The sequence below is a fragment of the Micropterus salmoides genome, unplaced genomic scaffold (genome assembly GCF_014851395.1).
Source record: "Micropterus salmoides isolate LMB-PRFRI ecotype aquatic unplaced genomic scaffold, ASM1485139v1 Ms_hic_scaffold_19, whole genome shotgun sequence".
NCBI classification, from domain to species: domain Eukaryota; kingdom Metazoa; phylum Chordata; class Actinopteri; order Centrarchiformes; family Centrarchidae; genus Micropterus; species Micropterus salmoides.
In genome coordinates this window covers 16,133,106-16,205,194 of record NW_024041039.1, presented here as the reverse complement: position 1 = coordinate 16,205,194, position 72,089 = coordinate 16,133,106, and the positions used below count along the sequence as shown (strand labels likewise).

General features: G+C 42.4%; 2 protein-coding genes across 3 annotated transcripts in view; one reads left to right on the top strand and one right to left on the bottom strand.

Annotated features, from left to right (window-relative positions):
• The window catches only part of LOC119910655 (tonsoku-like protein), a 15,356-nt gene extending 2,737 nt beyond the window's left edge, over nucleotides 1-12,619 (top strand). The window contains 23 exon segments of the mRNA XM_038729378.1: nucleotide 1; nucleotides 119-270; nucleotides 411-563; nucleotides 823-948; nucleotides 1,286-1,472; nucleotides 1,578-1,633; nucleotides 1,732-1,821; nucleotides 2,047-2,119; nucleotides 2,210-2,373; nucleotides 4,237-4,360; nucleotides 4,451-4,692; nucleotides 4,847-5,315; nucleotides 5,406-5,608; nucleotides 6,615-6,718; nucleotides 6,951-7,107; nucleotides 7,209-7,287; nucleotides 7,395-7,702; nucleotides 10,087-10,258; nucleotides 10,592-10,753; nucleotides 10,756-10,766; nucleotides 10,842-10,915; nucleotides 11,197-11,330; nucleotides 12,053-12,619. The exon segment at nucleotide 1 is cut by the window's left edge and continues 114 nt beyond it. Coding sequence (XP_038585306.1) covers nucleotide 1; nucleotides 119-270; nucleotides 411-563; nucleotides 823-948; nucleotides 1,286-1,472; nucleotides 1,578-1,633; nucleotides 1,732-1,821; nucleotides 2,047-2,119; nucleotides 2,210-2,373; nucleotides 4,237-4,360; nucleotides 4,451-4,692; nucleotides 4,847-5,315; nucleotides 5,406-5,608; nucleotides 6,615-6,718; nucleotides 6,951-7,107; nucleotides 7,209-7,287; nucleotides 7,395-7,702; nucleotides 10,087-10,258; nucleotides 10,592-10,753; nucleotides 10,756-10,766; nucleotides 10,842-10,915; nucleotides 11,197-11,330; nucleotides 12,053-12,252 — 3,441 coding nt within the window. The 3' untranslated portion in view covers nucleotides 12,253-12,619.
• A 21,463-nt stretch (nucleotides 12,620-34,082) lies between these two features.
• Nucleotides 34,083-71,788, bottom strand: stac (SH3 and cysteine rich domain). 2 transcript variants are annotated; one of them, XM_038729376.1, is made up of 12 exons: nucleotides 71,301-71,788; nucleotides 69,937-69,969; nucleotides 67,956-68,289; nucleotides 59,151-59,284; nucleotides 54,086-54,167; nucleotides 53,773-53,879; nucleotides 52,873-52,954; nucleotides 52,173-52,240; nucleotides 49,300-49,397; nucleotides 46,151-46,202; nucleotides 45,363-45,500; nucleotides 34,083-35,929 (listed from the first exon to the last, which is right to left on the bottom strand). In XM_038729376.1, exons 1-12 carry the CDS (start codon nucleotides 71,412-71,414, stop codon nucleotides 35,831-35,833), a joined length of 1,341 nt encoding a protein of 446 aa, XP_038585304.1. In that variant the 5' UTR covers nucleotides 71,415-71,788; the 3' UTR covers nucleotides 34,083-35,830. The 2 variants fall into 2 exon arrangements, with proteins under 2 accessions (XP_038585304.1, XP_038585305.1); XM_038729377.1 differs by lacking the exon at nucleotides 69,937-69,969.
• Nucleotides 71,789-72,089: the final 301 nt, after the last annotated feature.

The following is a 72,089-nucleotide window of genomic DNA, read 5'->3' as shown; positions in this document are numbered from 1 at the left end:
GGTAAAAGATCTTGCTTTTTTTTAGCCTCTCAGTCTTGTTGATTACTTGTGTTTATTTAAAATGATTTTTTTCACTAAGATATCTGAGTTGATGGTGTGATGTGTTTGAATGTAATAGCGGACCAGGGCTGTAAATTAGAGGAAGAGTTGGGGGAGGATCAGGGAAAAAGACTTAGCTCCCATCAGGCCGTGGGGCTGGCAGAGCAGCTGGGGGACCTTTACTGTAAGGTTGGCTGCTACAGCAAAGCTCTGGATGCATATCAAGCTCAGGTATAAAAAAACAACAACTTTTTTTTACTTTAGCACCCAATATTCAATGCATTTGATCGCCTCTCCAATTTGAGGTTTATGCACAGAATAGAACATCCCCACAATGAATTATGTTAAACTTTGTTGTCTATGTTGTGTAGCTTAAGGGTGCTGAGGCATTGGGAAAGCCTCCCAGGGAGCTGGCTGTCATCCACGTGTCTCTGGCTGCGACCTACACTGACCTGAGACAGCACAGCAAGTCAGTGGAGCACTACAGACAGGAGCTGGCGTTACGGCAGGGAAGCTTTACTGAGGTATACATGCACTACCTGTAGATTCACGCAACATTACTCTTTATAAATAGCCATTCTAAGTAATATTGTTTTATTGCTATAGGTAAATCATGTATACTATTTACAGTATATAAGTGTGAAAGACAGTCTGAACTTCCACTAAAAATCAATTATTAAGTTCAAACATAATTAAAAATATAAAAAATTACAATCATATCATTAGCATAGATAATGAATATTGATCGTCTCTAATTTCCTCATTTATATGTGTCTGGATCAGGAGTGTAGCACTTGGCTGAACATTGCAACAGCTCAGGAGGAGAGCAGCTGTGCCTCTGAGGATATAGACAGCAGCTACAGTAGAGCGTCAGACTGCGCTCAGAAGTCTGGGCAGGCTAGACTACAGGTGAGCTGGAATGAAGAGCTGAAAGTTTAAACCCCATCTACTATGTTAAAATGATGCTTTGGTGCGGTTAGTTCAGTTGGTAGAGTGCGTGCGCCCCATGTACAAGGCCGAGTCCTTACTGCAGCGGCTCGGGTTTGAATCCAACAACAGGCCTTTGCTGCATGTCGCTCCCTATCTCTCTTCCCCTTTCCTCTCTCTATCCACTATTCCTAACGAATTAATGCCCAAAAATATCTCTAAAAAAATAGTGATACTTTGAACACTGAGCAAGGCTTTAAAATGTCTGGGAAGGGTCTAAAATGATGCTGTGTATGAAACCTCACTTTCCCTCCTGCAGAAACGTGTGTTGAGGCTCTGGCTGGCATCCCAGAAACGATGTGGTTCATCGAAGGCCGATGACACTGAGGCGAGGCTGCAGGAGCTGTGTGCAACTGAGGGCTGGAGTCCAGATGGGAGCGAGGAGGAGGAGGAGATGGACAACAGTGAACCTCTAGATGACAGTGACATCATTCTCTCAGACTCGGGTACACTTTCCAATAGGGAACTGGCGTTCTGACCATCTCTAGACAAAGGGATTCCAATATTATTTATTGGGTTATTTTATGTTTGTCTTTTAATGTGGTTTCTAGAAGACGATTTGGAGGGTTACGACAAGATGGTATCGGGAAGGAGGAAGACCGGAAGGGTGCGTCATGTATCAGTTGTCACTTCGCACAAGCAATCATCTCATCTTTGTTATCTTACATCTTTTACCCTCTGCCCCTTTCTGTTTTCCTGCTTTAGTGGAACAAGAGGAATGAGAAGGGTGAGACGACTCTGCACAGAGCGTGTATAGATGGAAACCTGAAGCAGGTCCAGTATCTGGTAGGACAGGTGAGGAAAAACAAGACTATAAAAAATACTGTATTTAACAATAAGACGAACACAAGGAAAGGCAGACAGATGAGAGTAAAATCCACAGTAAACTGTAAAATATCTGTACTGTAAGTACTGACGTTCATGAAGATTAGAGGGTTAAAAAAAACAAGGCTACAGACAGAAACCATAACAACCTGGATTGAATGATAATTAATGATTTTCTGCTTGTCTGTATGTCAGGGTCACCCGGTGAACCCCAGAGACTATTGTGGCTGGACGCCCCTTCATGAGGCCTGCAACCATGGTCACTATGGTAATTGGTTTTATATTAACTGTATTTAACCTTGTTTAACAGATGTTTTACAGAAATAAAAAAACAACTGTCTCTTTTCCTCTTGTGCAGACATTGTAGCCGTGCTACTGGAGCACGGCGCTAACATCAACGACCCTGGTGGTCCCTTATGTGAGGGAGTGACGCCTCTCCATGATGCCCTCGCTTGTGGCAATTTAAGAGTTGCAAGACTCTTGGTGGAACGAGGGGCTTCTGTCACCCAATGCAACTCCAAGGTGTGTGTGGGGAAGATACAGGAACTGTCACTGTAATAGAAAATGATCCACGTATTTATCAGGCTGCTTTTACAGTAACCGAGGGCCTGGTATCTGCGACAGGGTTAAACAGAATTTTACTTTGCAGAACGTGGAAGTTGCTGGTCTACTGCTGCCTCAGTCTATTTTGCTTGTGTTATTGTGTGACTTTGGTGTTTTAAAGTGTTAAAAACACAAGGGATGCACCGAATGTTCGGCAACTGAAATTAATCGACCGAATAAATTTTAACCAAACAATTACGTAGAGATGTCGGCAGTGTGGAAGCATTTTTTTTTTTGTCTTTACACTTTATAACTTGTTTTTGAAAAGTGCTCAACAAATAAGGATGATTATTATTATTATTATTATTATTATTATTACATTATTATTATTTTAAAGTGTCCGAGAAAGACGCAAAAATCGCTGTTAGCAGACATTGTTCTGCTGAATTGTCTCCTAGCACATCCACTCCACCTGTGGCTGACTTCTTAGAAAAGGCAACAAACGATCTGACTCGCTTTGAGTGTTTCTATCACTGGTTTCTGAGAAGGTGATTAAGCGCCGCACCTAAATTTGGAGTGCACACGTATTCAAGCCTTTATGGTAACTGAAACAGACCAGAGCGAGCTGACAGGCAGGTTAGCGACTTTATCCTGTTAGTTTCTCTGTTTAAAAAGACGAGCAGTATGAGAGTTCTGCCTGAAGTGAGGCTGTGAAGTCTTCATGTTAGGTGATACGAGATCTACATACATTATTTATCAAACTGGGTCAGACTTGATGACGAGGATACATGTGACAACGTCGAGTTTTAAAAAATAAGGTGGCTATACAGTATGGAAATAAGATTAATTGGATTATATTCACAGAAAGTATAAAACATATTACATGTGTGCATTAAAAGTAAATGGAAACTTTTATTTATTACTTTAATTTACTTTACCGGACCCTGTCGGGCCTCGGATCACCCATCATAGTCTCTCCAAATCCTGTGGGAACCACTGAGTAAAAAGCACATTTTGACTATTTAATTTATGCAATGGTAAAAAAAGGCAAAATAAATGGAAAAAAATTTAATGTACTAGTTGGGTATTCAGCAAATTTTTTCATTTATATTTGGCTTCGGCCAAGAATTTTCATTGTGGTGCATCCCCAAAAAAACACCCAATTTACACAATTACGCGTTAGGGAATCTGGTGGCTTCAACAAGAGGGATATAGCAAAGGTTTCTGCTTAAACACAAATTATCTCTCTCTATTTAAAAAGGCCTGTCTCTGTAGAGATCCTTTCCAGACACTTACAATTAACAATCTGAACCTGTCGGTGCCAAAAAAAAGCATTTTAGTGGACATACTTTGCCCGTAAGGATTATGTTGCAGTCCGTTTTCGCTGCCAGTTTCAAATAATGTTTTCCAAACATACCAAACTTACTTACAGGCATATATGTTAGTTTTTCATCATAAACTAATGATTTCCTTCTTTGCTTAAATGTAAATTTGCTCCATGGTTTAAATTTTTTCTTTCCAGTCATGGATGCATGCACATTCTGTAACCATAAGTCAGTTCATTTAATTAGAGCAGAAAAACTAACCATTTTAAGTAAACATATATCATCCTTACACAAAGTAATACAAATTTGACATAAAGAATAGGAGGCTTTCCGATAATTTCTGTAATAATTCTTTCCTAACTGGGACCAGCTAGTTTTCTGAAAAACACTAGGTAATTGGGGCTGTTGTCATTACTGAAGGGTTAAAATCACTGACTGGTAATATTGAAAAAGAAGATTCATCCTACTGGGGCTTCTGTGTGTACATCTATGTCATGCTTTCACCATTGTCTCTCAGGGGGACAACGCCATGGACACCCTGCGTCATTGGCACAAGATGTACAGCAGAGAGTTGGACCAGGACACCAAGCAGGAGTGCATCGCTACAGAGAGACTGCTGAGAAAGGCGCTCGCAGGGGGAGGTTAGGCCTTTTTACATCGTCATACCACTTTAGCCTTTTAAGGATCCTTTTCAAACACTGTTTTTCCCCACTTATCTCTTTCTAACACAGTGCCCGCTGCTCCAGCCCCAGCCAAGCCTTTTGATGCCCTGCAGGACAGCCAGCTGTTTGATGCTGAGAACTCTGAGCCGCTGTCGTCCTCTGGAGGGGGCTGTAACCTTAGCCAAGACTGGCCCCGGACCAACAGGAAATCAGAGGTGAACGCTGTACCTGCCGGGCCTAAACGGTGGCAGAGCAACGGCTCAATACAGCGTCACAGAGCCAGAGGAACAGAGGCTGTTGTCCTGTATGGGGTAAAGTCTGGCAAATGCTTACATATATGTAGATAGAAATACACCACACTATATCATTTCTTCTTACAAATGCTTTGGATTCATTGATATTCTACAAACTATTCTTTAGATTTACAGTTACCATACGTGATGTGTATTTATATGTATTCCTTAGAATAACAGCAGCTCCTCAGACGATAGCAACTCTGACTGCCCGGTCAGTCCTCTCCGTCCAGTCCGCCCTAGACACAATTTACAAGCAGCACCGAGTCAGAAGGAAGTTCCCCCAAACAAGGATGACAACTTGAACCCCAACTCGGGTCGCGAAAGTGTCAGGGAGGCTCCTGCGTCATCTGTCTTTGCCCGGGAGGAGTACCACAGCGCCATTCGAGGCTTAGGCAGCGCCAAAAACCGTCTCCATGGTCTGTCACAGCCTCAATTCTCCAGCACGCCAGCTGTTTCATCCAGCAACAAATCAGCCCTGGTTCCAGAGGAGGAGTATCTGGCTGATGACTGGCTGGAGGATGATTTGGAGGAAATGCAGCCAAAGAAGAAGAGGAGGCTTCGGGTGGAACAGAGTTGGATGTGGGGAGAGGACACCGCCTCGTCGTCAGCAGCAAGAGGTCAAAACACGGCCTGCAGAGGTAATGATTGTTTTGTTTTTCTTTCATTCTATTTCACTCCACATGACTCTTTGCGTATTTTATCTTTATTATGCTCGTCTTCTCTTCCAGGTTCTGCAGTCTCTTCCTCCTCTAGCAGGAATCTCTCTCTGAAAAAGAACAGCTCTCTGAAGCCTCACCAGGTCAAAATGACCCAGATGCCAGGGATGGTCAGGTTGGGCAAACGAGAGGTCAACAGGTCACATAGCCCCACCGTTACAGATGACGATGACTTGAGAGCAGAGACGCCTCCGCCACCACAAATACACGTGCAGGTGAGATCCCACCCTTTATTCTGATGAGTTACAGATGGAGGCAAATACACACAGCGCAGTATTATTTGCCTTGGACGAAGGTAGTGTAACTTTAGAACGACTCATTTCAAGTTCGAAAGAGTCAAAGTCAAAATTCAGAATGGCATGTCACATTACTTATTCAGGACAAAGTCGACTGCTTCTAGACAATTATTAATGTTTCAGCATCACCAAGAGCCATAACTGGAACCTCATTTCTCAGAAATCTGTCTTCTTTCTTGATTAACTGTAGACAGTGATGAATATGGTGGTAAAAGAGAGAGAGAGAGGATCAAGAAGGTAGCGGTGCCATTTTAAGACTGAAGCTTGAACACCATCTGTTTCATCTTGGATCTAAACTGACTCTGCGTATTTGCATCAGTCCCACTGCACGGCTTCCATTTCATTTGTAGAGCTTACTCTTGATTTAATGTCAGGACTTTTCTTTCACCAATATGTGGATGACGGATAATATGTCTCTGAAATGAATAGTCTCTCCTTAAATGTAAAAAAATGTGTGCCACTGTTTCGTAACTAAGCAATAGCCACAAAACTATACTCACTAACTATGACTTCGAATAACCTTCACAGACATCTGACTAAGCAACAGTATTTTTCCATACCTGGGTAAAATGGAAAATTAATTTTACCAATATTTACGCACCTGTGAACAGTCACGTTCTTGGTAGATTTGAACTCCCCTGACATTCTCAAAATCACTGCAGCAGAACCAGAGGTATCATCTTATCACCCACAATTAAACTTGACCGCCGGCAGTTTGGTCAGAGATTCAGGTGTGTTATGCTAGTAGCAGCTAATGTAGCCTCAGTCCGCTAGTCCCTAGAGCCACAAAAGGCTTTATATTACTTTGTTCACATATGCAGTTGTACATCCCACCACCCGTTAACAGACTTTGATGTGTAATATTGGTGGAGTTCCCCTTTTAATAAAGAAGCCAATCTGTTTTTTTTTTTGTTTTTTTTATCAGCCTCCTGCTCAAAGTTTGGCTCCCATGCCCACATCACTGCCTCCACCAATCAGAATGAGGGTCAGAGTTCAGGAAGATGTTTTCCTCATTCCAGTTCCGCAAAGGTTGGTATAAATGTCATTTTCTTTATATAAACACATTTTTAGTTATTGTCTTAAAAGTCTAGGCTGCTGTTAAATCTCTTGTGGTCAGTGCATTCCGCTTTTAAGATGCTGCTCCAACAGCAGCACCAGTGAGCTGGGGGATATAACATTGGTTTTGATTCTAAGGATCACACTGGTGGCTTTTTGCATGTTTTTATTCATATACCCTTGTCCTCACTCCACTGTGTTCCAGTGAGGCCGACTCCTGCACTGTGTCATGGCTGTGTGAGCAGGCTGCTCAACGCTACTACCAGAAATGTGGCCTTCTACCTCGCCTCTCGCTGCAGAAGGAAGGTGCTCTGCTCTCCCCGCAGGACCTGCTGCTGGCTGTACTGCACACCAATGAAGAGGTGAGGCCAGTCTGAGTGTTGAGAAAAGTGCCTTTATAAAGACTGCTCTAAGATGACTTATTTTCCTTAGGACAGAGTCATAATGGTGTGTTGTGTTGTAGGTTCTGGCTGAAGTTTGCTCTTGGGATCTCCCTCCTCTCCCTGAGCGCTACAAGAAGGCCTGTCACAGCCTGGCAGTGGGTGAGCAACACACACAAATACACGCAAATGCAGACATTCACATTTTTATATCCCATCTCGTTATATCCAATTCTCGAGAAGCATGACATCTCGTTGTCTCCCCGCAGATGAGAAGAAGCGCATCACCCGGCTGTGTGAGGTGCAGGATGGGAGCTCCTCCGTGTCGGTGTGTGGCCTCAGCTTGGCTTCCTCTTCCCTCAACCCGCTCCTTCGTGCCTTAAAATTGCAGGCTAGTCTCACCGAGCTGCGGATTTCTGGCAACCGTCTCAGTGATGATCTTCTGCCCGAGCTGGTTGCCACAACAATCACCATGCCTCGGCTTCGGCTGCTGGACATTTCTGCCAGTCACATTACAGGGGAAGGGCTGGAGAAGGCTGTAAATGCTTTAAAGGGACAGAGCCATCCTGCGTTTCCGGTAAAGAGCCCATCTGTTTTTATTCCACCAGCTGTCATCAGTGTTTCCTCTGTGATTTCATGCTGCTAGGCAGCTTTTGAAGATAATGCGGCCCCCTAACTGTCACTGCTTCGATCCAGATTGTGTTGGAAATCAACATAGTAGTTTGTTTCAATTACATACATTTATACAGGTGCTGGTCATATAATTAGAATATCATCAAAAAGTTGATTTATTTCAGTAATTCCATTCAAAAAGTGAAACTTATATAATGTATACATTCATTCCACAGACTGATATCTTTCAAGTGTTCATTCCTTTTAATTTTGATGATTATAACTGACAACTAATGAAAACCCCAAAATCAGTATCTCAGAAAATTTGAATATTGTGAAAAGGTTCAATATTGAAGACACCTGGTGCCACACTCTAATCAGCTAATTAACTCAAAACACCTGCAAAGGCCTTTAAATGGTCTCTCAGTCTAGTTCTGTAGGCTACACAATCATGGGGGAAGACTGCTGACTTGACAGCTGTCCAAAAGACGACCATTGACACCTTGCACAAGGAGGGCGAGACACAAAAGGTCACTGCTAAAGAGGCTGGCTGTTCACAGAGCTCTGTGTCCAAGCACATTAATAGAGAGGCAAAGGGAAGGAAAAGATGTGGTAGAAAAAAGTGCACAAGCAATAGAGATAACCGCAACCTGGAGAGGATTGTGAAACAAAACCCATTCAAAAATGTGGGAGAGATTCACAAAGAGTGGACTGCAGCTGGAGTCAGTGCTTCAAGAACCACCACGCACAGACGTATGCAAGACATGGGCTTCAGCTGTCGCATTCCTTGTGTCAAGCCACTCTTGAACAAGACATAGCGTCAGAAGCGTCTCGCCTGGGCTAAAGACAAAAAGGACTGGACTGCTGCTGAGTGGTCCAAAGTTATGTTCTCTAATGAAAGTAAATTTTGCATTTCCTTTGGAAATCAAGGTCCCAGAGTCTGGAGGAAGAGAGGAGAGGCACAGAATCCACGTTGCTTGAAGTCCAGTGTAAAGTTTCCACAGTCAGTGATGGCCATCACTCAGCCATGTCATCAGCCATGTCATCTGTGTTGGTCCACTGTGTTTTCTGATGTCCAAGGTCAACGCAGTCGTCTACCAGGAAGTTTTAGAGCACTTCATGCTTCCTGCTGCTGACCAACTTTATGGAGATGCAGATTTCATTTTCCAACAGGACTTGCCACCTTCACACAGTGCCAAAGCTACCAGTACCTGGTTTAAGGACCATGGTATCCCTGTTCTTAATTGTCCAGCAAACTCGTCCGACCTTAACACTATAGAAAATCTATGGGGTATTGTGAAGAGGAAGATGCATACGCCAGACCCAACAATGCAGAAGAGCTGAAGGCCACTATCAGAGCAACCTGGGCTCTCATAACACCTGAGCAGTGCCACAGACTGATCGACTCCATGCCACGCCGCATTGCTGCAGTAATTCAGGCAAAAGGAGCCCCAACTAAGTATTGAGTGCTGTACATGCTCATACTTGCCAACATTTCTAAAAATCCTTTTTTTGTATTGGTCTTAAGTAATATTCTAATTTTTGGAGATACTGATTTTGGGATTTTCATTAGTTGTCAGTTTTAATCATCACAATTAAATGAAATTAACATTTGAAATATCAGTCTGTGTGTAATGAATGAATATAATATCCAAGTTTCACTTTTTGAATGGAATTACTGAAATAAATCAACTTTTTGATGATATTCTAATTATATGACCAGTACCTGTAATTGAAACTTTAAAGGGTAAATTCAGGCTTAAAACATATTTTCTCACACTTTTTAATCGTATCTGTGAAAGCAGTGTATGTCTGTCTTATGTGATTTATATGAAATGTCTGCCACCAAAAATACAATGTGAGTTTCTTCGAACTGGTTATCTCAGAATCTGAAACCATCTATGTGACAAAGACAAGCAGTGAGTAAGCATTTCTTTGTGGTTTAGTATCTATTAGTGGTACCACTGTTTTCTTGCTGTGGTGACACACTAGATTCAGATGTTACACTGCATGAAAAAGCAGGCACAAGTTAAATTATTTTTCAAGTTTACTAGTTGCTTCCCGGCGATGAACAGTTTGTTTTGGTTTTGATTACCAATTACTACAGGAAATGCATTTGTTATTATGCTCGTATTCACGAAGTTTGTTTGTTTCTTTATTAGCTCGTTGGTTAGTTGTGACAAGACCCTCACTGTGTCACAAACCACGGTGTTGAAACAGTCATCTCAAACATCTTGCACAAGTTTCCAACACATGCGAGAATGACACATCACCCATTTAATATGAATGTAATTTTATGTAGAATTCTCTCTCGTGCACGTTGCTATGTGTGGACGTTTCCTCTCGTAGTGCCTGGAGGAGCTCGACCTCAGTATGAACCCGCTGGGTGACGGTGTATCTGAGTCCCTGTCCTGCCTGCTGTCCTGCTGCCCCCTGTTAGCCAAGCTGTCCCTGCAGGCCTGTGGCCTCACTGCTCGCTTCCTACAGCAGCATCGACTGCTGCTTGCCAGCGCCCTGACAGGTAACTCTCTCACAGGCCGGAGCCTCACTGAAACGCCACTGGATTTTTAGATAAGAGATGAGTTAATGGGATGGGTAAAGTTGTAGTTTGCTTTGATTTTTAAATTAGAGCTTATGGTAAGTGGCTAATTTTGTGATAAGCAGAATCAATAAAGCTGTCAACATCAGCGTCCTGTATTAATCATATCCTTGTATTGATAAAGTTCTGTTTAGAGCTTTAACTAACAAGAAGTGTCACGTTTTGTAACTGGCTAAAAATGGAGACAAAGGAGATGGAGCCCGACAATTTATTTCAGAGCGAGTAAATATTTAAATGTCCTTTTTGATCTTTCAGGCACGGGCCACCTGAAATCAGTGTGTCTATCCCACAATGCACTGGGCTCCACTGGCTTTGAGCTGGTGTTGAAGACTCTGCCTCTGCACTCTCTCACACACCTGGACCTGTCTGCTGTCCGAAGGGATCCAGCGGATTATCTACCGCTGGAACACCTCACCAACATCTGTCACAGGTATACACACACACACACACACACACACACACACTTTACAGTAGAAGCAAATAAAAAATGTGTTTTTCCTCGTAGGACGAGTGTTCACTGACGCACCTGAGTCTGGCAGCAAACGGGTTGACAGACAGCAGCGTAGCCGCATTGGCCAGGTGTGTGTTTGTGAGTCTGCTGCCGTGTTTTTCTGTGAGAACATGCATGATTCATAGTTATGGTGTAGATATGGCTTCTAAGCATGCCGCCAAAGGTCTTTGTTAATCTTTGAACAAGTGTTCAGAGTTATGTTATTAGTGATGCCATTTTAACTTAACAAGGAGCTCTTTCTCTCTGTGAAAGGTCTCTCAGTAGAGATGTCTGTGGTTTGTTCTGCCATCCTTTATTTGCCTTTGCAGTTATCAGTTTCTCTTTCAAACTTTTTGGTTTTCCCTCCAAGGTGCCTGCCTTCTTGTCTGACTCTGGTGAGTCTGAACCTATCAGGAAACCCGTCTGTTACCTCGGCAGGACTTCACAACATTCTGATCTCTCTCAGAGAGGCGTGTCGACCTTTAACCCTTCTAAACCTTCAAGGTAAATATGTGTGTGTGTATATGTTGTGTGTTTGGGTCATAAGTTACAGGTGGAGTTTAAACAGTGAGGTGTCATTCACTGTCTCTTGAGACCTTATAAAGGTGCTTGTTTGCTAGCAGCCTTCTTCTCTGCCTTTTTAAAATGATTTTTCATTGATCAAAAAGATATATATTTTACCTGAAAGTAAGAGATCACTGCACAGATACGATACTTTCTACTACATGTTGATACTGGATTGTGAAAATTGTGAATTGAGTGAGGTGGACAACAAAATTCTTTGATTTGTCACAAATATTGTGTAAAGTTAAAGTCGGAATAAGATTTGATTAGAATTGAGGAATGAGCTTTAATTGAAGTGTTTTTTTCATAATGTTATAGCAGTTTTGTGTGTGTGTGTGTGTGAAGCATGAAATATAAAAATGGATAAAATTCTCATACTTTTAGTTAATATGGATGACAGACTATGAACTGAATTAGATATACAATGTTTTAACTGACTAATATATTTATGTAAACATTTAGATTATGTTTTGTTTGGGTTAAGTTTGTTTAAATTTGTATAATATGTTTATACTTGTGAGGCTGTTTTGTAATATTTAGATTTATGACCTGGGACATGTGGTCACTGGCTAGATTTGGATGCTGAATCTTTTTTTTGTGAAAGAAACAGCGGCAGTAATCAAATATAGTTTGTGAATTTCTGCTTGTTGCTTTTCCCACAGGCTGTCAGGTGTCTGGCCCCTGGGACAGTGCAGCTCTGGATGGTTTGTCAGAGCGGGTCAAGGATCTCCGTCTTTGCTCTCAGGGAGTCAACAAGTTGGACCGGCAGGCCTTAAAGCAGAGCTGGGACAACAGTCGGTCACAAGGACACTTTATTGACCGAAAAAGCAAGTGCCTGCTCTCTGCTGTAGTCTCCCTGTAAAGAGGGGAAAAAATGAAACATGCTTCAGAGATGCAGAGAGAGTAGCTAACTTTTGTTTTTATTAAACCACAAACCCACAACTTTTTTAATAAGGGGTGCTACCTTTAATTTTTTTTAAAGGTTTTGTTTAGTTAGCGGTAATAGCTTGAGGTTGTGAACTGCACACAAGAAAGAAATCACTGACATTTTGTCCATGGACATTCTGTGTAAATAGCTTATATGATTCATGTACTTTGTAAGCCTTATTTATGTGTATCTGTGAAAGTCGTAAGTGCATAAAGGATGTTTGTTGTGTTTGTGATGTTTTCGTGTCATGATGCAATTTTGTCCTAAACCCATTGAAGTATTAAAAAGACAATTAAAAGGACTCATGATGCTTTTGTCTTACAGTGGCCCATTTTCTATTTCAACCAGAATTCTTAGAGGTTCATATATATCCTGAACAACAACACTTTACTCATCTGTTTAACTATTGGTTCCAGATGCTACATGAGACCTGCTGCGTCTTGGCACATATGTCTACTAATCATGTCAGCTTGTGGTTACAACAAAGTTTCAAGACTGAACATGGTGTTAGTTGTGTGATTAAGTGAATGAGCTGTGAATGTTTTCACTCTTGCGCATTTGCTGCCCATAGGCAGCTATGCTGTTGGAGTTTTGCAGGTTTCTCACTAAGAGGGTCTCGGATTAAATTTATGCCCTACAACATAAATCCTGGGCTGTAAACATAAAATTTTCATAATTTAATGTTATTTAAATTTCATGTGCATGTTTGTGCATGATGTATGGCCAAATTAATAACTGAATTATCCATTTTACTTTGGAAAATGCAAACTGCCAAAGTGATTAATAGAAAATTACAAATTTAGGCTTTAAAAATTGAATTATGTCCTCAGTTTAGCTCATATGAAACCAAAATGGTAATTTTCATTATGGCAGCATTCCACCAGGGCTCATTTATAAAATCTGTCAAAGTCAACCATTAAAACCACTGTGTGAGATTTATCATCCACTCAGCTAAACCAGTCTGAGGATCAGTGTACTCGCACTGCCCTGTATCCCCAATGTCTGCGTAGTATAAATTAATTTGGATATTGCTTGAAATTTGAGGTCTCTATTCAAATTTGTCATTTAGAATTAATAAATTGATTAAATTGTTCACTCCGCCCTGAGACTATTGGTTCCTATTGAAGATGTAAATCTTTCAAAACAGATCATGAACATAGTTTGTTTTCCTAAAACATTTTGGCACTTTCGTTTTTAGCTAACATTACTAAAACAGGAGTACATCAACTATACTGTGTGTTTTCATGGTAATGAAGCAAAATATCAACCATTGTAACGGGGGTTACGTATTGTAACCCGGATTCTATGAGTATAGGCGCAGCCCTCTAAGGCTATCGCTATTGGGTTTTCCCCTTCCGCGCGCCTACGCGGCACTGAGAATTTTAGTCTACGCCCAACCACAGCGTGGGCCTCTCCTACGTCCGCACCTTGTATATATACAACGGTGAGACCCAGCCATCGGCTCCCAAATGCCTTTTCTTCAGCACTGAAAACTTAGAGGGCTGTACCTATACTCATATAATCCAGGTTACAGTACGTAACCCCCGTTTTATTTCGCAGAGGGGAGAATGTCGGATCACCTTCCACACTGTGAGGAGCTCCAGCACGTTTATGTGGAGTGGCCCTGCCACAGACCGCCCACCACCTGAGAAAGACAGGTCCCGCCCCAGCCCATCAGGGAGGCGTCTGTGAAGACCGAGATATGGGACGTGACCCTGCCCAGGGGAACCCCGACCGAAAGAGAGAGGGGGTCCCGCCAGTAGGCCAGATCAGGAGCCTCTATCTCATCGGGTCGACACGTGGGCAGATGAACCAGCGCTGCAGCCTCCTCATATGGAGGAGGCACAGGGGGAACACCACGTGAGCCGCCAACATGAGGCCCAGAAGCCTCATGACCGACAGAGCTGCCACCGCTGCTCGAGGGACAACCCGGCAGAGCAGCTCCCACAGAGAGAGCCGCACTCTCCGGAGAGAGGAGTCCAGTACCACGCCAAGGTAGGGGAGTCTCTGGGAGGGGAGAGGAGCACTCTTCTTCCAGTTCACCGTGAAGCCCCAGGTAAGACAGGTGTGCGACTAGCTGGGCCGTCTGCACCACCACAAAAAGTGCGCGGGGCCAGGGAGTTACCGAAGGGCAGGCGGTTGTATAGTGTAGTACTGGGCACCCTGGAAAGAAAACCGCAGAAAGTACGTTTCCTTCAGGTTGATGGAGGAGAGCCAGTCTCCCTGGCGCACACTCCATCACCTGTTTCATTGTTAACATGCGAAAAGGTCTCACCATAATCGACCTGTTGAACCGTGACAGGTCCAGGATGGGCCTCTCACCACCTGTCTTCTTCCTGACCAGGAAGTAGCAGGAGTAGAACCCCTTATTCCTGAAACTCCGCCCAGAGGGCACAGGGGAGGGGAGGGGGGGAGGCAAACTGCAGTCTTTGATCCAGCGGATCAGGCTGTCCATCCATCTGTGTATCAAGCAGGAAGCAAGCCACTCCGAGTAGCGTCTCTAAAAAGCGGTCGGACCTGCTGATGAGGCGCCCTGGTGGCCCTGAAGGGAAGCCACTCTGCTGCCCTTGCCGCCGTCACGGTTCAGGTGGAGGGGGGGTGCCCAGCCACGACCCATGGGGCGTGGGCCACATCGTGAGAGACCTTCACACAGTCAGAGGGGTCTGTTGGGTGTCCTCTCATGTGTGGAGGGACCACAAGAGATAGCGTGGTTCCCCTGCCGTACCGCATCCCCGGTGGGGGGAAGGAGGCAGAGGCAGACACTGTCGCCAGGGCACGAGGTGAGCCCGTAACAATGCCGCTCCTCCAACGAGGGGGAGGTGGGCAGGGACAGGCAACAGAGGAAAAGGTCTGCCTGCGACATCGGAGCCAGGCTGCATGAAGGCCCACGCAGGGTGGCGTGTAGTGCTATCCTGTCTGCATGAAGCGTAATGACAGCTTCAAGGGCTCATTTGACACAGCCTGGCTTCTGTGAACCAAGGGGGAACCCCTGGACGCACAGAAGGACCATGCCATTGCTGCCGTGATTATGCACAAGCTCGCAGCTGGGCACTGCCGGGGGAACGTGCATAATGTCAACAGCATCACACACTACACGGCAGATTTCTTCGTCCGGAAAATATCTGTACCAGGTATGTATATGTTCATACGAAGCGAATGTTGACTGAGACAGGCACAGACAGCTCACAATGACAGCGCTTACATGCTACTGATGTTCAGCAGGTATTATGTTCAGAATCACGGTTTTGTTTTTTCGCACGCTAACATTTGCTAGTTAGCATTCACGCAATCTGTGTAACCTAAAGGCTAATTTGATCTTTGTCACTGCTTTGGTGAAAACAGGATGTTAACAGCACCCAGCAACACCCTGTCAAAGGAAAGTTAGAGAGCAATCGCTCTCGGTTGAATATACATTTATCTAATGGGCAGATTCTGAGAAGCTTCACCACAAAAACCACCAGAATTTTATATGTGATTTGACTAATCAAATTCTTACAGCATTGCAGTCACACCACAACTATTTTGAACTTTAAATGTAGCTGTCATCCTGTCACTGTTTGACTAAAAAAACATCAAGTTTAAAGGAACTAAGAGGTTTTTTATCTTGGCCAATGGGCATTAATAATTAATACACTTTCAAATGTATTTATTTATTTATTCATTCATTCATTTAGATTCATGCACAGGGATGAGACAAATACTGCATATTAGTTCAAGTACAGTACAAAAAATGATATTACTGTCTTATAATTAACAGCTATCCAACCAACACAATCTTTTTCTTAAAATCTGGCCAACTTTTGTCATCCATATAATTCAAAATGCATAATTTAGGATCTAATAGGATATTCTCTACAATGATCTTAGATTCAGTGGGTATAGAAGAATCACCCCCCTGTAAAATAATCACATTTTGTTGCTTTGGAGCCTGAAATGAAGACAGACACAGTTTTTGTTTCATTCAGCTGTATTTACTGAGTGCAACTTATAACATCCAAGTGAAAGATATAATACCAACTTGTCAGAAAAAAAAAATCACTGAGTTGGAAAAAGAATCACCCCCCTCCTAAAAATGACTTGTAAACCCAACCAGGTGTAGTTAATCACCTTCTCAATAGCACACAAAGCCAATTGACTTTCAACTGACCTTCCCTGGGTCAGGACGTCGCTCCAGACTGGACGAAAGAGCTAGGCAGAAACTGGTCAGAGAGGCTACCAAAAGGCCTACAGCAACTCTGAAGCAGTTGCAGGAATTCATGACAAAGAGTGGTCATTGTGTGCATGTGACAACAATATCACAAATTCTCCACAAATGTGGCTTGTATGGGAGGGTTGCAAGAAAAAATCCACTCCTCAAGAAAGGCCACATGCAGTCACGACTGAGCTTTGCCAAAATGCACCTTGAAGATTCTAAGGCCACGTGGAAAAAGGTGTTATGGTCAGATGAGACTAAAATTGAATTGTTTGGCCTCAACGCCAAACGATATGTCTGGCGAAAATCCAATACAGCTCACCATCCAAATTACACCATTCCTACAGTAAAGCATGGAGGTGGTAATATCATGTTATGGGGTTGTTTCTCTGCAGCAGGGACTGGAGTACTAGTCAGGATAGAAGGAAAAATGGATGGGGCAAAATACTGTCAAATTCTTGAGGAAAATCTGCTGCTCTCTGCCAGAAAGTTGTCAATGGGATTTACCTTCCAACATGACAATGACGCAAAGCACACAGCAAAACTGACCACACAGTGGTTGAATGAGAAAAAGGTGAATGTCCTTGCATGGCCTAGTCAGAGCCCAGACTTAAACCCCATTGAAAATCTGTGGAATGACTTGAATATAGCAGTCTACAAACGGTCACCATCAAATTTAACTGAACTTAAGCAGTTCTGCAAAAAAAGAGTGGTCAAATATTGCAACGTCTAGATGTGCAAAGTTAGTAGAGACATATCCCAACAGACTAAAGCTGGTAATTAAAGCAAAAGGTGGTTCAACAAAATACTGAAACAAGGGGGTGATCCTTTTTCCAACTCAGTGATTTTTATTTATTTATTTTTTTCTGACATGTTGGTGTTATATCTTTCACTTGGATATTATAAGTTGCACTGAGTAAATACAGCTGAATGAAACAAAAACGGTGTCTGTCTTCATTTCAGGCTCCAAAGCAACAAAATGTGATTGTTTTACAGGGGTGTGATTCTTTTCTATACCCACTGTAATCCAGTGTTCAGATTTTTGTTCTTGAAAGAGATGCAAATTAGCGCATATTTCATTGGATACTGCCTCATATTTAAACATAATATTTCAGAAAACCTGTACTACAAAAAATATTTTAAATTGTGTTAAATTAAATTAATGTAAGTAAACAACTAGGAAACTTTCATGGTGATATCTATCAATTTTCTTTTTTTTTATCCAATTCACCTGCAGTGTCTCACCTTAATCGCACATGAACACACACGGATGTTGGAAGAACGACGTCATTTGCAATTCTCAGCCCTCATCACTAGATGCCACTAAACTTACAAACTGAACCTTTTAGGGGTATCTTGAATTTATACCAATATAATATTTTTCTATATTTGGGAGATCCAGTCAAGATAAAGATAAAGGTAAAGGTAAAGGTACTTCATTTTGTCACATACACATACATGTACCGAGATTCATCCCCTGCATTTAACCCGTCCCTAAAGGAGCAATGGGCAGCCACTGTACAGCGCCCGGGGACCAACTCCAGATTGAAATGCAGTATCTGGTCAAAGAACACTAATTGGAGTATGTCCACCTTTATCAACGAATTAATTATTTTAAAATTCTTTTAAAAAGATTTATCAAAGGGGAAGGGAAGAGCGCTTGCAACATAAATTAGGTGTGGGAGGACATTCATTTTTAAAGTGGCAGGTATTTCCATCTCTCCAAATCTTCACTAAGATTTCTCAGTACCTTAACTACATTTATTGAAACCATATTCTCAAAATGAATTTAAAGTGATAACAAAATATTTTCTGCCATCTAGAGAAGTAAATTTTGTTTTAAACACTAAGAAAAATTTGAAAGCCCAGAGAATTTTCATAAACCACAGAGATGCATTTAATCATTCAGTTGAAGTGAAAGAGTTAACCACCACAATTGGAGATTCTGATTTGAGACTGACTCTGTGTCCAGTTCGACAAAGAATAGACATAAAATTTGAAATGCAAACATTTATTGATTTTCATCTGTGCACAGACACTGAAATAGAAATTGATATTGCAGACATTACAAAGATAATAAAGGTACAAGACAAAATGCAGCCCAAAGTAAATGCTGTGACAAAAGGAAAGCTGAAAGAGATCCTTGATCACATACTTTTTAGGTACATGCCACTGCCACAAATATTTACCACACACGTTAAATGCAGTTTAATTATAATCCATGTGAACATATTCGTGAATTTCAATTTGGGGATCCTTGTCACTTGGATAAAAGAGCAGGTCCAACCATTCCTTTGGTCTGAAGAGAGCACATCAGAAAAACAGTGAAAGATCAAAATAATTCAAGTAACAATACCAGACTTTAAAAATACTCCATTACAAGTCGTGTCAATAATTAGCTGGTAACTTACTTGCAGGCTCCAGTGTTGACACAGATCGTCCTCACATCATCAGTAGTAGAGAGCTCCTCAATTAATTCTCCGAGGTGTGTCACCACAAATTTGTTGCACAGAGATTTTAAGAGGCCTATTTGGTTGCAGACGGACTTCAACTTGGGTCTTACACTCTGCAAGAGTAAAAGTTATATTATTGCTCCTTCCACAATGCACCAACTACATCTTCCTGTTTTCTGAGCTGTCAGGCATTTTATTTACCTCTGCAGTGACGTTAGGTCCAATGACTTTCTTCACCTTGTTTAAAGCCCACTTGCATGCCCAGCATAAGCCTGGAAGCTGTGGATGAAAGTGACAAATGCTTTTAATAAGCAGCATATAAACAACTACTAATGTGTTCATAACACATTATGACTACACACATATTTAGACATTTTTAAGTTTTTATTAATGTGTTTGTCACCATCAGCTACTCTTGTGAAACCTCTGAAACTGGTTCAATATTATACAGTATAACAATACAGGATAACATCTTCATGAAATTACTGACAGAGCCTCACATTCACAAACAGTAAGCATACAGCATACGCAGCACACATAACAGTCACCACTGGGGAGCTTATTTATGGATGCAATGGCAGAAAGCACAAAGCTTCTGCTGTAGCGGACCCGTTTCCAGGCCAGGGACCTGTATCTGCGTACAGATGGAAGAGGGGTTTGAGAGGGTAACTGGGGTAAAGTAGTTCAAACTAGCTCCAACTCGACCTACAACAGCAAAATTCTGCTTACATAGTGTTGCATTAATCTAATAATGACATATAAAAATAATAATATTTCTTTTTCTTGCAGAAGTACTTAGTAACTTTTAATACATAATGTTTCTGTATGTGTACTTAAAAGAGGGGTAAGTGATTCTCTGATATTTGAAGATGAATGGAGTGTTTAAAGCAGCCACGTCACCTTGCCGGCCTTCACGGAGATTTCCGTTTCCACCTGCTCCTGATCGTCAATGCTGACCTGTAAGCTTCTCCCGTGGACCATCCAGACTAAAGAGAAAAAACAAAAGATGCTGAAGTACACTTTACATGATAAAGACAATATTATATAGAATTAAACACATTCTGCAGCACACCTGAACATGTCACCAGGACGCACACAAGGAGGACCGAAGAGGTTTCCATTGCTGGCAGTGAGCTCTGAGAGTGTGTGTGTGAGAGTGTGTGGGTCTTGTGATAACACACATTTTATACAAGCAGAGGCGAGGCGGTAACACATCAGCAAGCATCCGCTTCAAACCACAACCATTATCTGGTCATAGTTCTGAAACTTTCAGGTGGTTTTGTGGAGACCAGCTTCACAAACAACCTCTTTAACACTACCCTCTCATCTATCTTTTCCAGTCAATGCACGTAGTATCATAAGCATAAGGAAATGGGGTTCTGAAGCTGTCAGCTACATTTCTTGACCTTCATCTTTATCAACAGACACATCAGAACAAATAAGTCAGTGGACCTTGAGTTAAATCGAGAAAGTCGATACTGCTCTCATCTCTTCTGTAATATATCAATATAAAGTTACAGTCAGCAGCCAGTTAGCTAGCTTAGCATAAAGAGTGTAAACAGGGGGAAACAGCTAGCCCGGCTCTGTCCAAAGGAAACAAAATCCACCTACTAGCACCTGTAAAACTCACTTAACATCTAATATCTTTTTTTTAATCTGTTCAAAAGCATGTGTGTAAAAAACAAGATTGTGGTCTTACAGAGCATTTGTACCAGACTATTTAATGACTGGGTGAAGTTACTTCCTGGATTCTCTGCTGGTCACCTTGCAAACTCATGGTGATGACAAGACTGCAAATATATCCATTTTGTTTTGAATAAGAAAGGGAAACATCAAGACTAAATGTAAATCATTGTGTTTATAGGTTTTTAATGTATCTACAGTAGCACAATCCTGAAGTTGACTATAGACCTGTACTTCAAATACTGGTGAAATTGTTTAGGAAAATGTTTGACGCTTTGGGTTACAGCCCACAAAATACTGCGGAATTCTTCCCAATTGTTATTACAGTGTAATTATTTGTACTATACATATGGGTGGGAACTAAAAAATAAACTGAACTACTGGGTACCTAAAAAGGAAAGGAACATGACCATTCTTGAAAGTCACACACAGCTGAGTGGCAGCTGAGACTTCCGTCCATGGAGCTGTTGTTATGGGAGGTTATAGAGATGTTTTGTCTAGACAGAGATGTTTACTTGTGATTTTAGCATCAGGTCTGCTGAGTAATAGAAGGACTCATAGCTTATTGTTGACATGAAACAGGACATAAAATCAAGAGAGCATTTTCTAGAGCCGCCTCGGATGTTAGATGAACGCTCCTGGTTTTCAGTTTGGCTGAATTTATTGTAGAGACCTCGTCATGAAAAAACTATCAATGTCAATCTGCATAAATCTGAACCACCTCAGGCTGCTAAAGTCCCCTGTAAGTGCAATGTTGTACCTCATACATCATATAGATAGGCCTACGTTACAACAAACACAGCAACATACAAGCTTTAGGCCTACAGTGTGTCCCTGACCTTTGTTCCACTGGAAAAACACAAAATGTACCCCACAGTTATTTAGTAACTTTGCAGTGTACCAATCCTCATTTTGTTTTTATCTGTACCCCACCAGTGTAGGAAAGTAGCATATGATCATTTTGAAATAAGTAACTGCACTCATTATCCAATCTTCCCCCAGACTTCTAGCTTCATGGCTCAGTAATCGTACAGTACCCTGTAATAACAGAATAGGCACCTCTTGCTTACATTTTTAGTTACATTTCTTTTTAAAAGAGGTAATGTTTGAAAATAATCTACAACATAACTTTGGAACTTCAGCATTTGTTTCCACATTCAAGAACCCTCTGAAGTTATAATGAGACTGAGCTCCAGTAACTTTTTTACTTCGCCCGTTCAACTCTCTCAACTTTTATCAATTGTTTAATGAGAGAGAAAATTCTTACATGTCTCATGTCTCAAAGAAACGCCAGTAAGTAAGAAATGAGAAGAATTACATCACTGTCTGTGGAAAGCTTCAGATAAGCTTTACTGTAAAAGCAACAACAAGACAATATGCATACAGTTGAAACATTGCTACAATAATATACTTCATTTATGTGGTGGAGCATTATTAATATATATGAAATGTCTACTGTATTATTGTATAGGCAGGTTTATTTTTCTTGCAGAGTTTAAGTTGAACACATGGGAGACCCATGGTTTGCTATGGCATCAGTCAGTTTGTCTTTGAACTTTATGGTGATCTTCTTAGGCAGACCTGACGAATTGATATTTTATTTGATTGCAGGTGTTGTTCAGCAGCTGCCCAATTTTCAGATTGTGAGAAAGAAACAAGAAAATTAGATAAAGCGGTAGAAAATAAAAACGATTTTGTTTAACAGAATTTTTCTTTCTTATCTCTTGCCATGCCGTGACCCCATGGTGGGAACCATGGGGAGACAAGCTGATACAACCGAAATTAAATTGAAAGCGCTGATGTGGGCCCTCACACACTATTTCTCTGTGTGTATAGAACATAGTCAATACATTTTTACAACTTTGAATTATTTATATTTTCAGTGATTTACAGGCATGCACACACAGGCTCAATAAAAATGGCACCAAAATGCATTGGGATAAATTCCCTTTACATTCAAATGGGTGATTTAAAGTTTTAAATCTTACATTTTTACTGCTGTGTATAATAAGTAAAACAATATTTTTTTCACAACCACAAACTGTTCTAAATTAGTATTTGAGTGAAGATTTGTACATTTTGGCAGGCGACTGTGTCATGTTATTATATTATATTATATTTTGGGTTCCTGGCACATTTATACATTGTTAAATTGACAAAATTATAAGTAAGACTTACAGCTAAGTTTGAGCTGAAAAATAGGTTAAAAATGTCACTTTAACAAAAACAAGTGTCGCTAAAAATGAACTAAAATGAAACTGGACTCTGGAGGGCCATTAAATGCTTAAATTGTAGCAAAATGTGAGCACAAGAGTGTAATGAGAGTTTGCTCAAATTATATGTATATAAAATGCTATATTTTGACCTGGAAAAGCCCCATCCCACAATATCTGATAAAAAAAAGGCTTTACGTCATACAAAATAAGAAAGAAAATGTGTTTTTACAGTATTTCTCCATTGCTTAAACAAATTTCTTGAAATTTTGCCTCTTTTTCTCGAAACTCAAATCCACAACTTCTCACCCAATTCCCCAAACATCCTATTTTCAGATCAAAATTAAGCTTTCCACTCAAAACCATTCAATCTTGCTGAAAAACGTCTCGGGTTACGTATGTAACCCTTGTTCCCCGAGAAGGGGAACGAGACACTGCGTCGGTGACGACACTATGGGAACGCCTCTGGGCGTGGCAGGGCTGAACTATGAATGAAACTACTCCAATCCTATTGGTGTTACTAGAACGGTAGTGAGTGACGGCGTAACCTGGAGGGGTATATAAGCACGCCGGCACACAGGACACATTAGCCCTTTCTATGAAGCAAGGCACTCCAGGTGTGGTGAGGTGTGGCGGACCGACGCAGTGTCTCGTTCCCCTTCTCGAGGAACAAGGGTTACATACGTAACCTGAGACGTTCCCCTTCGAGGGAACTCGAACTGCGTCGGTGACGACACTATGGGAACGAGATACCCACTTAGGCCGCGCCAAAACCCCGCCTGCCCCCAGCGTGCAGAACCTGACGGCACGACTAGGAGAAGAGCACACGGGTGCCGGGTGCAGAAAGAAGGTCCAGACTGTAAAACCGGATAAAAGTGTGAGGGGTGGCCCAGCCAGCCACGTCACACAAATCCTGGAGTGAAGCCCCTGCGAGCAGGGCCCTAGAAGCCGCCATGCCTCGAGTAGAGTGCGTCCTCGAGTAGAGTGCGTCCTTATGGCCATAGGTGAAGGCAAACCGTGCACCTGATAGGCCAGGGAAATAGTCTAAACGATCCAGTTGCTGATGGTGTGTTTAGAAGCGGGGAGCCCAGCCTTGGGGTACCCGAAACACACCAGCAACTGGTCTGCTTTCCTCCACCGGGAAGACCTCAGAGTGTAAATACTCAGTGCTCTGACAGGGCAGAGTAGATGAAGTCTCCCGTCCTCCGCCGTCACATGAGGTGGGGGATGAAACGCCTGCAGCACCGTGGACCCAGCCAGTCTAGCCGGAACCTTAGGGACATAACCTGGACAAAGGTGCAGGATGGCCCTGACCCTCCCCGGGGCAAACTCCAGGCATCGGGGAGAAATCGAAAGTGCCTGGAGATCCCCCACCCTCGAGGAGAAAGGTCATCTTAAGGGTCAGGTGCTTGGCCTCAGCCGACTCCAGGGGTTCGAAGGGGGCCTCAGCCAGCGCTTCAAGAACCACTGCCAGGTCCCAGGTGGGAACCATGGAACGAGTCATGGGTCTAATCCTCCTGGCTCCACGGAGGAAGCGCACGACCAGTGGAAGCCTCCCCAAGGGCCCATCACTCAGAGGGGTGTGGAATGCTTCAATGGCAGCCACATACACTTTGAGCGTGAACGGGGAGAGGCCAGCGGAGAAACGGTGCTGGAGAACTCCAGTATCACATTTACCGAGCAGGTAACTGGGTCCACCGCCCGTTCTCTGCACCAGGTGGTGAACACATTCCACTTTAGGCCATACATCCTTCTCGTGGACGTGAAAGATCCGACCCTCCGCCTGGGAAGCAGGTCCCTACTCAGAGGGACCTGCCAGGGCGGGCCCTCGAGGAGCGATATTGAATCCAAGAACCACACTCGTGCCGGCCAAAACGGGGCTACTAGTAGTAGACGACCAGGACGCCGTCCTGGTGGACCCGCTCCAGGACCCCCGGGAGCAGAGTGACTGGGGGAAACGCATACAGACGCAGCCTCGGTCACGTCTGCACCATGGCACCATGACTAGAGGGAGAACCACAGGGGATAGTGCGCCGTCTCTCGGGATGCAAACAAGTCCATGTCTATGGGGGCAACTCTTCGCATAATAACTCCACCACATCGGGGTGGAGTCTCCATTCCCTGGGCCTCAGCCCCTGTCTCAACAGCAGGTCTGCTCCTTGAATCTGGGTCCCAGGGATGTACATCACTCTGAGGGACAGCAGTCTCTGCTGGGACCACAGGAGGATCTGATGTGCCAGTTTGCATGATGGGCGCGAGCCAGACCCCCTGGTGATTCAAATAGGCCGCCACTGCCGTATTGTTGGTTCTGACAAGGATGTGGCGACTGCGGAGGGTGGGCAGAAAACTCCTCAGAGCTCTGAAAACCGCCAACATTTCCAGGCAATTTATGTGCCAAGAGAAATGATGCTGCTCCCAGGAGCCTCTCGCGAAGCGGCCGTCCATGACCGCGCCCCATCCCGAGGGTTAGGCGTCTGTCGAAATAATTGTTCGGCGACAGATCGCTCCCAACACGGGACCTTGGGACAGGAACCAACATTTCCTCCATACAGACAGGGAACGAAGGCAGGGAACGAAGGCACCCGCTCATAACCCGTATCAGCCGGAGCGGATTTCCCTTTAGCCACCACTGCAGGGCTCTCATGTGCAGTAGGCCGGAAGGTATTATACTGGACGCTGCTGTCAGGAGACCCAACACCCTCTGAAAGTGTTTTACAGTGATGGCGCGGCCTAACTGCACTCTGGTCACTGTGGACAAAATGGACTCGACGCGTGCGGGAGACAGGTGGGCCCGCATTGTCGTTGAGTCCCACACCACCCCTAGGAACGTAGTTCGTTGGGCGGGCGTCAGCACGCTATTCTTTGCGTTGAGCCGCAGCTCCAAATGCTGAAGGTGGGCGAGGATGACATCTCGATGCCGAACCGCTAACTCTCGAGACTGGGCCAGGACGAGCCAGTTGTCGATGTAGTTCAGTATGCGGATGCCCTGGAGCCTCAACTGGGCCAGCGCTGCATCCATGCATTTGGTGAACATGCGGGGAGAGAGTGCCGAACGGAAGAACCCGATACTGGTAAGCCGTGCCCCCGAAGGCGAACCTCAGGAACTTCCTGTGAGAGGGACGGATGGAGATGTGGAAATAAGCGTCTTGCAGATCTATTGTGACAAACCAATCCTCGGATTGGATGTGACTGATGATGGCGGGGATGGTAAGCATCCTGAACCTGAATCTCCTCAGAGATTGGTTTAGGGACCGCAGATCCAAAATCGGATGCAATCCTCCGTCCTTCTTGGGAACCAGGAAGTATCGGCTGTAGAAGCCGGCTTCTCTGACCGGTGGGGAAATGAGTTCTATGGCCCCTTTCCTTAGCAGAGAGCAGACTTCCTTCCCAACACCTGGCTCTGTTATGCATGTACAGCAGTCCCGACCATCCTGCAGAATCTAGGGGTGCGAACCCGGAACTGCATCCTGTAGCCATCCACTACTGTGCGCAGGACCCACGGGGAAATGTTCGCGAGGTAGCTAGCCAGCGCCTCCTCCACCCGTGGCATCGCTCCGTAGCCATGCTGTCTGATCTCCGTCACGTTGCCGTAGTCCAGCCGGGGGGACATAGACAGACCTTCCCGCGCAGAGAAGGGTTTGTGGTAAAAATGGTAAGGGCCGACGCGGGGGTGGCACTCGGTGTAGCAGAAACCGCTCATCTAGTTTGCTGCCACCGAAGGCTGCTGCACCGCCTGTGGCCAATCAATGTGCAGCTTGGCCACAGCCCGCGTCACCACTTCCAACAACTCCTCGTATCCTGGCGACGGGGGGAGCGCATCCGACCATCCTCTAGAAAGAGAGCCGCTCGAGACCTCAGCACCCTCAGGGGCCCCCTCGAGAGCTGCCTGGGCGTGCGACATCCTCAGGCATGAGACGCACATCCCATGGGTATCACCTTCCGTGATGAAGTGCTGACAGGGAAAGACACACTGTCGGAATCGCTTCGACATGATCTGCTTCGTCTCGACTTCAGGTAGGATGATGGAGTTTCCAAACATAGCCAGAGTGCCTGCTGAATAGAAAGAAGCTAATGTGTCCTGCGTGCCGTCGTGCTTATATACCCCTCCGGTTACGCCATCACTCACTACCGTTCTAGTAACTTGGATTGGAGTAGTTTCATTCATAGTTCAGCCCTGCTACGCCCAGAGGCGTTCCCATAGTGTCGTCACCGACACAGTTCGAGTTCCCTCGAAGGGGAACCAAACTTTGCCCTCAGACATATACACAAGCCCTAAAAAACACACACACACACACACACAATACAACACAGTTTTCCAACCTAGTGAGAGAAATTCAGAACAATACTACAAAAACTGTTTATTAGTAATGCTGCTTGTGGTTCTCCCCCTCAAAAACCTTATCACATGATAGACACAGCAAAAGAAACATTTGCACATTTTTTATTCCTCAGTGTACTGTACAGTACAACACACCAAACAACAAATTATTCTGCCCCAGCGTCCCGTCTTTGGTCTGGGACATGCCAGAGATTCTTGTTCTCCATCTCCTCCTCCTCTCCCTACTACTCCTGCGTTTCCCTCCTCCTCCATCTACCTCCTCCACCTTCTCCTCCTCCCTCCTCCTACTCCACCTCCTCCTACTCCACCTCCTACTCCTATTCCATCTCCTCCTCCAACTCCTACTGTTCCTCTTCACCTCTACTGCTCTTCCTCCTCCTCCTCTTCTTCCTCCTTCTCCTCCTCTCCGGTGTCCTCTATGTCTTCCTTCAGATTTCTCTGGATCCATTGTTTCAAAACTGAATGAACTAATTCTGGCCCTCTATCTGTTGAAGCTTCCGACTGTTTGTGTTTCCACCTGGGTAGCTGTGAGCTAATTGAGTTCAACCTATGCTGACTTGAGTGAACAATATTGAATGCTAGTGTTTTCTCAACAACCGCATGGTGTAGACAACGAGAAATGAAGGGATTTGTGTGTAGTGTTTAGAGAAATGGTTGTGCTTTTTGAAAAATGGAACTATGGTTTTGAAATTTTAGTTCAAATTTCTGGTTATAGTGTTGATAAAAACTGTAATGACAGTATCATCTCATATGTGGATAAGTCAGTCAGATATCATGTCTAAATAAAAGAAGTAGAACTTGAAATTCATCAGGGTGTGTGTGTGTGTGTGTGTGTGTGTGTGTGTGTGTGTGTGTGTGTGTGTGTGTGTATTCTGTAACACAACAGTGTGTGTGTGTGTGTCTCTCACCTCCTTAATACTCAGATCTGCTCTTTCACTCACGTCATGTTTTAACTGAGGTGGAACACCTTCCTCCTCTTCAGTGTGGACCTCTAGAGACTTAACAACAACTGAAAGAAAACATGTCTCAGAATATACCTGAATTATAAGGACAGTTAGGTAAATTATGTTGCTTTCTTTCATGCAGAGAGCAGGAGAAGAGCGATGCTGATGGCAGGACCCATGGCGGTCATCTTCTGAGATTTCTTCAGCTGCTTCTTTGTGGATTTTTGTGCTGCTTCTCAAACACACGTATGAGCACCTCACTCACTTCACAAACACATGTATCGGCACCTTACTAGCCAAGGTACTTGCAAAAAACAGCATGTTTTGCAAAATATATAGCAGTATTTTAAACCAACTTTATAAATGAAACAAATGCAGATATATTCTATACCACAATAAACCACTTAACTTACACAAAAAGTATATATATGTATTTCTCTACACACATCCCTATATGATACACCTCACACAGCATGTGTTTTAATGGAGCTTTCTGAAGTATAACATGTCATAAGTACTTAATTACATAATTGAAATTGGAATTAAAAATGAAGCTATCGATGAAGCTGGATTTAACCTTGCCAAAACACGGCGCAGAGGAAGGAATGTTCAAAGGGCCACTGTGGAGGTTCCAGGCCAAAGGGGCGGAAATATTACCATGTGTGCTGCAAGTTTGTCTTTGATCTCTCCAGTGATCTTCTTGCAGGCAGCCTCCATTGACTCATCCCTAGTCTGACTGCAGACTTTATCCACCTGCTTTGCAATTTTAGCCTTCAAATTAAATCATATAAAACATTTAACAACCAGTTTTTACATTCATGGGTGGGGACATTGATCTGATTCAGTGTGGTGTTCTATAAATATATACTATCTCTAAGGGTCCTGTGGTTAGTTGATGCTATGAGCAGCATTTTTAACTCCATCTCACCCCGTCAAAAACAATCTCAAAATTCACAGAAGCAATTATCTACAGTTTATTCAGTTACAAGTAAAAATGTCCCAAGTACACTATGCTACACTATATTTTGTAGCATCACCCATGTTCTTCTTCACTTTGGTGACAAGTGACTTACAGCTGCTACAAAGGTCTTGCAAACCTCCATCTTGCAATATCTGACACAAAACAAGTTTCTCATCACATACTTGTTTAAATGTTTAGTAACATCTTCATCAGGGTGTGTGTGTGTGTGTGTGTGTGTATGTGTGTGTGTGTGTGTGTGTGTGTGTGTGTCCTCCTCTGCACGATGGTCTGCTCTCTCCTTTCAACTGGGATGGAAAATGCTCCTCCTCTTTAATTTGGTGCCCCAGTGATTTAACAATGGCTAATAACAAACAATTTAAGTCTCAAAAAAAAAAATTGTGAACATGAAGGAAACAATGTTTCTGTCTTACTTGCGGAGAGCGGGAGAACATAGATGTTGAAGGCTGGACTCGCTGTTTCATCAGAGTTGACTTCAGCTACTCCTTCTGTGGCTTTTTATGCTGCTTAATAGCTTTGCAGTTTTATTCTCAAACACATGTATCAGCACTTAATTCACCACAAGAATGAAAACTGCAAAAGTCAAACACAGCATTTTTTATGTTTTACCAAATTGCTCCTTTTAAAAGAGAATTATATTTATTCATTGCCCAGGATATCCCATCTCATCACTATAAGAGCCATCTTACACAATACATATTGCTTAATGGAGCTTTTCAAAACAAAACTCTTGTAATTCAGGAACTTTCTCTATTTTTAAATATCTAATTTGGCATCAGGTACACCCAGTCTCATATAGGTACACACAAAAATGTCCAAAATGAACACAAGTTAAATGACAATTTTCCAGAAATCCACAGTGTTTCATGTGTGACAGGAGCAAAATCATTTAATTTTAAGTGTCACTCCCTTATTTGCCATAGTCCTTCAAGCAGGTCTTGACAGGTCTGAGAATCTCTAATTTCTCTAATTTTGCATAACTGTGAGGTTGTCTCCACTTCAGGCTGTGGACTATTGTCAATCAGTGGTGTAACTTTGGGAATCAGACATTTATTTCTATTTGCAAGGTTTAGTAATTTTCCTACAAGACAGATATCTTTACAGTACTGCCAATGATTTCCAAAACTCTACTGTGGTGTTTAAAGCAGCTCCTGGTCTCTATTGATTATGCTTCATGAATAAACTTTCAGGAACTTGAACCTTGCTTCAATATTTGTCAAAGTTCATCGTCTTTGGGTGGTAAATGTAGAATGATTTGTTGTTTACACGCTACCCGGTCTCACTCCCAAGTCGTCACATATGGACGCTTGGTCAAGAGCCATAATCGTCAGTTTGTGACGCACTAGGGATCCCTTTGACGTCATAGTTCGACGTATTGAGGGAAGCCCTGTTGTGTCAGTTTTTGATGGTAAAGGCAAGTATGATATTTAAGAGAAAAGACGAAGTAAGGAGGTGATTGGGGTGGATAGAGGGCCAGAACCCGGACCTTGAAGCAGGGGAACAGGGTTTGTGTCCCGTGCGAAACAAAACATTAAATGTTTTTATTTAGGCGAGTGAGGTAAATTGACATTAACGTTAGTTAACTTAAGTCTTAATTGTCATACATAGCTATTTTAACCCAAACCATGATCTTTTCCTAACCTTAACCAAGTAGTTTTGTTGCCTAAACCCAACCAAGTACTTTCTGTGCCTAAACGTAACGAAACTGCAACGTTTCACGACTTTAATTATGCGCGTTTCAACATGGCAATGTATCGAAACGTTACGTTTTATCTTGAAAGTGTAACCGGATATTGCATATTTATTGTTGCTAAGCGTTGCTAACTTGACTGTGGATCCCTAAATGTCAATAATTGATGCAAAAGGGCTACCCAAGTCTTTAAAAAGCGACGACAAAGGGCCTTGACCATGCGTCAGACATTTGACCAGTAGGGAGTGAAACTGTGTTGGCTCAATGGAAAATTGTGCTGTGAGCAAAGAATGCATTTGATGACCACAAAAGCTGCATATGTGCTTAGTTACCAGATTAAGTGTTAACCATTTTTGCAAACACTCTGACTTAGCATAAGCCAATTGTAGATGTGTGTAGTTGTTACTCCACCCAGATATGCTTCAGATGTGCAAAATTTACTTAAAATAATCTTAAGCTTTGGAACAGCCTTCCCTCCTTATCATGCATATGTATATATTTGTGTATGTGTGGTTGTAATTGTATGTGTGTATTTTGTCCTCTATGTGAAGCACAAACTATTCTGGTTCCATTATCTCCTAATCACATAGCCCTTGAAAACTGCTGGAAGTTTACAGAGATATCTGAACTCTTTGAACATAAAATATTTGCATGATTTGCTGTGTGTTGTTCACATGTGCAGTTGAGGCATCTGCTATTAGTTACAGTCGATGTCACTGTGAATCATCTTGCCTATTTACATGCCTCACGTAGGCATTTTCCGAAATGAGTTTGTTCTGCTTTAGTTTGCATTTCCTTTATTGGTTTTTACAGGTTTATTTGTGAAACACAGACCACCAACAACTAGTCAGCTTTCCCCTTCCTGTTTCACACCTACTGAAACCTACCTCACAGGCACATACTCATTCACACACAATTTTCTACGAGATGCATTTGTTGGTTTGGTAATTTGGGGACTTCAAACAAAGCGTAAAAATGTGTCTAACATGTCATATTTACACTGTGAAACAGCAGAAGGTAAAGCATGGCAGCGTTTTAATTTCACCTGGGCCCCTCATTGCAAACACTATACGGGTGTGGAGGCAAGCTGAATGTTGGATGGGAGGCCCGCTGAAATGCTGTCAGAAGACTCCATTATGGCATAACCCAATTCTATTATGTGGCAGCCAACCGATCACCCAGCTTTCTTGGTCATACCTGGGAATAAATGAGTTTGGGGACATGTACAACGTCCATGTTGTTCGTTCCATCGAAGACTTAAGGACACAGTTCTTTCTCCCTGCGGACTCCTATTTTGTATACTTTCAACTAAGAGCAGCCCTAAAAGTGTATGGAGTTCCCTGGAATTCTTCCCTCCCCTCACACCCCATGTTACGATGGGTTGTGCCACTACTGGGCAAATCCTCTGTGTCTGTGATATATAATAAACTAATTGAATTCAGAGCAAATAATTTTCCAATCAAAGCCATTAGGAATAGGGAGCTGGGAAGATTTAATATAACTCTAGATTGGAACAGAATGTGGTCCAATCTTAGTGTGACGTGTTAAAACAATTCACAGAGCGTACACTACACCCTATAAGAGATTTCGGATAAGACTACAAGCTGCATACGACTGACACATATGCCACAGTACTGCACCTGGAACATTTCTACACATGTTCTGGACCTGTCCTGTTATCTTTCAGTTTTGGTACCATGTAAACTCTGCTCTATCTGATATACTTGATATTGCTTATGTTCCTAATCCTGCTTTTTGCCTCCTTAATTATGGCTCTGATGTTACTTTGAAGCAAATTCAGTATAATATGGTATTCATGGAGTTTACCTCTGCAAAGAAAACAATTATTGAGCACTGGTTTTCCCCTGATGTATGTATGAAATCATTCTGGATCCACAGTCTTGTTAATGTAATATTGTCAATCTGGAACATACTACTGCACGACTCAACAAGACTCGGCCAGCATATACATGGTTTGTTCTGTATGAAAATTTAAAAATTTCTTTACAAAGTGTTCTTACACTGATCTTTACATTTTGTTGTCTGTAACTAGACAGCTATGCACCAGCTACAACATTAGATTACACACATCTTCAGCTCATGCAGTGAATGTGTAAAAGTGTTAAGGTGTTTTTCACAGGCATCTCTGCTCTCACATGGTACTTTCATACCTTTATCACGCTGACGGATTTCAAGCTTTGTTTACCTATTTGTTCCTCACTAGTTCAGAGGCTGTTACACTCAGTAACACTGTCAGTAACCGGATGTTGCTGTCACTCTAATAAACCAACAGTAAACCAACATAATGACAGTTGTGAATGATCTTGCTTGTACAACAGGCTACAGTACAGAGTGACAGAACAATCCTCACTCAAGGCCAACCGTATCACTTTATTAGCAGATGAGTTTTGCACAGTTGTCATGGGACTGTACAAGTTTTACACACACAAAAAAAGAACACACTAAAACAATAAAAAAAACTATTTCAAAACATGGCAAGCACCCAATAATAACTTTCCATTATTCTTACTACTTTTAGGACTTTTTCTCTTCCATATTGGCATAAAAGTTCATCTTTAGGTCAAGTTCTCAAATAGAGCTCTATTTTGGTTGATATTCCTTTTTTTTATTTAATTAGATATTTAAAGTACTCCTTGTAAAATCACATGTGCCGCTGGTGCCACACAGCATTCATAGAAGATTCTTGATCTCATTTCGCTTAATGTTTTATGTTATGGGAGACACTCAGTCTTCCTTTTTGAGTCTTTCTTGCATCAGAATTGGCTCTTGTACATACACGTACAAAGAATAATGTCTAATTGTCGTTTTAAAGCTTAGACAAATTAATTTTTGATTTCCCACAATTTGTGTGATTTGTAGTCGATAATTAAAATGATAAAAATGTTACATTAAGACTTTGGGACAGATGATCTCTGAGCACTTCTTACTTGACTTCCCATTAACTTTGGTTTTTACCACTTTCTTGCTTGAAAATGGATTTGGTTCTTTACGCACTCTGTATAACTCAGTCACAATCCACTTGTTTTGACTGGCAACTGAATCACATCATAATATGCATAACTGCAACAGCCCACTTGAGCAAATGCCTAGCTTATTATCGATGGATTATTAATAAGAATGAGAGGAAAGAGAACCGTGATAGAAAATCAGGAATAATCCTTTCAGATAGATTTATAGTTAATTGCAATAACTCAGTGTAACAGAAAGAAGAAAAGACAGCACAAAAATCATCATAATACACTCACAGTTGTTGTGATAAAGAAGATCTTTAATCTTGTATGTACAGTATGTACAATGTAGAATTCTTGGACATTCAATAAAGCCAAGTTTCAGTGCAGAACAACCTGTATAAGATATACTATATCTACAATGATGCAACACCTTTCCCTAAATGCACTTCACTAGAATCTGAACAAAGAGCTGTTCAGTACCGTGCCGAGAAATGAGGGAAACCGCACGAGTGATGACATTTAAAGTTAACATGCTAACTAGAAATGTATCGTTTTCTTACGTTTCATTGTCTTACAGACACCATCATACAATCCCAGGCCAGCTGATCACATGAGCGCTGAGGATGAAATCATTACTGTCCTGATTATATCGTAGCTGTACCTTCTCATCCACTTCTGCTTTGTAGCAATGAAGCAGTGAAATCTTTGACAAAAACAACCAAGAAGAGAGAATATTAAATCAATTAATAAATCAATGAAAAATAAATATTTTTAAAAGCCTTAAAAGATCAATCTGGTAGATTCTGCAGCATGGAGACAAGGCAAAATGTTACACCTGGTACATAACAAACTCGTATAGTCGTTTTGACTCTAATGATGATAAAAATGTAAATGTTACCATCATCATTAAGTAAAATCCTGGACTGCAGTGAGTGAGACACTATAAACCTGGGGAGTACGAGGGCGATATTTTTGGAAGACCACTGAGAATATCAGAAGTCTTTGATTGTGTCACTCCTTTGAAAATCCTCCCCCGCGTCTCTTTGTTGCATCTGATGTGCTTTGATGTTTCTCATCTGTTCTTTAGTTCTGTCATAGGACTGTAAATGTTCTCTAGTTATACAGGAAGTTTGTTTTTGAGAGATTTTAAGGAAGATTTGAGGCTTCAAAGAAAGTAAATGTTCTATTTTCATTGTATAATACCCAGCCACAGCCTGTTCAAAGAGCTGCCGTCTGGCAAGAGATACAGAAGTATCTGCAGTCAGACCACAGAGCAGCTTCTTTCCCAGGCTGGGACTCGTCAATTGATCCTTAACATGTAAAATATTATGTCCATGCCTTATTATATATCCACCAATCTACTGTCAATTATTTTTGTCTATAACATTTGCTTTTATGAGGGAACTACAACTTAATCTTGTTATACAACTGTGTTGTAAAATGATTTTTTTAAAATCCACCTTGTACCTTATTCTCATCCAATTTTTCTATCACCTTCTGGTGTCAGGGTTTTGTCATCCAAAATAATCAGATATTTCGGTGCCTATTGCTGACTACTTTGCAATAAAAGCTCAACTTTTGCTTGGAGCATAATGTAAAAAGCTTCAGAAACTAAATTGTTTGCAGGAGGAAGCGTTTGTATGTATTGAAACCTTGAAAACAATCATTGTAGTAAGTGTTTGTTTCCAGCCAGCAGTTTCAAAAAATATACAGCTTGTAGCAGAATAAAAATGAAGGGGGGAAAAAAAGAACGCACATCGGCTCTAAAAATTAAACCAGATGCAGTGAAACAGTGACCTCCTGTCTCCCTGCGAACAACAAACGCTCTGTTGTCTCAGCATCTCTCTCTGTGTGGAGATGCTTGAAATTGGAGTTCTCATTGAAAAAAACAGCATCACTTTTAAGTCCAAACTCTATTTCTGATGAGGCAAACTCCCTCGCTGGTTTCTGGTAGCCATTATGTAGGTTCAGCTTCCTCCTCCTCTGACCTCCAGGCGGCTGATTCTTCCTCCCTCTCTCTCTCTCTTCATTTCTCCAAGTGTTTGTCTCAGATGATTTCCAGAACGTCACAGGGCACGAAGCCTCTCCTCTTTCCACTCGCCACTCTGATGAAGCCGCTGCGTTCGCCCTCACTGCTCACACAGATCTGAGGGAAAGGGCAAATGTTACACTAAAGCGAAGACAGAAAGAAATATAGAGTACAGGTGACAGCTGCAAACATAGCAAAAAAAACACATCATCGGCCAACATCAAGAAATCCTTCCCAGAAGAAACAAAAAAAAATGAAACAGGTATTCATTATGCATATGACTTAAAGTATTTCTTGGATATTTTGGGTTTCATTTGATAGTATATATTATTACTGTATATATAATACAGCAGGCGGGGTAATGTGGGGAACTAGGCGGTCACATGCAGCAAAGGTGCACAATTTAAACCTGGGAAATTGCTGTTACACACATTGCTGTTACAACACTTGGCAACCAGACACCAAACTGCAAAACACACATCACACCCATTTTAGGTTTTGTATTGATTTTAAAACTCTTTTACTAGTTCATAAAGCACAAAAGGCCCCACATGTCCTTTTAGTCGAAGTGCAGTACAGTTTAGATAAGTAAGGACTGTATTTATTCCAAGGGAAATTGTTGTGCAGCAACAAAGGTGTAAGTATAAAAATATCAATAAACAGATAATATACACAATGCCAAAATATAATCGAGGTTAGCAGTAAGAATCATAAGTTGCTTCTCGGTAAATGTAATAGCAATGATGAAGATGATGTTGATGATGCTGTAGTTATTACTAATATTGCTACGATCATGAGTACTGCAATCCTAAACCAATATGTGTGGTCAAAAGGAAAGGGAAGGAATAAATACTGTATTTTAACAACAAAATAAAATCTCCTAATTTCACTTATTGACCCTCATAATGGTTTGCCTAAAGTACTCTACAACATGCTCCCCTGGGTTTGTGTGACTGGAAAAGCAAGGCAGCAGGTCACGGACTCATCTTGTTTTGGGTGGTTTCATCTCCACTGGGGGTTGCTTGCTTTAAGCCTCCTCTAAGTCCCAACATGCCCTGGAAAGCATTGTGGAAAAAGAAGAAGAAAAAAAAATATTGGCCTGATCTAAGTACAGCCAAAATGCTAATTTAACGGTAACTCTTGAGAGAGATCCTCTGTCAAACAACTCCAGTCGAGCTTTTCAGTGAATAAGCATATGTGAGGGAAGAGTCGCTGGAGGGAAGAGGCGACGTGGGAGCTGCAGGAGGTTAATAAGATGGCTAAAGAGCTGCTGGATAATGTGAATTTGATGTGCCCTAATGGCTGGGGTGTGTTCATGAATTTGACACAGGTGTAATGTGAAATTTTAATGTTCATGATAAAGGTCACTGCTTTTTCATTCCAATGAAGATGACGATGTTCATGGGATCAACTCTGGTAATGTTTGGTCTAAATTAATCCTGTCATGTCTTGGGCAGACAATTAACTCTGACAGCAAACATACAACTACTTTCTCCAAAAAGTCTCTTAATCATAAACTAAGCTTGTTCTTAGCTTGACGGCAAGGTTAGCGGAGTTTATTGCATGGATTCCTATAAAGCCATTATGTGTACAATTTGAACATTTCTGACTTTGGAGCTCTCCTTTCAAAAAAATATCCTGCTTCAGACATCAAAGTATTCAAATGTAAAAGCAACATATTTGTATAGCGCCTTTCTAGTCTTTTCGACCACTCAAAGAGCTTTTACACTACAGCTGCATTCACACACATAGAGCTTAAGTGCTCAAACAGAAACTAACATTCACACACTGGTGGAACACCAGGGGAATCAGTATCTTGCTCAAGGACACTTCACAACACCTGAAAGGAGCCAGGAATCGAACCGCCAACATTTCAATCAACAGGCAACCCGCTCTAACTCCTGAGCCACAGTCTCCTTGAAGAGCTAGAGTGGTTGACACAGCACAAAAGGTGTGTTTTATGAGACAGCAGAGAGTGGCCAGTCAAAAAGAATAAAAGTGCAAGAAGCTTGTTTACTGTAATGCTGTAGTTGGAGTTGAGCTTTTACTTTGAAAAATTCTGAATGACATTAAAAGAGTCTGTAGCCTGCTTGACATACCTCTGAAAGAGCCATCAGAAAACATGTTTCCCCTAAATGTTCTCTGCCTGGAGATACTGGGGTATATGAAAAAGCGTCTGTAGGTTGATGGATGTGGATCAAACACCGACACAAAAACAGTGTCACACATGCCGTAACATGTGAGAAACAGTCGCTGCAGAATCCATTTCTTGAAGAGAGAAAAAAAATTGTCCCAGGTTGGGATCAAACTCACAACCCTCGAGGCACAAGTCCTGAGCTTACTGAACACGATGTTAATGAAGGTCGATATTATGCCTTATCTTCTCATCCACCATCTAATAGCTGAAAAGATGCTCTGGTGCAAAACGTATTTGCCGACCCCTGCAGTATATTATTACTACTTCTTCTTCTTCTAATGTACGTATTCAATGTAGTGATCTAGCGTCTGCACTGACTGAATTCTACCAGAAGTAGAACAAGAAGAACGTAGTGACGAAATGCACTATGTAGCGCTGTTTGTCCGTTTTCAGCAACTGTAGGAACATGATGACGCAACATGGCGATGTCCGTTGAAGGGGGGGCCCACGGTTATGTAGTTATAAATAGCTCATTCTAAGGTAATAAAAACATAATGGTTTATTATGTATGTTCTTTACACACCACTGAAAACAGAGTAATGGATCTTACTGTCAATAAATCCTCAGCAATATTACACACTGGACCTTTAAGCATGTGCTTGGGTGGTGAAATAAGGTTAACAGCACACTCCTATAAACAGAGGTCAATGCACTACGTGTCTTCACGGGTCAAAGATTTTGGACACAGCTCAAAATTGACACATGGAAAACTCAATGGTGTAGTGGACCGGCCAGTGTGTTGTTTTAATTATTTTATGCCAAAAATAAGGAGATTCCAAATTGTCTTTTTCTCTTCCTGATAGAAAGAGGGGGTGGGGTTGAGCCTCAACAGACAGCTAAAGTACCCCAAAGGAGGGGGTGAAAGGCGTGCTCCACTCCCAAGTGTTGCTTGGGCAGTGTCAGCCACAAAACCTCGACCTCCGGTGAAGTTGAGGTAACAGACTCTATGCATGACTATTAAAATGACAATATTAACCTTGTCCAGAGTATAACCTCAACCTGAACCAGGCTGTAAGGACCTCAGTGACCATAAAGGTGTCACCCCAACACTTCCCAGAGACTAACTTCATCCAGAACCAGCCTATCAGAACCCTTTTGAATAAAGGTCAAGAGATGCTAAACTTCCCCCACACAGGGTAGCAATGGCAACCGTGCCCCCCTTTCTAATTACTCCAAACATCAAAGAACCTTTCCTTCAGTCCTGGTTCTATACCCCACTAAAGAGCCGTTAATATGGACTCATAACCTGCCCCCTCCTTCTCACGCATATATGCAATACTGATAAGAAAGACCAGAGGAGGACGCTGCCTGACATGTAATGCGTCTCCCGCAGTTTAATGTATCACGCTGTTTTATTGTGTATAATCTGATGACATGTTCGTGTAACTTGCTTATATTCTCTAAGTAAGAATGTTTAACAGCCAATATTATCCAGGAAATGTTGAGTTAAGTTTCTTTCATCTTGAAAATGTGTTTAACTGGTAACCATTGTTACAATGATTACTTAATAGTTTCCTTTTTATCAAATGCTTAAAACTAAGAATTGTTTGATATTTTAGGTTTGATTGTGGAAAGGTATTTGATTGAAATACAGAAATAGAGTTAACGGACAGCTTCTCTCAAGAGACCGGAAATAAAGCCCTCCCCCTTGGGGGATACGCCCCAAACAACAAAAGCACAGAGCCAACTACGCTCGCTCTGTTCTCTTGTCTTTTTCCTCGGTACCACTCCAGCACTCCACACTTTTACAGAGGAGCGTGCCCCATCTCCCAGCAATGCCCTAAAGAGTTCGGCCCTTCATTGCCGCGAAGATTTCTTTGCTCTTTTCAAACAACACACGCGAAGTGCGGCTCCCTTTCGTGGAAGTTATCTTTTTTCTTTTGTTTGTTTTTTAAAGTTAGCAGACCGTTTCAGTCGCACAACTCTGCATTCAAGAACAACCAAGTTCTTTAAAGCTTTATTTTTGTCACGCTCTGCCGGTTGGCCATCCTTTGTGTTTACTTTTGAGTTTGGTATCTGCCTTGGTATGTTGAGTTTTGGGTTCTGTCCTGTCTAGTGTCCAGTATCTCTTATATAGTCTGCTTGTCATGTCTAGTCTCTCTGTTTTCCTCTGCTCTCTCTCTGCCTCGTTAGTCTCATGTCTGTCACCTGTGTTGCTCCCGCCCTGCTCGTTAGTCCCTGTGTATATATACCTGGTGTTTCTGTCTTGTCCTTGTCCGGTCATTGTTCATGTTACCCCCCAGTCTGTCGTGTGTGTACTCTCTGCCTGTAACCAGCCTTGCTTGTCTCGTCTCGTCTTGTCTCGTCTCCCGGTACTTTTGGATTTTGGATTTCTGTTATTCAGCCACTCACCTGTAAGTGTGCTCGCTTTTGTTTGTTTATCAAAACCCTTCGTTATACCATACCTGCTCCGCTCTGTGTCCTGCGTTTGGGTTCTCCAACCTGCCTCCACACCACGATCGTGACAGAATGACCGGACAACTTAAGAGCCCAGCAGACACTCTAACTGAGGAACAGACTGACGTGCTGAGGGAGCTTCTGACGCTGAGGAATATGTGGTATGGGGCTAGTCATGTTAGCCATAAGGCAGCTATCGTGTCCCTTGCCTGGAAGAGCCTGGCTGCTCAGCCAGGAGCAGCAGACTCTCTCCCTGGGTGGGTTTGTGACTTCCTCCACACCTCAGCCAATCCCCCAGCCAAGTCCTCATCAGTTCCTCAGTCTGTTAGCCTGGAAATGGCTAACACCCGGACCGCTAGCCTCCGGCCGTCATCTCTCCGGCCCGCTAGCCCTCCGCCTGTCCTGCCTGTATCCTGCTCGGCTAGCGCTGCTAGTCCTCCGCCTAGCCTGTCCGTCCGCCTGCCTGCCCTACCTACCAAGGACTCAGGGACTATGACTCTCCTGGCCTACCTGACCATGAAGGCCAGGGAGTCAGAGGCAGCACGGGCAGCTAGGCTATGGCCTGATAGCCTGGAGGCTAGGCTTTCCCCGGAGTCGTCCTTTGAAGGGAGTCGCCTAGCCATCTTTTCGGGTTCCCGTGGTGGTCATCGGAGGCGACGAGGTCACCATCAGCGACCCGTCGGCAACAAACCTGTCCCCTGGCTTGCTAGAACGGCTAGCCGCCTGCCTGATTCCCGGCCCGCTAGCGCTGCTAGCTCCACATCAGACCTGCCTGATCCCCGGCCTGCTAGCGCTGCTAGCCGCCTGCCTGATCCCTGGCCTACTCCTGCTCCCAGGTCTCACTCGGTCGTCCTACCGACACCTGTTACTGGTCCCTCATCGAAGGTCCGACTGACACCAGTTCCAGGGTCTCCGTCGGTGGCCAGACCGGTTCCCGCTCCCCGTGCCCTGTCGGTGGTCCGACCAACACCAGCTCCGTTGGTGGCCCAGCCGACTCCTGTTCTCCCGTCGGTGGTCCGACCAACACCAGCTCCGTTGGTGGCCCAGCCGACTCCTGTTCTCCCGTCGGTGGTCCGACCAACACCAGCTCCGTTGGTGGCCCAGCCGACTCCTGTTCTCCCGTCGGTGGTCCGACCAACACCAGCTTTGTTGGTGGCCCAGCCGACTCCTGTTCCTCATGCTCCGTCGGTGGTCCGACCAACACCAGCTCTGTTGGTGGCCCAGCCGACTCCTGTTCACCCGTCGGTGGTCCGACCAACACCAGCTCCGTTGGTGGCTCAGCCGACTCCTGTTCTCCCGTCGGTGGTCCGACCAACACCAGCTCCGTTGGTGGCCCAGCCTGTTCCTCGTGTTCTGTCGGCGGACGGACCGGCTTCAGCCCCGCCGGTGGTCCGGCCGACCCCTGTTCCTCGTGTTCTGTCGGCGGACGGACCGGCTTCAGCCCCGCCGGTGGTCCGGCCGACCCCTGTTCCTCGTGTTCTGTCGGCGGACGGACCGGCTTCAGCCCCGCCGGTGGTCCGGCCGACCCCTGTTCCTCGTGTTCTGTCGGCGGACGGACCGGCTTCAGCCCCGCCGGTGGTCCGGCCGACCCCTGTTCCTCGTGTTCTGTCGGCGGACGGACCGGCTTCAGCCCCGCCGGTGGTCCGGCCGACCCCTGTTCCTCGTGTTCTGTCGGCGGACGGACCGGCTTCAGCCCCGCCGGTGGTCCGGCCGACCCCTGTTCCTCGTGTCCTGTCGGCGGATGGACCGGCTTCAGCCCCGCCGGTGGTCCGGCCGACCCCTGTTCCTCGTGTCCTGTCGGCGGATGGACCGGCTTCAGCCCCGCCGGTGGTCCGGCCGACCCCTGCTCCTCGTGTCCGGTCCATGGTTCCCAGCCCAGCTGTCCAGTCGGTGGTCCGGCCGACTCCAGCTCCTCGTGTCCGGTCCATGGTCCCCAGCCCAGCTGTCCAGTCGGTGGTCCGGCCGACTCCAGCTCCTCGTGTCCGGTCCATGGTCCTCAGCCCAGCTGTCTCGCCGGTGGTCCTCAGCCCAGCTGTCTCGCCGGTGGTCCTCAGCCCAGCTGTCTCGCCGGTGGTCCTCAGCCCAGCTGTCTCGCCGGTGGTCCTTAGCCCAGCTGTGCCTCTAGAGCACCCAAGCTTTGGGTGCCGACCTCCGAAGAGGTCTTGCCATCGGCCTCCTGCTCGGCCCCCAGTGGGTTTGCTGCCTCACTGTTGGCCGTCCTGCCAACCCCTTGAACTCTGTGGCCCCCTTGTTCTGCCCTGCCTCATGGGTCGTCCCACGGGACGCCCACCTGAACTGTTTTGCCCTCCTGGTCTACTCGGTCGACCTCCGGGTTTCCCTCCTGAACTTTTGTTCACCTCTGGCCACCCGGGACGGCCTCCTGAACTCTGTGATCTCTTTGGTCTGCACGGCCTCCTGGGTCGCCCTCCAGGACGGCCTCCTGAACTGTGTTTTCCCCTGATTTGCTCGGCCTGTCGGGTCGTCCTCCAGGACGGCCTCCTGAACTGTGTTTTCCCCCTGATTTGCTCGGCCTGTCGGGACGACCTCCTGAACTCCGTGATCCCTTTGGTCTGCACGGCCTCCTGAGTCGCCCTCCGGGACGGCCTCCTGAACTGTTCTGTCCCTCTGCCCTGCCCTGCATGTTAGGCCAAGTGCCTTACCTGCCCTGTTTCCTGGGCATGATCTGCCTGTTGGGTGGTTCCCCCGGACTGTTTTGTCCCCTTGACCTGCTTGTGCGATCTCCCGAACTCTGTCGCCCCCTTGCCTTGCCCTCTGGCCACCCTCCTGAGAGTTCCTGGTCTGGCCCTCCTCCTGTCCTCCCTCCGCCCACCCTGGCTCGACTTGCCCTCCTCCTGTCCTCCCTCCGCCCACCCTGGGCCGGCTTGTGCCTTGTTTTGGGGCTGTTTTGGGTTTTGTTGACCGTCTGGAGACGCTCGTCGGTGGGGGGGTACTGTCACGCTCTGCCGGTTGGCCATCCTTTGTGTTTACTTTTGAGTTTGGTATCTGCCTTGGTATGTTGAGTTTTGGGTTCTGTCCTGTCTAGTGTCCAGTATCTCTTATATAGTCTGCTTGTCATGTCTAGTCTCTCTGTTTTCCTCTGCTCTCTCTCTGCCTCGTTAGTCTCATGTCTGTCACCTGTGTTGCTCCCGCCCTGCTCGTTAGTCCCTGTGTATATATACCTGGTGTTTCTGTCTTGTCCTTGTCCGGTCATTGTTCATGTTACCCCCAGTCTGTCGTGTGTGTACTCTCTGCCTGTAACCAGCCTTGCTTGTCTCGTCTCGTCTTGTCTCGTCTCCCGGTACTTTTGGATTTTGGATTTCTGTTATTCAGCCACTCACCTGTAAGTGTGCTCGCTTTTGTTTGTTTATCAAAACCCTTCGTTATACCATACCTGCTCCGCTCTGTGTCCTGCGTTTGGGTTCTCCAACCTGCCTCCACACCACGATCGTGACAATTTTATTTTAGTCGAATGAACTTATACTGCTCCCACCGAAGTTCGGACCCAGCCACGTGGGCACGTTACGCCAGCAGTAGCAGAACAGAACAGAGCCAGGGTTAACTGTCAGGCCGAGGACATCCAGACAAAGCGCCCCCCGTAAGAATCCTTAGCACAAAGCCAGGAATCGGGCCGCTAGCGTGGAGCCGCTCAACCCAGCCTACGGTTGACAACACCCAGTAAGGCCAAACTCCTAACCAAATTTAACTGAATTATTATCATAACGTGCGCTAGATATCTTGCTCCTTATGAATCAAATTCTTCCCACAATAGAACTCAATTTACCTTGAACCCCATTCATTCTCATTCTTGCATTCTGTCTGTTTAGTCATTGTTTTTCTTTGTTGTATATTTAACCACATTTATATTCACCTGAGTAAACCTAGTAAAGTTCACCTCAATCACAGGGACTGTGTGTGTATTGTTTAACGTCACTGTAACGGAGGACTTACGCCTTCTATAAGAGATTGACTGATCGATATATAGAAATGATTAAGCAATTACTACTAACTGATCACTAGGAATAATTGTGTAATTATTAAAACCATAATGTTACCATGGGAGTCTGGAGACCCTGGGCGAACAGAATTTCCGGAGTTTTATGAATATTAATATTTCCAAATATTAATATTCATAATTTTATTAACCAATAATTACGTAGGTATGCTACAAGGGGCATAATTAATTTTTTAAAAGACATTCATTCCTGAGGACAGTCAGACCCCACCCAAATGGACCTCAGCATTATTAGACCCAATCCAAAATGTGGTTGACCCAAACAGACCCAAATAGAGAGTAAACAGTGGCAGCAGCATGATGCGCCACCAATATATAAGACTTGTCACATCCAACATTTTTATGATGCACTAGAAGAACCAATTAGCTAAATGCAATTTGGTTCTAGACCCAGATCCATGAGGTGCTGGACTCATGGAAGACCTCTATGATGCACAACCATAAATGAATGGGCTGTGAGATATGCAAGACTGCACCAACTTTCATCTGGATTTTTGTACAAACAAGCATTTATGCTGTTACCGTAATTTGAACAACCCTGTTATCACATTCAACCTACACACATTCTACACATATTGGCTTTAATTTGAATGTTTACAGGGTAGCATCCTGCTGTCTGCATCTTGCATTGTGTTGAGCATCTCAAAACCGAAAAAAAAGTTGCTCACATATCTGCTGCCAAAAGGTCAATACTCAGAAATGTCTTGAACAATCTAACAATGATAACAACAAGAACTACCAGCAGAGGGCAGATGTCACTGCAAATGCAGACATTGAGACAGGAAAACTAATAATCTTAATTAATAATCTTTTAAGGAGAAGATAAAGACATAAAAATCAACAGAGTTAAAAGGTTTTCACCTGATGACAACACTCCCTATACTGCATTTTCTCTTCAATCATCCATCATCTGCCTATAATCATCGTGAGGTTTCATCCAGTACCTGTCCCTCCTTCAGGGTGATCTGGCCTTGTTCCCTACAGCCGATAAATGTCCTGTTACACCTGAACACTTGGTCCCCCGCCTGCACCTGATGAGCAAAGGCTGCTGGGAAGAAACCGATCCTGTCCTCAATTACGCCCTGAAAAAATCATCAAACATGAAAACAGTTGACATTTTGAAGAGCTGCACAGTACATAAGAGGATTATAAACCCAGTGTTTTCATATTTGACAAGATATAATCCTTGAAAAAACAACAGGGGATCTGTTGGTTACAGTTCATAAAACCTGTACAAGTTGTATTTTACAGTTCCATAGATATAAAGAATATAATACTATATATGTCACATTTCATCAGCTGCTAATGTTTGTCTCTTGACTTGTTAAAGACCAAACAGGCCAGCTGTCCCTGTTTATCTACAGCCTGTAGAGAACAACAACAGAGGTAAAATGCATGATGAGTTTCTTCATGGTCTGGTGGCAGCCGGCTGCCTTTGCAGTGTCACGTTTTGGCCCTTTTGTTTCCCTAATTTATATGCCATGTGTTTGTGTCCTGAGGTGTCCTGCTGCCTTGCTCCTATAATTTACTTCCTGTAATTTATCAGTCCAATTCTTATATGGGCAATTTTGGGGCTTTTCTGGAAAACACACATTATATGTAAACTGCGCAACAACAAACTTGCAAACATTATCTTTGAATTTAGCATCTTTAGTGTTAATTATACTAAGAAAAAAGAAAACGTTTAGGTGAGCGAGATGAGGGGTAGGTAACATGTTGGTTTCGTACCTACCTTCCACCAGTCATCATTGGAGTCATCAGCCAATAAAATTCTGTCCCCAGCGCTGCAATATAGAGCAAAACAGAGGAGAAATTACTTCTTACCTGCATGATCGGATAAATCCAGTAGGGGGATCTGTGGGAAATAAATAGCTCTAGACCCCTCCTACCTTGTTTTTGGTTCTGAAATGTGGTACATTTTTACAAACAAATTTGAAATAAATAAAATTTGTACAACTTAATCTGAGGCATAAGGGCCTTTGAAGGTCTGGGTGCCCAGGGTACTTTGTTTGTTGCTGTTATTTTTCCTTGCAATAACCTACAGCGGTAGGGTGTGGGTGAGAGTGATTGTGCATGTCATCTGTATATGTGTATGTGTACTATATGATATATATATATATATATATATATATAAATGCTCAGTATATTGTCAATGAATATTTTATTACATTTATTTAAATCACAAACAAATTATCACTTACTTTTTCAATTAGAAAAATAATTTTGTTGAGGAAAGGGGACAGAATCATAGTTGTTGAAAAAGATTTTATCATAATAGTTTTGAATGTTGTATGTTCAGTGATCCACTGTTTGGCATCAAGTGTTTGTCCCATTCTGACCATAAAAATGGTTTAACAACATAATTAGCCATCTGGTTTCTTCAGTTTTCACTCAGGAGTAAAAATCAGCTTTTAACCTTGAAATGTAAATAAATGTTTTTATCATGATAAAATTTTTGGCAATATCGCATAGCACTAGTTTAGAGGTGCTTCAACTACCATTATCATTGTAAACGACATGTAATGTTCGTAAGAATGGTAACCAAGGGGGGCAGGGCTTACAGTAAAGGGTGCAACACTTAACGGTTACAGTAATCTATGTCAACACTGAAGAGAGCTTCACCTCTCCACTTGACCTCTTTAAGAGGTATATATATACTTACATAAGTATGCTTTATAGTCAAGCAGAAGAGAAGGTGTTTTTTTCTCTTGTTTTAAATGAGATTGGCTGCACCTTAATCCTGTTTGCCGTAATTCTTCATCCAGGAAACGCATGAATCATTTTGCCCCATCACCGCATGTGCCATAATTACTTGCATCTGTTCAAAGCCTTTGGCTAAATTTGACCAATAAAAATCAAAAGGACCAGCACAGTTAAGCCAAATGTTGGTTTACGTCATTTCCCTTGTGGTTCAGTTATAACACTGGCTGTCCTTGCTTGGTAATACCATGTTACAGAAAACACAGTTAATTGTAGGTGAGAAATAGCACAGCATCCAATGTTGTAAAATCTTCTAATGTTGCTCCACAATTACATCGTCCATTACACAAAAAAAAAACAGTGGGATTTCTGAATCGGTATTTAAAAAATGCAGAGCTCATCATCATTACAATCACCATGTAGTAATCAAGTAATCAGAGAATGTGGCTGCAAGTGAAACTAATGACAAACCTGATTTTCTCACTTGAAATGAAAATGGAAATTGAACCTTTTGATAAAAAATTCCATTTTCCCCCCATTTGTGCTTTATGTGGTAGCGTTTTGATGTACTGATTACTGTGTGCAGAGAAACCCAGAGGCGAAAAACATTGATTTAGGGTTCCATAAGAGAAGAAATTTGAAACAAAGCTTGGTGAACTTGGTGGACAGGGAGTCGTATAGAAGAAGTCAATGAATTTTAAATTAAGCCTGTCGATTGAAGTTTTTCTCGACCAAAGAGAGAGGAAGGACCCATGAGTTTGTCTGTGTGTGTGTGCAGGAGAAGGAGGGAGAGAACAAGTGCACTCTCATATCCTTGGAGGATTTCTGTGAGAACCAGGAGCAAATGGGTACTTAGGCTGAAGGACTGCTTGTGATGAATGCTCTCTTTCCTGAGGGCCTATTTCAAAGTATGTAGCAGATGATGCCCTATCAATCATGATTAAGACATGGGATAAAACCTGCAGCCTGAGTTTCAGACTGTATTGGAGATAATAAGACAGGCTAGACATGCAGTTTACTTTAAACCTGCAATTTCCTTTTGCCACTTGGGGGCAGCGGAAACAACAATGACATAAACTTAGTTGAAGTGGCAAACTGGTTTGCTTATTTATACATCCAGCTGTTACAGAGCAACACCAGTATTATTTTGAGTCTGTTTCTGGACACCTGATGAATGTAAGTCCTATAATACTAATATTCACTCCCTTTTAGCTCAGTTTTTGGTCTCTACCAACTCTTTGTGATGGAAATATAGTCTATTACTCTATAGCTGCTAAACGCTCCACTATGTTAGCTGGTCACTAACAAATAGCTTTCTTTCATTGTTTTGTCTGAAAAGCTAAAAGTACTTCCTGTTGTTTTAAAAAATGGTGAGGAGTACAAAGACAAATGTGTCTTGCCTACAGTCGAGCATGGTGGTGGGAGTGTCATGGTCCGGGGCTGCGTGAGTGCTGCCAGCACTGGGGAGCTTCAGTTCATTCCGGGAACCATGAATGCAAACATGTACTGTGACATACTGAAGCAGAGCATGATACCGACCCCAAACACACCTCCAAGATGACCACTGCCTTGCTAAAGAAGCTGAGGGTAAAGGTGATGGACTGGCCGAGCATGTCTCCAGATCTAAACCCTATTGAGTATCTGTGGGGCGTCCTCAAACGGAAGGTGGAGGAGTTCAAGGTCTCTAACATCCGCCAGCTCCGTGATGTTGTCTTGGAGGAGTGGAAGAGGATTCCAGTTGCAAACCTGTGAAGCTCTGGTGAACTCCATGCCCAATTTAGACATTTTCACTTGGGGTGTACTCACTTTTGTTGCCAGCGGTTTAGACATTAATGGCTGTGTGATGTATTGTTTTGAGGGGACAGCAAATTTACACTGTTATACAAGCAGTACACTCACTACTTTACATTGTAGCAAAGGGTCATTTCTTCAGTGTTGTCACATGAAAAGATATAATAAAATATTTACAAAAATGAGGGGTGTACTCACTTTTGTGAGATGTATATTTATAGCTTATTAGAAAACAGATATTGACACATTTCACCCTGATGATACTTGTTTATGTCAGAGTCAATCAGTCAGCTATATTTCATCACCAGTCCCCGGACAGCTGCTGTACTGATAAATGACAGCGAGTGTTTTAGTGGGATTTCTTGATTAGAGCGACGTGTGTAAACTAACCTCATCTCTAGGTCATGGCTGTCTTGGGCAGTGAAGCTGTGCAAGGCCACATAGGTGTTGAGCTTGAGGACGTCTTTCTGTAGCTGGCTCTGCTCCAACTGGACAACAAACACACAGATTTGGTTTTCAAAATTCTCAGAAAAAAGGACAAAGTTAAGCAAAGCTCACAGACACACAAATACAAGACAGCACCATATTGTCTATTGTCACTTTTCGTTGTACAGTCGTATCTGAAAATAGTCTATTGGCATTCACATAGACAGTAGAAGCCCTTGTTTACAGTATACTGATAGACCGTGGATCTGCTTAACTTGTTCTGCAATCTGTTACGTTTAATCCACCGTCAACATGAGTGGGAGAAGCAGGATCAGGTTTTGAACGCTCAGGAAGTTAAAACAGGAAAAGGTTGTGGGTGGAGAGGAAGTTATCGGAGAAGCAGGGGGAAATGTGCCGCCATTCTGCTCAGAAAACAGGCGGGCGTTTTCTTGTTTCATCACATGTACCTTGAGTCTCAATCTTGCCTGTTGTGTCCCTGAAATCCCTCCAAATGATAACTTGTCCTGTTCCAGCATAACGCCTGGAGGGAGATTTTGCTAAAAGACATGAGAATGACTTTTTCAGACACACTAAAGGCTGTTTTTGCAAGACAACATGAGGATTTGCCATCTTTGTAGTGCCGTATAGTAATGAAGAGAAGTGATTCTGGTCTTTTGTGGCTCCTCCGAGTATCGCCCATGTGGACTCGCAACATGGTTGATGGATGAGTTGACTGCCTCTGTGGCCTCAGGGTAAAAAACAGCAACGTTAAGCAGTGGCAATTACAGCTAACTAAGAGCTGCTCACTTACTCTTGTTCTGAAGCTGTGGGACCCTGGAGCACTGAATGAGAGGTCAGGCAGGCCAAGATAACAGCCTACTTTGTAACTGAGACTCTGCAGCAGCTGATTTGTTTGGTCACTTGGGGGCAGTAAAACAACCTGTAAACACAACTTTGACATATTATCACCTTGTAAACTTCTTATGGTGAACAGTCGCTTGTCCATTTACTTATCTAGCAGACACACAGGAATATTTAATTTGGGGTCATGTTACTGGCCACCTAGGGATATTCACTCTCCATCTAGCTCTGTTTTGTTTTTGTTCTGGTTTGTTCCAATTACACATTTGATCCATTGTTTTATTAAAAAATACTGATACTAGTACATTTTGTACTTCTGGCAAAAGCAGAAGCTGTCTCAAATGAACAAAAAGAGCGCCACCTACAATAAAAATCAAGCAGTGGATCCAACCAAAAAAGAAATCACAGCTCGAGCCAGACTATTTTACTGTCAATTGATCTCGGGTAGTTTAACACTAAACCTGAAAAGTGTGAACAGATGGTGATCCTGTGTGTGACTGCGTGTGTTCCCGTTTGTGTGTGTGAGTCTCTCATCTCAAACTAGAGGCTCTGTCTCTGGTGAAGAAGCAGTTTTCAAGCGTTTTTCTCTGCTCATTACCCCGCAGAGCCTCCATCTGTCTGTCCACCAGCCTGAGCTAATGGACCTGTCGGCTGACAGACAAACAGCCCCCTGCCAGCTGTGCGTCCAGCCTGATAACAGCACACAATGCACTTCAAGTCTCTTCCCCGAAATGACCGGCTGGACTGCTAGATTGTATTATAGATGATATGTGTGTGTGTGTGTGTGCATGTTTTTTTGCCTTGTATGGTTATTTGTTCATTTTTGTGTTTGTCCAAGTATCCCTGGGCTTTTTCCACTGTTGACAATGGAGTTAAACATGTTAAACTATAAAAGTAAACAGGATAGATGGCTGTACATAGAAAATATGTACAAAAAGCACACTGATACTGAATGCATCTCTCCCACAAAACCCACCATGGAAGTACTAGAAAGGAAAAGTTTTAAAATCTGGCCATGATATATTCATCCATACTCTGCTGGAGGGTGGCAAGATATTCACAGACATTTAACCTTTTTTTCCCACTAAATTCTGCACCATCAGCACTGTATCTACACTGTAGAGAATACAAACAGTAGCAAAGACCCCAGAGCTGCAGATCCAAACATTACTGTATGGTCAAGACTTCTCTTTTTCTGTTCAGGCCAGTGGTTGTGTCAGCTCTTGTATGATTTGTTACAGCAGGAAGAGAATTTTTCCCTCAAAGTCCTGGGAAATTCAGCAGTGACGATGGAGGCGAGGGGCCAAATGTGGCATGCTTAATGGACACAGAACGGACTGGCTGGGTATCAGTTCTCAGCATAGTTCAAGCATTGGTCAGCGAACAAAGTCAGTTCTCAGAGGTTTTCAGACTGCACCAATAATATACGTTACTGTAAGACTCTGAGCTGCAGAATAACAAGCACTGTGAAACCTGAGGAGAAAAGTTGACAACCAGAGTTGCTGACTTGTGAAATTGCTGAAAAGACAGTTTAAGCTTGCCATTCCTCTAAAATAGTATATTCAGTTTACTTTTTTCCCCTTCTTATATAAGTTCCAGGTTGTTATTTTATGGCTCCTAGCATGTTGACGGTGGCTTAATACAGTACTTGTTGGCTTATAAAAAATCTGTTTAAAAATGAAAATAATATTGTGCAAATACAAAATACTTAAATATTGCCAGAGAAAGGAACCAAAGAGAACTTTTATCATTCTTTTTCCTTTAGAATCCAATTCAGTCTGATTTGTTGGCTTTACTAAAATACAGGTTTAAGTCAGAAGAACAGTACTGCTCAGGCATCAATAGTGTAAACTCGTCTAGTGATACACTGATTAATCGGTCGGGCCAATTATTTGGCATTTTTAGGTAATCGGTCTGTGCTCATGAGGCATATTACAGTAACAAAAAATTATATTAGTAGTAGATTATTTTCTTACCTGCAAATCGTCAGGTTTTCTCCCTGGCTGGTGGCAATGCTCCGTCCCATTCTCAATGACTGTGAAAACTGAAAATAAATTTCAATAAACAATTTTCATCACAAATTTGACTCGATCGACCGTAGTTGTCTTTTTTCCACTAATCTGACCACTATCAAGAAACTAGAGCAGTTTAATGGCCGACGCATGTCACAGGCTAAGAACGCATTAATTTCTTCATTTGTTGAATGAGGTGCTATTCACTGAAGGAAATAGCTCTGCAGCGTTGTAGCCATGCTTCAAATAGCATTTTCTAACTCCATGGATTACCTTGAAGAGTGACTTGGAGTGAATCCTCCAGATTGTAAAGGGTCAGTGCCTTGCCCTTCACTACAGACACTATTGTGCAGCTGGAAAAACCCACTCACCACTACAAACCCAGAAGTACACACAATGCAGATTAAAAAAAGAGAGGTCCAAATTTTTCTTAACACTTTTTTTCTACAGGATATTCTACAACAGGATCAGAGTGAGCAAACTCAGCAAGAAGAGTTCAGTGGAAAACAGAACAAACCTTAGTTGACAGTTCATAGGCGGAGAATTCTATGTAACAACCTCCTCGGACTCTCTTGTGAGAAGATCAATAGCGGTATGTGTTTTTCCCTGTGTCACTACATGACTTTGATCCAGATGCACACAGTGTACCGCAACGGATACTCACCATCATCGCTGTGTTTTCTCGACAGCTCCTGCCTGCTGCTGTGAGCCACCACTTCCTCTGGAACCTTATCCAAGTCACTGGTCTGCACAGATTAGATAGGACAGACAGATAGATAGATAGATAGATAGATAGATAGATAGATAGATAGATAGATAGATAGAGCAGAAAACTAGCTGTATTTCATGCACTAACAAAGAATAACCAGCTATAACTGTAGTATAGCAAACATGCTGTTTCTAAGTCTGCATTTGGAAACTATTATCATAACTCCTGTTGAGATCACATTGTCTAAGCATCCACCAACACTCACACACACACACACACACACACACACACACACACACACACACACACACACACAGCTGCACAGGACAGGGTGGCCCAAGCCCAACAGCTTTCAGATGTCATCATACAGAGGCACGTATCCAAACTGCACATACAGTTTTGCTTACATTAGAAGTGATAAGCTATGAAAGACAGATTTCCTTGTGTATGACACACAGAGATGGAAAGGAGGCCGGTGAGTGTAGCTCTACAATCAGTCTATCTTCAGAGCTGTAATATGAGTGTTTGCACCCACATCTCATTACTCCCTGGACCAGAATGCCTTTATTGGTAGTGTTTACAGCCCTGCAGTGTCAGTATCTATTTAGACCATCAGCTACAGTATGTCTGTTGCAGTGGGACAAAATATTACAAGTATAATACCTGACCTGAACTGTGATAATCTTCAAGTATTTATGTGCCTGCATGTACATTACAGTTTAACGAAGAGAAGACTTGAGATGTGAAATAGGACAAATAAAACTTTGTAAGTACAATATTGATCAGTGTTTGGTATTTTGTGTTAACAGAGTAAAAGCAAACACTACCCGACATGATAAATGACCCTTTTCTTACCGAGTTTCCATGTGGAGACTCAGAGCCGCTGGCCCTCTTGGCCTTTTGTGCCAGCGACGTCCCAAACCTCAAGGCCTCATACACGGGATCCACCTTATTGCCACAGGCTTTAGAAAAGAACCAACATGATAAAAGCTGATGACAAACAAATGCTTTCAGTATAGCCATGTGGTGATTTATAATACTATAAAACCAGGTAGGTAAATCTTTCAGAGGTGGAAAAGTGGTGCTTGAATAGTGGAGTAAAGTTTTCGATTTAGAGCATGTCATCCCATACAGAACTGAAGTTATTATGGAGATTTAAGCTGCTCACCGATGGGCATGACTTCTTTGATGCAGCCATACTGTTCCTGGATCAGTAATGGAGAGCTGTAGTACCGGCGAAAGCCTTTTGGCTAAGAGGGAAAAAAGAGAGAGGCGACAGACATTAGAGACAAATCAATATGCAGCACCACAGGCAGCACCATGACACTGAAATGCTGCACATAACTCTATTCAGTCGGAGAGCAACTGACTTTGCAGATGGGATGTCAGACATCAATGTTTAAATGAATCACAACAGCTATATTTCACGCTGCAGAACTACATAAGAAAGGATGAAGTCACAGGAAAACAGACTAAAACTACAAATCAACTGAAGTACTAATCCACCTACATTTTCCTGCAATGAACAAAGTGATTTGATTTAGCGCAGAAGAGATGAACATGCTTACAACATGCATCAGGCAATGTAATGAAACTTACAGCCCCCCACAAGGTGACAACGTGAAAAACAATGGCAAAACTAGTAGACAAGTTTGAGAGTACAGAAGCTGAAGGGGCCATGGCGGTTTACAAAATGACGTCAGATGCAGTCCACACTCAATGTTGCACTCCCCTGTGGCTGAGGCGCAACATTAGTTCCACTCAATTTAAATTACTTTCAGCACATTATTACTTGAATCAAAATATATCAGTGACTACAGTCTTAAATTGTGCATGACTGTCATAAATAAATAAATGATTTGTTACATATAGAGTTGAAATCCCAACATGCAGGAGTAGAAAATGTGGTTAGTGTGGTCCACTGCCATGCACCTGACAAGAAAAAGCGGTCTAACATCATGGTCTTAATTTATCTCCCTGTCATATCCTCCTCCCATCTCCTAAGGCACTCAAACATTTATAATTTATATATCCATTATACACCTCAGTCCAAACCAATCAATACTTCCACATCAGTTTTAAATCCTTCTTAAGTAAAGCAGACAGAAGATTGAAATTCTTCTCAATCCATGCAGACTTTATGTATCCTACTGCACACGGGGTAATGATTAATGTACATATTTTCTCTTTTATAGCATTTTCTTTCTGTTTTTGATTTCTGGAAGACATCCTGGCTACACATTTGCCCATTTACTGATAAGATAGAGTGTTTTTTGACAAGATTAATTTTCCTTGATTACAATAACCTCAATTTTTTACTGGATGTGTAGATCAGACCTACAGCTCACAGGGCTCCCTTTTTTTCTGTCTGTTTATATTACATGTATTCAAGTGCCAGGTGGTGAAATCTGCATCAGCCCCGATTAATTCTTCATTTGACACTTCTCATGATGCAACGGCTAAAATAAGCAACCCTTGAGCTCTTTGGGCCCGTCACAAGAACTGAGATGTCAGACTGTCAGGGGGGGGGCAAACTCATTAAGGAAAAGGTTAAGAAAGCACACTTGTTGGGAGCCCATCTAGTCCATTTGGCTATAAACAAAAGACACCCTTCACTGTGGCTGTAAGTGACTTAACTTACTACAGTCATGCAGTTAGGTTTTGGGGATATCTGGGAAACAGTAATGGAAGCATTTATTATGTGTCTTTAATTCAAAAGTAATATATATAAAAAATACTGTGTCATAGATTTATAGGTAGTTTATAGCTTAGTTAATAGCTGTATAACAAACCCCACACTAAGGAAGGGTGTCTGCCTGTGCATCTGTGCATGAATAAATAATTTAATTAGAGAGCTGTCCTCTTCATGATTTTTGACACATAAAGGAGTTGAGGATGTTCATTTATTTATACAGTCCTATCCATCTGCCATGGTTTATGGCCATATATGTTCTTTGTAATCTGGGAAATTAGTAACTTTTAATACTGTACATAACAGCATATACTTTATTTCCCCATTGACAATCTAGAGAAGTACAGGTTTTTGATCTTACAGACACTGATAAATGTACGTAAAGCTTTTAAATATCGGGGGAGGATATGGTAAATGTTTTTAGCGATGTTGTCTCCATCAGTTACTGAATCAACTTTTGTTTTTTTTAACATGTGCTGGCATCACACGCTGCAGTGTCCTATCTGACTTCAGAAACTACATTGCTCAAGGCTGCATTCTTGCAAGTGTGTTGTGCACGCTGGGCAGCAAGGAAATAGTTTGTAAATGTTATGCCGGACACCTGCTATTGTTTGTGTGTACGTGATAAACATTCTTCATGAGAAACTGATAAGTAAATCATTTCATTTCTCACAAGTAACGTTCTGAATCAGTGAAACCACTTTTTAAATTGTGTCATGCAGCAGATCTAGTGCAAGATGTAGCATGTGCACTGTAGTAGGGCTCAGCTCCCACTGATTACCGACTGTGACGACTGAGTTTCAAGCAGTGACTCACACATCAACTGACACATATCGATTATTAATCATGTTTAATACAAATTGGTAGGTCAGCCAGAAACACTCATTTGGACTGCAGCTGTCGAGACTGAATCTTAACAAAAACTGTGTCAGGAGAGGTCAAACCAACTCTTTTCTACCAGCCTTTGTTAGCTAAGTGACCAACATACTGTATCTGCAAACTGTCTATACAACCACACAAAAATAAAAACATTGTGTGCTTGACTCTAAGTAAGTGACTACATTTCACTGAAAACCATGTTCCTTTGCAGAGTCTCTGAAAAACATTTAAACAGTATTATTAGATTGTTGCCAAAGCTATTAATAATGGTTTTAAGTTTCTTCTTGGAGAGTAGCTTTGCTATCTAAGTGAAGTAATGTTATGTAACCGAATAGCCGAGTGTGAAATGCCATTCATTTTTTAAATATACATTTGTTATGAAGTCATTGTCACTGTTTCAGCAAGTTTGGAAACCTAATGTTGATACGCTGGTTTTATGATTTATAAAGATAAGATTTTCTTTTTTGGTAAAGGGTTCTCAAGCCAAGAGAAACAAGCATGGCTGCATCCAAGTGTCCAAGTTTAGAGTAAGTCGAATTTAGAGCTTTACTCTGCTGGGGAAACTTCCCTTTGTATGCTTGATCTCTCAACCTCATTTTCCACTCCTGAGAGCCGATCATATCTTCAAGCCTCATCCCTCAGGCCTCTAGCGGAAAGTCATCACAACCTGGGAAAGGCTGCCTGTACTGTCAGTATTACTTCCAAATAACTTCCATATGACATCTACTCACTTTATTCATGATGATTAACACCAACTCAACTTATTCCAAATTTCCTCAAGTAATCCCAGCCAAATGAATGGAGGTGTAGTCAAATACTGAGGAGGAACAAGGTAGGTAAGGTAGAAAATCACACATAATAAGACCTGACAGAGCTACAGTCTCTCTCTCCCTCTTCAGTGTGGGATGTGTGCGAATGACTACAGAGTCCCAGTTCAGTCCTGACGTTTCTTGGCGCTGGCTTTAACTGGTGTAACTGAACCCTCCCCAGTAAAAACACTCAGCCCACCAAAGATCCACAGCCAAATGGTCTCGTTATAATGCTGGTCCGCAGATGATGAGGGTCGATGATGATTGTGAATCACATTATAGCCCCTGATCTAAATTTTCATCATCACCCCATAATGAGGACAAACCAGACAATATACAGTTACATTTACATTACATTTATTCATTTAGCTGACGCTTTTATCCAAAGCGACTTACAATTGCTATACATGTCAGAGGTTGCATGCCTCTGAAGCAACTAGGGGTTAAGTGTCTTGCTCAGGGACACAATGGTGGATGGGTCACAGGGAACCCGGGTCTCTCACACCAAAGGCAGGCATCTTACCCATTGCGCCATCACCACTCACCACTTACGATATGATGATATGATTTTTAAAATGGGGGGTTTATGACAGTACAGGGTCATTACCTCTGACATGTGAGGTAATAACACTGACTTACTGACTGTACCAACCATTAAATAAATTCCCCTACTCAATAAGGCGGTTTTGCTCTAGTTTTTTATGTCGACACGTAAGCACATTTGGATGGACATTTAGAGCTCATTAGCAGAGAAATAGCTTATATGAAACAACACAGGGGAGTAAATTGCTATAATTAAAGCATCTTATGGATTTGTTGTTGAACAAAACTTCACAGATGCATTTCTTTAGATAATTTTATACAAAAGTCAATGATGTCATATAAATGTTGTATCAGTATCTTTTTATCTACAGTCTATGATCAGTATATTTCTTTTTATATATAGTATATATCACAAGCTAAAAAAAAATGTATTTTAAGGGTGACCAAAGATTTCCAGAGAGGTTTTGGAAAGGGTTAATAAACATAAAAGGTTGAAGAATTTGCTTAACCTTTATGGGTTCTGCTTGTCTTAAACCACAGAAACTTGAGATAAATAAAAGCAGCAACATGCTGCTAGCGAAAGCAGCATATTGGAATCAGAGTATTATTTTGTCATTATGATTATCACCGATCACAACTTTCCCATTTTTGTGATATTGAAAAGTCTTCACAATCTCATTGCCTCTGCTTGTGGTATAAAAGCTGAAATTGAATAATTAATGATGTGATAATTATTCCAAATATTATTTTACACCCCCTAATTTCACAAGCGACCAAGGCTTGACTCATATATTAAAAAAGGGAAATAAGGGCTGAGACTGCGAAATGTCAAATACATCATAAAACTGTTACGTGTCACATCTTCACTTGTGGCTATGAAGCTGCTTCTGGGTATTGATCCTGATTTGATGGTTTACGCTGACTGCAGCACAACAGAACTTGACAGAGATGAGGAGAGGTCACCATTTTTGCATTACTATTATCTAACACACACACAGACAGACATACAGACAGACAGACAGACAGAGTGATGATATAACGATGCTGAGGATGATGACGAGGATGAATGGTGGTCACAGATGTACCAGCACACTCACACATAAGAGTGTGATTTCTGAATAAGCACATTCTGGTGGGAAACGGTCACACAGCCAATTCTAATATATCTGTTTTGGTTGCTATCGTAATGGCAACAGTACTTATATTCCTGAAGCTCAGAATCTTCCTGACTGCAGGCAGCGAAGACACAAATGTACTGCGTATATCATGTCTTGATGTGTTGTGCTATCTGTTTGTGTAATGCGTCTTACCAGTTTGCCCATGCAGCGCTGCTGTCCCACTCCATTCTCACATTTGTGGTGCAGGCTCATCTTGCAGGCTTTGCAGCGGAGGCCGTGTTTTGCAGTGTTTCCCGCCAGGAACACCACATGCTTAGCTGTTGTACCTGTACAGAGACAGAGAAAGAAGGTTCAGATCTGACTCAAATAGTGATCCTAAGTGAACAGCAAATTACACACAAAAGGGCAAAAGAAATGGAAAATACTTTTCCGAGCGCCTTCTCATTCATTTATTCAATGTCTTTACACACGTATTCCTAGCCAGAGTTCCTGGAGTCGTTTCCAGCAAGCACTGTGAAAAACCTGTGAAGTAACATGTGGAACATTTTAACAGGGACAAGTTTAGCAAATGCGACACATGATGTGCACTTCTGCAAAACCATTTTAACCAAACTGACTGCAACTGAGCCAGTGCTATCTCCACCATGTGAAACCCTTTAAACTGCAGCCTGTGTGCAGCGCTACCTCACTTCTTAAAATGTGACTCACAGTTGCTAGAATAATTTAAGTTTAATCAGATTTATTTGTGAACCAAAGTTATGCAACATCGCAAATGCAAACATTCATACCTGTACGCATTTGTGCAAATTTTTGTGAAAGAGTAACAAATGAATATGGACAGAGAGGTAGATGAGGAAACAAAAAGCAAAAAGGAAGTGTTGTTTAGGGTGGAGATGTCAGGTTGTAAAAAGAAAGGTGTTGGCAGAGAATAAAGCTCACATTGCAACAACAACAGATTGCAGCTCTGTCTTCAATGAAGATCAGTGAGCCGGCTTTGTCACTGTGTGTGTTTGAAAGATAGAAAGAAACACAAAAAAAGGGCAAGTAATGAATAGGCATGACAGTTTGGGGAGTGAAAGGGGAGTGTAATGTTGTTCGAGGGGAAATCCAACTTTCAATGGCTATTTTACGTTAATTTGTATTTGATAATCAGAAAGGTAGTCACTAGATTAAACAGGTTATTACTCTAGCTCACCAATTCATGTAAAGTTCAGGTTCCTTAACTTTTTTAAGATTTAAAAGATCCTGATATTACTGTCAAGACTGCATTCCTCCTCAAGGCAGAAAAAAATCCTGAAAATTGGTGTTGGCTGTAAAAAAAAAAGAAAAGAAGTTTATATAAGATCTCATATGCCCCAGCATCCATATACCTGTAGGGTTTGAGACTAAGAAATCAAATAATAATACGTTTGGCTGACTGAGCTAAACTTTGACTTAGTAGTTATGCTAAGAGCCAGCACTTCCTGGACTGTGAATGTGTGTGGTATAAGACCAAGTATATGAAAATGTTTTGGTTGTAAGTGGAGATTCTGTTAAATGATAATAATAATAATGTAGGTATAACCCTCACAAAAGATAAAAGGAGAGGGATTCCTGAGAAGACAAATCATCTCTGTGTTATAAATAACATTACTAAAACCAGCAGTGATATATCATGTGACAGCTATTCCACATTAACAAGGCCCAAGACCCAGTGCTGTTATTAGTTGTAGTCTGGCAGCTGTGAACTTATGGCTCTGTATTGATTAATCAATGAGCACGTGCCCTGCTCTGGCCCACACACTGTGTGTGTGCATGTGAAAATATGAACACATGCAGTCAATCTGCTTCGGTGGCCTTTAACAGCGCAGGGAGAATATCAGATGATCTGACCAATCACTGAAAGATTGTTAAGTTTGTTCATGGTTGTCAAGTTGTGCATTGTGAATGGGCACTGTGGCAAGCAAATAACGTCAGCGTTTCAGTCCACATTATGCTGAAAAATAGTGACTCTGTAATTGTGAAATCAAGCCGAACACCTGATCCCCAGAAAATATATCAAAAACAAGATACTGTGTACTTAAAGGGGCCGTGTATAGTTTTCAGTGGCCTCTAGAGGCAAGGTTTCACATTGCAACCCCTATTTTTCCAAGCGTATGCTCATGTGTGTGCTCGAACTAATGAGTGAGCCAAAACAGAGACCGACAAGCATGAGACGGCGTCACACAACATGCTGGAAACTCCCGCTGCCATGTTACTGTGATATTTTTAACAGCTTGGCATTAAACTAATCCATGCACTTTAGTATACACAAATGTACTGAATGGGTCTTCCACTGTGGTGTTGTCCTGCACTGTTATGTTGCATTATTGTATATTATGTGGGTCACGTAAGTTATGGCCACTTACACCAGTGAAGAAGCTGTGTACCCAAGTATTGTAAAATGACAATAAATCTAAATTGAACGTTATGAAGCAAACAAGGCCAGATCCAGGATAGTAATATGGATCCTGCGAGCTGGTGATGAAATGTGACTAGCCGTAACGTTACAACTATAGTATTTTGCAACAGATAACGTTAGCAACCGGGTAACCGTTATAACCGTAATAACCGTTAGCGTTAAACACAAAATCACAATATATTTCACATGATTTTCTGAAATGTTAGTCCAATAGAATGAAAGCCAACTCTGGGTCCATTTTTATATTCAAAACAACGCCTTTCTGATGTTAAACGTGTTTTAGCCCGACATCAATCTGATTCTCATTTGGCCTGACAGACATATAAAAGATTTCTGTTGTTTGTTTTTGTCCTTAAGTGGATATGTCTGTGTTTGGTGTTAGCGGACTTCATTTCGTTAACAGCTTTCAGAGTTCAGAATCAGAAGCGCGCATGAACGTCACAGCGTACGTAAACCAGTGGATTTTGTGCAAAATCCGACCTGCTTTCTTCACATAGGAAGGTTACAAGTGGCCGAGAAAGCTTGTGAATGGTTAATTTTATGGTTAAGGCTACAACCTGTTCACAGATAATAAATTAATAAAAAATTTATTCATTTCATTAAAAAAATACATATACTACTACATATAGCCCTGTCAAGGTACAAAGCCCCTCATGTGTAGTTTACTTTGCCAATGCGGGAGGGGGGAATCTCTGCTTGCTCTTCATGTGCTGTAATGTGACCTGGTGTCACGGCTATCTGGAGCTGGGCAGCAGTGATGGCCACTTGAAACTCGTAATGGGTGGAAACTTGAATCTGTATTCCCCATTTAATGTTCTTGTTGCTTGACTGTGTCTCACTGACACAGAGCTGGCGGACTTAGTTAACCTGAGACGGAAACCGAGAGAAATGTGAACCCCGGCCTGAATCCTCAATGGTTAGCCACAGATGATCACCACAACAACAGTAGCAGCAGCATGAGCACAACCAGGACCAAGCACTTGGAGTTTCATTGTGCTTCAGGTCAACTAACAATTTTCTTTAAGGTATCTTTATGAAAAGTTCTTGTAAGTCTCTCTGAATGCACAAGGGCAGGAAGCAAATGAAGCCCTTGTGAAGCTGTTGCTGATTGGCTTGTTTGGACGGACTCATTCCAACATAGGGGAATAATGAGACACCTCCATGTTAACTCATAACAGCTAAGAAGGGAAAAAAACACTGCGTTTCAGCAGGCTGATACAATAAACTGACACTGCTGTTTTCCTTCAGTAATGGCTGGATAATGACGTTAGAGTGTGTGTGTGTGTGTGTGTGTGTGTTTAGGTGCTTTTTCCTCCAGGTTCGGAGGAGAGTCCACAGCCTAAAGGCATTACAGCTGTGGGGAAAGTGAGTGACAGTGCTGCTCTCTCTGGCATTTGCTCTTTCTTGGCTACTCTGCTTTTAAAGCCCATTTACACTACAGTAAAGGACAAGACTCCTGCCAGATTTTCCATACCTTCTTCATCTCGCCTCTTATTTTTTCCCACACAGTCTTTCTCCCTCAATTCCCCTCTCTTCCCCCCCCTTCCCTATTTTTCTCACGCTGCACACTCTGCTTACAATTGCCACACATTGATCCATTAAGCCTTACTTCACGCCTCCTGATTTCCTGTGCAAATAACCTTTGTGACAATAACTCCTCCACCCCCCTCTTCTTCCTAAGCTCCTCCAAAACACTGACCTGAGTAGCATTCTTTGGTTTATTTGCAGACTTTAATTAGTTTCTCCCACGACCATTTGATTTTCTTTCCCCTTCTGAAGAATTAAGGAAATAACGGCCTATAATGCTTAATACATTGCTATAGATCGAGTATAGCTGTTTGTCATATCTGAAGTGAACTGTATAGGGTACAGATGTAACATAAACTGTTCATTTGGAGTGAGGAGTGTCATGCAGCCTGCAGAGATGTTTGTTCATCTTCCCCCAATTTCTATGTAATCTGTTCAATTGTACTGTGTGTCCTTAAAGGACATATCTGAACAAGACTAAGGGTCTACAGCTATGCTAGAGTCTCTAAGAGGCTCAATGTTAACATCAGCATGCTAACATTTTCACCATGGCAACATGCTGATGATTTGCAGGTATGAAGTTTACCATGTTTGCAAGGTCGTCCCAACACTCAGCTGTTGTATCTTGTGTGACAGAAAGAGACACTACGGACACCAGCTAGTATACACAGTAAGAGTGTGTGTATGGCACTGCATCAAGTGTATGTGTTAATGGAGGGGTAGGAGTAGTAAAGCCTCTGTTACCACCACAGCAGGATCTGTCTACTAAATAACCTTAACCTTGACCCCTAGATTTATTTCTCTCTGGGGTCATCAGGGATTTCATAGCACAGATTAATGCATGTTAATCAAATGAGATTACAGTGTCATTCGTTGTGAATATCAACTTGTCTTAGTAATTCATTTGGATGCCTTGATTTGAAGGCGTTTAACGGATCTTCTAAGTAAATTACTGTCTAACCCCTAAAAGTTAAAGCACGATATCAGTGATTACTGACTGACAGTGATATTTTGTAATAGCTTTAGTAGCTTAAATCTCTACATTTTCCATTTGCATATGTCCTTTATAAACTATGTCCTAGAAAATTGTGGAATTTGCTACATAAGTTCACAACCTGAACCTAACCAAAGCTGTGAATGTTTAATTTTTTCAAGCCTGCCCTGTAAATTATATTTCACCCTCTGTCAGCCACAAATAACCCTCCCATTTACTCATGTAGACGTTTATTTAATAAGCCATTTGCAGCAAGGACCTGCAATCAATATCTCAGCATCTTCATCGTACTCGATCAGTAGATTAGTTTTATGTACCAGTGAAACAGATTCACTGAGAGACTCACAGCAATGACACTTACTTTTATGGACAAAAGCTGCACATAGCATTTAGGCTGTGTGTGGTGAATACGAAAAAAACATTGGTGGAACGCAGTAGGAGTGAGAGTAACCTTGGAATAAATATAGGAAAATACACTCTTAACTTGTTAACTTTTTTCTTCTTAAAGGCGCTGCACACCCAGACAGGTGTTTTCACTTCCTCTGGCTGATTAGACTTCTGCTCAGGTTGAAGATGGGTAGAGGCACACTTCACTCTATGAAGTAATAACACTGAAAACAGCAGATGTCCCGCCCCAAAAGTTGCAACATAACTAACAGGAGAGTGAGGCAAATGTCAATCAAACACAATCTGTACACGCCCACACAGACCTGGGAAAAGGTGTAATCGGGCAACATAAGTGAAAACACCTGTGGGAGTGTAGTGGCTTTACCTTTTTTCTGACAGCCTGGAAGACTTAGAATTTTACAGGTGAAGTGTTGACTATTTGATCAATGTTATAGAAAAGTACGGTTCTTCCTGTGTGACAGTGTTTTCTACTAGTCATAATCAGATTACTAGTCAGACAAAGTGCCATGATCAGCACAAGTGAAACACATTGTAATCAAAAGACACACAGTCTTAGCAACACAATGTTAATTAAATCTCTATGCAGTTCTTGGTGGTTCTTTTGTGAATACATTTGATGTATGTAGTTTAAAAATGAATGTGTCTGTTCAACGATTAACTGCACAGACAAACTGAACAGGAAAGAGAGTACGTGTTGAGCTTAATAAAACTGATATAACACTATCAAAACACTATAAGTTGGGATCTGATTATCAGTGTCGATGTGATCTTTGTAGTTGTGTTGTAGCTTATATATTGGCACTTGTTTTTACTGTCCTTTTACTGCTGAATTATGATCGGTCAACTGAACACAGTTATTCTCTTATATAGAGGGGTTTTAAAACACAAATTAACGCCTACAGAAAAATGGTAATATGTTTATTGCTTTATTAAATATTTACTAATCTAGTTTGCTCTTCCTTCATCTAGTAAATTGATGAATGAGTCAGTGAGCACTTTAATATAATTCAGCCTTTTTTTATTATGGATGACACATCTCCTTTGTACAGGCTTTCTAATAATAAAGGAGCCTCCTTTAGGAAGAAAGTGGGTGTTTAATATTTCCTAGGCGGCCGTTTGCAATATTAGCACATTGGTATTAATGTATATATTAGTGTAGGGTAGGGTGGATCATAAACATATGGGGGTGCCAATGGCACAATGGATAAGACTATACCTTTGGTGTGAGAGACCCAGGTTCAATCCCCCACTGTAACTCATCCACCAATGTGTCCCTGAGCAATACACTTAACCCCTTGTTGCTCCAGTAGCATGCGACCTCTGACAAGTATATCAATTGTAAGTCACTTTGGATAAAAGCATCGGATAAATGTAATGTGGATTAGTTTTAAGTAGTATGTTTCCATCACATCTGGTTATATGGAAGCTTTTTCTTGATTTTTACAAATCAGAACACTAATGGATTCATAAAGTTGCAAAACCTAAATCTGCTTCCTGAGGAAAAATGCAAAGAAGATTTGTGTGTCTGTTTGGGGTTGTATTTACAGAACTAGACTGAATTAATCAAGCTTAAACATCTGTAAATCATTATTTCACTATTTTTACTCCATATACTTGCAGAAGTTTCTACTGAGCAGCCATTAAGGTTTAATAATCACAGTATGCTAGAGTCCCCTCCACCACCACTGCGTCTCTCTCTCTCTCTAGACAGCACCATCTTATTATGTGTACACACACACACACACGCACACACATTCACACAGAGAACCACCCTCCACTTTGTGTTCTCATTACAACAGAACAAATGATGAAGAGGGCAGCATTGTTTTTCACAAGTGGACCAGAGGGCTCAGCACCTATCACAGGGCCAGGCAGGCCTGACATCACACTTTCATTATCAACAGACCACCAGAGGCCCATTCAAAGCTTCGGCCACTGGATGTGCCTCACTGGCCACATAAAACAGACCAATGTAAACAACATGTATAAATATGTTTTATGGTGGAATGGACTTAAGTTTTAGTTAAGTAGTCTTACATTCAAAGCCAGTATGGACGACCTGCTGATAGCAAATATATTTAAACATGCCAGTCATGACATGTTTGTTTGGCTGCTCAAGAGCACCATAAACTTGTAATTGTACAGATTTAACCAACAATGCAAAACCTGCATTAACGGATTTTTTGGCCACTTGGACCAGCTGTAAACATGATATTGACATATCATCACCTTTTAAGTTGGCGAATTTGTTAGCACACAGTTGCTTATTTACACGTCCAGCAGATGCGGAGTAACATAATTAATCATTTAGAGTTGTGACCATCTAATATTCACTCTCCTTTAAGCTCTGCTCTGCCCTCCATCACCCCCTGAGGGAAATTTCTGTCACCTTAGCAGCAAAATTCTCCACTATGTTCACTGGCTGGTCGCTAAGTTTGTCTGTCTGCTGTTTAGTGCTGGGCAGGTAAAGCTTTTTGGCTGAAGACGGCTGCTGCTGTGGCTGGAAACAACACTGATGAGAGCCATGAGAGTGGAACACAATAGTTGCGGGCCGTAAAACCAAAACAATGAGATAAAACCCCATAGAGCCGAGAGGAACTGCAGAGGGGGTGAAAATTCTCTGTGGGTTTATCTCACTATAGCCTGATTAGATAAATAACCTACAATGCTCAAAATCAAAATTACGTGTTTAAAACTAATAATAACTTGACTATGTCGAAAGCCATGTTTATTTCAACTTTAACTTAAAGGGCCCTTTGATTTTGCTTTTCTTAGCTGAAAATAGGGAAATCCATAGCTCTGATTTGTGATTGAACAAAGGACAAAACTAATTTATTTCAGTCATGCAAAGAAAAACAAAGACTATTGGCAAACTGATCCGGTATTGGTACATGTGCACATTAATGTGCAAGTCTTTGAACACAAGCATTTTGTAACTTGTTTTGGAAAAGTGCTCTACAAATAAAGATTATTATTATTATTATTATTTGAACCCGCCAACATTATCACCAGTCTGATATCAGAAGCTTGTTGAGCAGATGGCAGGGGCAGCCCTTGTCATCATTATGCTGCAGAGACCCTGAGATATAAAGACTTAGTGGCCCCTCAGGACTGATGGATAACAAGGAGGGGAGCAGCCAGAGAAACTGGAACATCTGGTGAGGGGAGAACAGGTAGAGGAGCTATTGGACACCCCAACAGACAAATAGAGTGACTCAGGTAAGTGTTTTTAAAAAAGGAGGACGCAGATACTTCACAGGTCAGCAGGTCAAGTTGGATGCTCAAAGTGTTTTCCTTCACACTGCATAAACCCATGTTATTTAGCATTTGTAAACAAAAGTATGCTTTAGGAGACTATAAACTCTTATACCCTGCTGTCTCCATTCCATATGTGTATATTATTACATATTTATTACTCTCTAATTTTAATTCTGATGACAGAAAACTTTGAGCTATATAAACTTCTCTGTCGCATTTTGAAAAGGTCTCATTATGTAAAGATTATTACCAATGCTGTGATTGCAAAGTTCATGAGATGATGTGCAGGATTTTTTACCTTGCTTTCTCTTATGATCTTGTCACTGTGCTTTATTTGATATTCTGAAGGAGGGAGGGATTGTAACCATACCTACGATCATGTGGTTGCAGACGTCACAGAATGTCGGCTTCTTGAAGATGTGCTCCATGAAGCAGTGTCCTGCCGAGTCCACCTGCAGCGGGTTGCGTGACTGGGAGCGCGACGTGGGAGGAGGAGCGCTGGGGATGGCTGGAGGGACCGGAGGGATGGGGTGGTTGGTGGTGTGCGGCGGGGCCATCCCGATGTTGCAGAGATGGCCCGTGCTGCTGCTCACGTCAGAGAGCAGCTCTGTCTTGTTGTCGCTGCTGGTCCTGAAGAAGTTGTCCGCACTCTTGCTGCGGACGCTCTTGGTCTTGAAGGACAAGGAGCGCTTGAGTCTCTGCAGCTGAAAAGAGAGAAAAAAGTGTTAAAGGAAAATTGGAGTGAGGAAGATAAAAAGACAGGGGTTGCACAAGAGAATAAAAGAGGAGAGAGAATGAAACAGAGAAAAATTCAGACGACCTGAGGGACATGTGAAGCAAATCATTTACTGTAATAAACTAAACAAATTACATGCTTAGTCTCTAAAACCTTCAGGCAAATGTCTCAGCGTCCCATGGCCGGTAGAAAGACTCCTGCTATGAGTAACTTATCACTGGTCAGTGGAGAACCTGCGAGGTTCCCTACCTGGAAAGTAATGTAATTTCTTGGTTAGGGCAATGCATCACATCGACACTATTTCTCACATGCTGGGCTGCCGTTTCTGGCCGCAACCTCTATCAATCTCATTAGCCTCTTCTTTTAAAGTAACGCTATTCATAATTCTCCACACTGACAACTCCTCATTTAATCTCGTTGTGTACTTCCTCCTCTGTGAAACCCACCTAATTCTGGGCTAAAACACACAATGAAGAATCCCTGAGCTACTGTAATGTGATTTTATGGCTCTGTTTTCTGGCTGGTGTGTGCCTGCAGGTCTCTGATTGAAGAAATAGATTATGTTTTAAGTAATTGATGGGTAGGGAAGGACTCCTAATGGTCCATTATATTCTAGCACATAGTACAGGCCTTAATGCATAACGGTAAACAGGTAAACACCTGTAAGTTAGTTACTGTTTTTCCAGCTTGGTACTCAAGGTCGACTTCTAAGTTTGTTACAAAGTATTAACCTTGCACACACAGACACAATCAACTGATTCATGAGATATTCTCATGATATCCCACTCTACCATACAATAAGGTGAAAAAAACATATGTACATATTGTTAAGTGTTGATATTTTTGGCTAACACGCCTGTACATTGTTAAGAAAGATCGATCAATTCTATGGCTCACTCTGGAATCAATCAATTTGGACCCTTTCTCTGCCATTACCACCCACACACAGGAATGCACGCACACTCAAACATGAGACATGAGCATCCAGCGCCCATATATGCTACTGGGACCTCTAATAGTTCTCCACTGGCGTGGCTTTTACACTCCCTGAAAAGAAAAGCGGTGGCAAAACATAGTAATGTTAACGCAGTACGGTTTGACAGTGAATTCTGCAGGCGTTGTACTTATTTACAAAGGCTGCGATGGTAAATGATACTACACTTGTAAGGTAGTTTTACATTATATAAAATGAAAAACAATCCTATTAAATACAGATCTCTCTAAATCATCAAAGTGGGGGAATGGATGCATGCATCGAGAAGCTCATGCTGTGTTTGGTGGTGTCAATCTATAAGAGCTGTGTTCTGTCATAAAGCAGGGTAGAGTTAAATGGATCTGGACTGCAAAACAAACTGCAAAAAACAAAAGCTAGATGTCGCATAAGATTATAGATCCAATCATTGTAAATAAATGCATTTACTGGAAAACAAAGAATGCCCTCTAGAAATATGGGTGATGATGGATTAAACCTTGTGTGGCAGTGAGGATCTTAAAAAAGCAACAAAAGTTGTAACATGAAACCACTTTTATCTTCATGTACATGCAGGTATGCTGTTATGTTATGATGGACTATAATCAGCGGTACGCCACAGTTTGCACAAGAGTGGAGGCTCACCTTGTGCTTCTGATGTTCAGGCCTCACAGTATTCTTAAAGGAGGAATAAAAACACAAACACAGCTTTACTTATTGGTAGTAAACTTGTTCAGCCTATTGAGGAGCTTACTCTATGTATCTTGTCTGTGCGAATGATTAAACACTTTCTTGAAACACTTTTTTGTCTTTCTGAGTTGCTCTGCGACTAATCACCTGAGATATTGGAAATGAGTGTGGTTGTTTGGCAGAAGCTTGAAAATGATGTGAGAAGTCAGCCAGGGTGTCTCTTGAAATACCCAGTGACCAAACGTGCCAAGAGCTCACATGCTTGAGCCTTAAAAAACACAATGCAACAGAAGAGATCGTCTCTGTCATCCCAGCTGAGACAAAGAAAACTGACCAAGTACCGGTTAAGTACAAATGCACAAATTGTCTTTTAAAGAATAAATAAAATAAGAGAAAGTATGAGTAACATGTGTCCTGTAGGAACTTCGCTGACAGGACAGGAGAGCTGCTGCAGCCATCCACTGTCATGATGACTATGTCCAATATTTCACTGCTAATTGTAGTAGTCTGGGCAACATGTGACCCAAATAGATGGCAAAACGCCTGAGGCAGCTGTGGACCTCTATCACACAGCCTACTTTCCTACATCAGCCACAAGTAGAAAGTACAAATCCATATGCCGCTTATTCATTAACATGATGATAACACTATATCACTTTCTATACCATTACAGCAATCCATGAAACTGTTTCTAGGCTAATCCAGATCTAGAAACAATGCATTTAAATACCACAGCTCCTATTAGTTCAACTTAAACAGGTTGTATACTAAACACTATATTTCATGTAAAGTCATATAAGGACCTACAAAGTCTGAGTGTGTTGCTCAGTAGCGAGTTACATCTTTATTTTAAGGCTGTTTTCTTTTATGGCATACCATTATGATGTTATTCTAATGGTATTCCAACACACTGGGGTGGTCTGCTGAACTAAAAACTAGTCTGCAGTGACTCTTTTTTGGCACTTTAAACGTGTTATGTTCGTGTTTGCCATCCTTTTTGTACAACCTCATGATGTTTTTGAAGTATATCCCTGTAACTTAAGGGTATTGTATCCTCCTTAAATATAATTAGGCTGTTGAAGCTGTTTTAAAAGACTTATCGGTGTGTGAGCCAGTGATAAAAAACTAACAGTTTAAATGCATGTTGTTCTTTTTTGGGAGCTGATCTCTGTTGACTCGACTTTATTGTCGTGGTAAAAGAAGTTTGTTTACCGTGCTCTGTTTATTTAAAGCGTTGGGCTAACGGACAGCGCGATCCAACAGATTATCAGTCTATCTGGGGTGATCGTACATAATAAATAATAACAAGACAGTCCTACCTTGGTTTCCTGCTGGCTGGCGTTCGCTGTCGGGGATTTGGGTGTCTCATTCGGGTCCTGTTCGTCCTCTTTGCCCCCACTTTCGTCCTGAATCATATTGGCAGGTGGGATCATCCTCTCTTTGAGGGATCTAAAAAAAACTGTTACTCTGTTGAGTTTGTTTTCTCCCCAAGCTACATCGTTTCTCTTCCTCTATAGTCGCCGTGACCCGGGGATAAGAGGGGGGGGGAGTCATCCAGAAACTACTGCTGCTGCGAAGAGAGGATCCGAGTCTCATCCGCCGACAGGAAAAATGTCTTGAAGAGGCGGCCGCAGAAGTGCTTTCTAAATCAGAAGTTGAAAGTCAGTCTAGTTCAGCTTCAGTGTCCTATCCCTCAAAAAGGAGGCTTTCGTGTTTATCGTGTCGTGCGTAATAGTCTACTGCCAAGACGTCTCCAAGTCCACGCTGTGCGCCGTGCGCCACACACCGTCAATACTCTGATGGGCGGAGAGCTGTAAGGGACCGGGGAAGGGAAGGATGGGGAAGGAGGGGAAATATGACACAACGACTCTGTCCTGCCAAAATTCAGATAGAGGACAGACTCAAGAGAGAAAAAAACACCCATATGGTCAAATTTAATCACTACTATAAAGATGTTTAACAGGGTGACACATGATTTCAGGTGTTTCTCATTTCCAGGGCAATTGCACTCATTTTATAGAATTCTCTGGAAACAGGTATTTCACTTAGTAGGCTAATCTTCCTTGTTTAGGCTAATTTAGACTGAGAAAATAGTGATGTGCTTTGGA

Coding starts and splice junctions, on each gene's coding strand:
- stac (XM_038729376.1), bottom strand. CDS start 71,414: ATGATCCCACCTGCCAATATGATTCAGGACGAAAGTGGGGGCAAAGAG. Junction 52,241..52,872: donor GAGAAAACACAGCGATGATG/GTGAGTATCCGT, acceptor ATTTATTTTCAG/TTTTCACAGTCATTGAGAAT. Junction 45,501..46,150: donor CCAATGATGACTGGTGGAAG/GTAGGTACGAAA, acceptor TGATTTTTTCAG/GGCGTAATTGAGGACAGGAT.